The sequence below is a fragment of the Helianthus annuus genome, chromosome 1, assembly GCF_002127325.2.
Source record: "Helianthus annuus cultivar XRQ/B chromosome 1, HanXRQr2.0-SUNRISE, whole genome shotgun sequence".
NCBI lineage: Eukaryota > Viridiplantae > Streptophyta > Magnoliopsida > Asterales > Asteraceae > Helianthus > Helianthus annuus.
This window is the reverse complement of record NC_035433.2, coordinates 11,926,680-11,998,768: the sequence shown is the minus strand read 5'-3', so window position 1 is coordinate 11,998,768 and position 72,089 is coordinate 11,926,680. Positions and strand designations below refer to the sequence as shown.

General features: G+C 35.0%; 2 protein-coding genes and 3 long non-coding RNA genes across 11 annotated transcripts; 2 read left to right on the top strand and 3 right to left on the bottom strand.

The window, feature by feature from the left end:
• Positions 1 to 11,232: 11,232 nt before the first annotated feature.
• LOC110865585 lies at positions 11,233 to 14,826 on the top strand. Of its 5 annotated transcripts, XR_002550838.2 has the most exons (7): positions 11,246 to 11,685; positions 11,787 to 11,924; positions 12,727 to 12,819; positions 12,939 to 13,027; positions 13,167 to 13,201; positions 13,717 to 13,831; positions 14,539 to 14,826. It is a non-coding gene; the product is annotated as an uncharacterized LOC110865585 (long non-coding RNA). The 5 variants fall into 5 exon arrangements; XR_004868767.1 differs by having other exon boundaries at positions 11,233 to 11,685; positions 11,784 to 11,924; positions 12,939 to 13,201; XR_004868766.1 differs by having other exon boundaries at positions 11,241 to 11,685; positions 11,792 to 11,924; positions 12,939 to 13,201.
• A 10,876-nt stretch (positions 14,827 to 25,702) lies between these two features.
• LOC110865590 (ADP-ribosylation factor GTPase-activating protein AGD12) lies at positions 25,703 to 31,962 on the bottom strand. 2 transcript variants are annotated; one of them, XM_022114885.2, is made up of 9 exons: positions 31,821 to 31,962; positions 31,550 to 31,634; positions 31,277 to 31,358; positions 30,989 to 31,064; positions 29,666 to 29,829; positions 28,301 to 28,418; positions 28,081 to 28,197; positions 27,673 to 27,768; positions 25,703 to 26,110 (listed from the first exon to the last, which is right to left on the bottom strand). In XM_022114885.2, the coding sequence occupies exons 2-9, from the start codon at positions 31,602 to 31,604 to the stop codon at positions 25,829 to 25,831; spliced, it is 990 nt and encodes a 329-aa protein (XP_021970577.1). In that variant the 5' UTR covers positions 31,605 to 31,634; positions 31,821 to 31,962; the 3' UTR covers positions 25,703 to 25,828. The 2 variants fall into 2 exon arrangements, with proteins under 2 accessions (XP_021970577.1, XP_021970585.1); XM_022114893.2 differs by lacking the exon at positions 31,821 to 31,962 and adding an exon at positions 31,734 to 31,800.
• Positions 31,963 to 35,480: 3,518 nt separating this feature from the next.
• On the bottom strand, positions 35,481 to 45,951 carry LOC110865611. The gene is made up of 3 exons (XR_002550861.2): positions 45,890 to 45,951; positions 44,787 to 44,889; positions 35,481 to 35,650 (listed from the first exon to the last, which is right to left on the bottom strand). It is a non-coding gene; the product is annotated as an uncharacterized LOC110865611 (long non-coding RNA).
• LOC110865601 lies at positions 37,844 to 42,337 on the top strand. Of its 2 annotated transcripts, none has more exons than XR_002550845.2 (4): positions 37,844 to 37,915; positions 38,002 to 38,094; positions 41,571 to 41,699; positions 42,275 to 42,337. It is a non-coding gene; the product is annotated as an uncharacterized LOC110865601 (long non-coding RNA). The 2 variants fall into 2 exon arrangements; XR_002550848.2 differs by having other exon boundaries at positions 37,875 to 37,915; positions 38,005 to 38,094.
• Positions 45,952 to 52,347: 6,396 nt separating the features above from the next.
• On the bottom strand, positions 52,348 to 57,180 carry LOC110865618 (asparagine--tRNA ligase, cytoplasmic 2). Its single transcript, XM_022114939.2, has 8 exons — positions 56,088 to 57,180; positions 55,790 to 56,026; positions 54,311 to 54,910; positions 54,042 to 54,227; positions 53,208 to 53,272; positions 53,007 to 53,136; positions 52,803 to 52,861; positions 52,348 to 52,668 (listed from the first exon to the last, which is right to left on the bottom strand). Exons 1-8 carry the CDS (start codon positions 56,535 to 56,537, stop codon positions 52,485 to 52,487), a joined length of 1,911 nt encoding a protein of 636 aa, XP_021970631.1. The 5' UTR covers positions 56,538 to 57,180; the 3' UTR covers positions 52,348 to 52,484.
• Between the last annotated feature and the right edge of the window lie 14,909 nt (positions 57,181 to 72,089).

The window sequence follows — 72,089 nt, the reverse complement described above, 5'->3', positions numbered from 1 at the left end:
AAAAAAAAGCTGAGTATCGAACTCAATTAATCATTTCAATTATTTTTTTTAATAGTTATTGAATGATACGTCAATGTAAGGCTAGCTCAATTGGTAAAAGCTCTTGTCTCTTAGTGAGAGGTCCTGGATTATAATCCAAGCAAAGTATGTATATATAAGAGTTTGAAGGTTTTGCTTAGAGGATTCGTGGGTGTTGCCCTCTTATCCTAGAGGAACCCTAGGTGTTGTCGTTCAACAAAAGAAAGTTATGAATGATGCCTTATCTTTTTCGTGGGTCGTGGCCATCATTACCCTTATTGTAGTTCTTTGTTTTATCTATGATACAGACGTTTATTATTACTTAGGGCGGAGGGTATAATGTGCGGTGAGTGGTGCGGGAGTGGGAGTCACCGATCGATGACTATACCCACTTGATTTAGTTATGTGGTGAGTTGGAGAGAGTGTACCAAAATCGGTGTGTAGTTACCGAATGTGAGTGATGGAGTGATGGAGGAGAGAGAGAGAGGAGAGAGGAGAGAAGAACCAATTAATTTTTTTTATTTTTTAACCTACTCAAACACCCTAGAGTGATTAACCATACCCCTTGATTAAGTGCAAAATGGGGAGTGGAATGGGGAGTTGAAATGGCATAATATTATTGGGTAGGATTTCACTCAATCACCCTAGAGTGATTAACCATACCCTCCACCCTTTTGAACCGAACTGAAAATTCAAGTGTTGGATTAAAAAACACCTGAGCAACATAACACCTACTCTGGTGGAGAGGAAATCATATATCTACTACTGAATGATACAATAGATAACGCGTAAGTCTCATTGTTTAGTAAGGTCATGTATGACTATATGCTATGTAAAAATACCGCACACACCCAAAAAATAATAATAATAATTAATAATAACAACAACAACAACAACGACAATGACGACGAAAATGACGATGGCAACGACGACGACGACAACGAAAACAACAACGACAACAACAATAATAATAAGTGAGAAAAAACTTAAAATATCTTGGAGGGAGTCTTTGTAAGTCCTTTTCTTTTGGTTTTATAGATGGAAAACTTTGATAAGTGATTAAACCAAAATCATGATTTTTGCACATATGAGTGACTTGTGGAAAAACAAGGATAGAAGAAAAAACGGTAAAAAAATTACATAATATTTTAAAAACCTTAACTAGTTATTTAAGCATAGATACAATTTAAGAATAGAAGAACAAAAACCGTAAAAAAAATCTATATCTCTAATAAAGCAAACCATTGGGGGACACATGTCACCTTATGGTTGATGCCAAATAAGCATACACATCAGCAGACAAATGGCATATATCAAATGAGAGGACATGTGGCATTGCTCTTCGTGTCTGATTGAATTTTGGTTTCTATCATACGCTTTGTCTCAACTCTCTCTCTCTCTCTCATTCTCACAAAATCTTCCAAACGATTGCTCCCAAACCCTAATTAGCGATTCCTCTACTGAGCAACCTTAATCAACAATTCCTTTCCTCACCGTTTCAATCGATCCTGTGCGAAGAGGTATAATCAATCTTGAATAGTCAATAGTGATCATCGACGGTATTGATTCCCATATCTTCTTATTTTATGATTGATTTTGTTTTAATCGATTGTTGTATTATGATTTCTACATCGTCCGGTGTCTCTGTTTTGTGGGTTTCTTGGAACCTGCCGGAAAGATTGTACGGTGGGATGGTTCATATCCAGGCTATTGGACAGAAGACATGTCTCTTCTTTGTTTGTTTGCCGACGACCAACCACCCACTACCAGAGAACCGCCGCCACTCAACCGTCTGGTTTGTTCACGTTCACTTTCTTCTATCTGTATTCATGTGAGAAAATCACAAAATCTGCTATTTTGGGGTTTCTTGATCTTGCAAACTAGAAATTGGGTTTGTTGGGATTTTCTTTTTTTGTAAGTGAAATCTTTGGGTTTGTTTTGCATTGGCACTGAATTTTCAATTTGGAGGTAATTTTTACCGCCGTTATTGAAAATTCTAGGGTTCATGACACAAAGACTAGAGACTATATACATATAAAATGATCTTCAGTTAAATTATATATACTGGGTTCGTGACACAGAGACTAGAGACTGTTTAGATATAAAATGATGTTCAGTAATATTTTATATACTATACTACTCAATTAATAGAGCAATGGAAATGAACAGTGGGTTTGGTCTTGGTTTGTTCCGATTGAACTATTTGGGCGGTCATCCCCCTTGAGACGCCTGTCTTTGGCTTTAAATCTTACCCTTTTTTTACGAAGAGAGGGGTAGTAACCAGAAGGTCACCACTAGTGGATTCCGGCCATTTTGGCAGCGACGAGTTTAAACATAAAATCTTTGTCGATGTTTTAGGCGACGACAACTCGGATTCTTGTGAGGTTTCGGCCTTTTGCCTACCCGACGATGATGGTGGCTTGCTACTTGGTATGGCAACTCCGGTTGCAACCATAGCGCCACTGAGCGGGTTAAACGATGATGATGATAATCTTTTCGGATCTGAGCTGTGATGAATTCATATAATAACTGTAAATCGGATGTTGATGTTGCCTTGGCGTGGGCGCGTGACAGGTATGGATTTTGTTTTATGTGGGTTTTTGTTGCTAGCTGTACTTTGAGAACATGAGGAACATGAACATTGTACCAGAGAAATAAATAGGCCGTGATGGTGTAAAAAATTCTACTATCTTTGTTGTTTTGGCTTGGCAATTTGATGATTTGCAGTGTAACGCCCGTCTAAACGAATCAAGATTTTAAGAATCTTGATTACATATTTTAGGGCTAAAATGTGACTTTACAAAAACTTGTTATACCAACATTCTCAACTATTTACAACATTTCAAAAACAAATTTATAAGTGTTTACATAATTCACTTATAACAACACAATTCAAGATTTGACGCGGAAGCTTCATTTAACGTGTGTTCGGTTCTTGCTCGACGCTTGATCTTCATCCGGGGCTCTCGAAATTCACCTATGATCAAAACCAACTTAGAAGTCAGATTTGATAGTTAAATAACAAGTACAACAAGGTAATTGGGTCAAATAATCGAAATAATCAAAATTTTCAACAATTCAGGCCATCGCCGCGTGCGACGGCCAAGGCCTTTGGCCGTGGCGCGACGCCACGGACCTATTTCAACAGAATGTTCATGCTGGTTGCTGCATTTGCCCAGCTCCGTTTTCGATCGAAATTCTAACTTCAAGGCTTCATAACTTTTGATCTAGACCTCCGTTTTACGCGATTCTTTTTCCTACGCGTCCGTAATTAAATTACCAACGCGTTTATCATGATCGTTGTGTCAAAAATGAAGTGTACGGGCTAGAAGTCTATAAATGCCTAACGTATTTATTTGACCCGTATAGTTTTGCACTAATTCAACCATTTACAAATTTTATAACCGCAAGACGTATTTACCCAACATTCGGGGTTTATGATCATCGGCGTTTCATTACCAAATTTATGGTTTCACGCTCTTGTGATCCGTCATCGCCGAATGCTATTCAAAACACACTTTTATTACTTACTAAACAATTATTCGACCCGTTTGGCTCATTTATGGAATCCTCCATTTCTAATGACTACCAAACGCTTTCTAATCAAATTTTAACTTATTCAATCAAGTAGTGAACATTGTCACTTCAACTAATACAAATCTTTTTTCTAAAACACAAAATGATTTAAATATCAAATTTACATAATGTAACAAAACAAGTTACATACCTTCATAATTTGTCGACATTGCTTTCTAACCATAAATTACCCATTCCCGGTCTTGTCGACCTTAGCATATCCCTTCTAATCCATGGTTTCTGCTTTTATAACTCAATTTAACGAGTGACGTTCGAGTCACTCCAAACACTACCATTTTGACCATTATTTTAACCCCTTTCTTTATCTAGTGAATTACATCACTTTACTTGCATCCCATTATGACTAATTAAGCAATATTTTCAATAAACATATCTAACCAACTACTTACTTTGACCCGCTTGGTTTGTCGAGTAAATTCCATCACTTCTTAGTCTTACCCAAGGATTACAATTTCACTATTTCGACATCATACATATTTCAACTATTTCTTTTGACCCATTTGGTTTGTCGAGTGAATTCCATCACTTCCTAGACTCACCAAACGCAATCATTTTCGCTATAACAACATTAAACATATTTACGACTAAGCTTATCTACATAAATATAACGAGACGATAAGTCGCGTACCTTTAAAGCGTTCCCTTCAAGCGTGTGTCCGCTCCGACTTGTCCGCTTGAAGACCCGGTTTCCTTGCCTAAAGAGTTCAATCAACGACTTGTTTAGAACTCCTTTCATGTCATATTACGCATAATTCACAACATCATTCAAATATGCGTTTTGTTCCGAATTTCAACTTTTAGCCTTTCTTTTAGGCATTTCAACGAACACCTTAAGGGCATAATTTTACAATAATAGTTCCGCTCTTGTGACAAATTCTTGGTTCCGCTCATCTGAACATCTAGTGGTTCCGCTCATTGTGCAATAGATGAGGTTCCGCTCATAAATGTTTCATGTGGTTTTGCTCTTATGGCAATCTCCTGATTTCGCCTGAATTGTCATCAATTTGCAACCTAATACAGATAATCGGCCCTATTAGATTTTAGAAGATAAAACTGATTGTCGGATCTTTAATTGATGATGTCGGCCACGTTTATATAATTCACATGAAATTTTAGGATGCGTTAATTTGAATTGTCGGTATCCATGTGCTACATATTGAATAGGCCCACTCATGTTGTCGGTTAAGTGATTCAAGCTGTCCAATCATAGTCTTTTGGGAGTTATTGTTGTTGATTTAAGTGGCCCAATCAAGTTGATAATATTAGCGGCCCAATCACAGTGAATCAATGTCGGTCATTAGTTTAATTGTAAAGGTCACTTGATTGTAAAGTTGATAAGGTCACTTAATTGCAAAGTGTTGTCAGTTTACATAAGTGATTTTAACAACCCACTAAAGAAGCGTGAAGGCCTAATCAGAATGATGCCAATTGAACATTCCAATCAGCTGAATTTGGATTGAATTTCGGTCCAATCACATTCATAATATAGCGACCCAATCAGTCGGCCCAATCAGTTGTTCAGCTTAAAAGATTGTCGGCACATGTGACCCATTTCTTTGGTCGGCCCAATCATAATCAAAGTAATCATAACAATCAGTTTGTTCGGCCCATGTGAAGTTGTGATTAACTGAGTGTGTTTCTTGGCCCAATCAGCAATCTAAATAACAATTCATTAATATCATTGTTGACCTTTGCATGTGATTTCACTGTCCAATAAAATTTGTTGAATTCTTGTGGTTCAATAGATATTCATATAAGAGCATTTGAGGTCCAATCATTAATAAGGGTTGTCAGATTTTGTTTGGGGGCACATTAATCAAATCGGGAACTCATCATATGTTTGCATGTGAATATTATTTGTCGGTTATGTGAATTGTCGGTTATGTGAATTGTCGGTTACGTGTTGATGATTTTGATGTTGTGAGCTTAGTGAGTATATCAGACCAATTAAGTAAAAAGGTTGACATCCACTTGGTTTAAAGGCCCAATCGTTTGTTTTAAACATTTAAAAGGTACATATGTGAGCGGCCCAATCAGAGTATAAGGTTTAATGATTTGAGAAAGTCAAGTGCATGTGGAGTATTAATTGTTGTCGGCTAGTATACAAAGATTTTTTTTGTGAAGGTTTGTATGATTCATTAATTGTTGTTATTAGAGTGCATGTGAAGTGTTCTAGGTTGACATCGATTTTGAATAAAGGATATAATATTCACAAGAATTAGTGATAATGTCATTGTGTATGTGAGTTTAGTTTGATAAATCAAAATTCATTTGGTGAAATCAAAGTGAAAACTTTACCCGATCGGGCCACAATTCATTTCAAAGGATAGTGTTTTTGTTCGAGTTTAAAGTGCATCAAATCGAGTGGCAATCCAAACAAGTTGCCACCCGATCCTAATCAGTTTCATTTGTCTGTGTTTCAGGTGATCCGAGGTTTTTGTGAAGCATCGAATACACGCACGAGCAAATCCTCGTCTGATTCGTTATCACCTGTTTGTTGCTATTCAATCGGATAGTCATCTGACTGTGTGAACTTTCGTATCGTTTGAAAAACTGTCTTTGTAAATCTTTTAATACCGAAGCATGGATTCTGAATTTTATGTTGCACTGAACAAGTTTGACAGTTTTACACGTATCAAGGGAGAATCAATTGAAGAGTTGATCGAAAGGTATGTCAAGTTATATTTAGAGATGAGGCGTTTGAACATTAACCAAATGGATGAGACATGGGTTGAAAAGTTGGCGAATGCTTTACCAAGAGATGTATGGGGTACATATTTGTCGGCTTGGAAAAGTAGCTTGGGATATTTTGGATTCAATTTGAGCACGTTCATCGAGAAGATTCAAGCTCAAGAACTTGAATTTCAAAAGATTAGAAAATTGAAGTCTGATTCAAGAGAGAAGAGTAAAGCAGCAACTAATGAAGCAAAATTCAAATCTAAGGAAATTGTTCACGAGGTAGAGGAGCAGGTTAAAGATATTTCAGCTATCAAGGTTGAGAAGAAAGCTGAAGCTGAAAAGATGATCGAGAAGTGCTCAAATTGTGAAAATCTGAAATTTGAAAATGCCAAACTCTTGAGGGATTTAGAAAGTTTGACATTTGAAAACAAAAATTTTAAAAATTCAGAAAATGATTTGAAAATTCAAATAAAAAATTTAGAAAATGAAAAAGTAAAAATTGAAAAAGATTTTCAAAATCAAATAAAGATTTTAGAAGATGAGAAAGATATTTTTGGTAAAAATAATCTTGAAAAACAAATTGCAATAAATTCTCATCTTGCTAAAATCATTCAGCTTGAAAAAGAAGCTAAAAGTGATCGGAATAAAATTGCTGAATTAGAAAATAAGTTGAAAGGTTTTGTGACTTCTGCATCATATGTGTGTCTAAAACCGATCAATGAAATTCCAATAAGTGACGATGTCACAAACTATGACAAAGTCGTAGTTGAAGATTGTGATGAGAAATCTGATGATGAAAATGAAAAAAATTGAAAAACAAAAACTGTTTTTGGAATTAAAAGAAAAATTTAAAAATACTGTTTTGCAATCTACTGAAATAGGTGAATGCTCAAAGCAAAAACATGTTAAGAAGATTGTAGAACAGAAACAAAAATTTAAAAATTTGAAAAATGTACAAAAAGAAAATAAAAGCTCATCAGATCGATCATCCAATCGAAATCAAAAATTACAAAAATTGAAAAATGAAAACTCAACAATTGTTGGCAATAAGTGGTGCAGGTCGGACCACAATGCTCAAAAGTCAAATCCAGCAATCAAGAGGAAAAAGGAATATCACCAAGCCAAACAATGCTATGATCTGAGTATTTGGTGTGAAAGTGGTACATGGTACGATAACAGAGTGTGTTACCGGTATGGTTATCAAGGACACATTGCTGTTAACTGCCAGAATTGGAGCTATGAGATGAGGAGATGTTATAACTGCCAAATCAAAGGTCACATTGTCAGAGATTGCCCAATGAGATCAAATGAAAAATCGAGGGCTGTATCTCAGAAAAGGGTGATGAAGTCAGTCAAAGTCAAAGAAAAGCCCAAGGAACTGAAAGTTTCAGAACAGAAAGTTCAAAAACAGAAAGTGAAGCTTTCTCAGGGGCAGAAAGATAGACTGAGGAAAAAGAGGAAGAAAGCACGAGAGTATCTCGAGAAAATATTGTCCTCGGGTTCATCTGTTGGTAAGAATAAGAGTTCTGATGAATCGACTCCTTCGATTGCAAAATCAAGCAAGATGAATTCATCAGATTCAAATCTGAGGACAAAAGAAAGAAAGAAGAAAAAGAAAGTTGTAGGCGATGAATCTGACGTGTCAAAGTCAGACAAGCCACTTTCAGGCAATGAATCTGACAGGTCAAAGTCAGATAAGCCATGTGTAGGCAATGATTCTGGTGTGTCAAAACCAGAAGAGCCATTTGTTGAGGTAAAATCTGAGAATTCAGGTTTAACAATGGATGATGCAAATTTTCCACCATTGTTGAACGAGAATTCAAAAGCACCCAAGGACCTTCAGGCTTGGGTGAAACTATTTAAATGAAATACCTGACTTGCCGGAACTCCCAGGTTGGTAATTGGGGAGTAGGAATCGGCATCTTTCTTGAGAAATTCTCTTCGGTGATATTTTGACTTTCAAAAGATAAATTAAGGACATTAAGTTGTACTTGATTCATCTTTCCTACAAGTGGTAATTTGAAGAACAAGGTGATGGAACCCCGAGTTTATGAAATGACACACAAAACTAATTTTCCGGAAAAACCATTTTGATTAAAACAAACTTAAGTGTTTTGAAATCATAATGGGAAAATAGTTTGTTGTCAGGGGGAGTTCTGATTGTTTAAGCCAAGTGGATGGCAAATTGAAGCAATTCGATATCATGTTGTCACGTTCTTGTACAGTTTTTTTTTCAAATTTTCCCAGAAAATCAAAATTGAAACATATTTTGATTTTAGGGGGAGAAAATTTTTTTAAAAAAAATCAGAAAATTTGAAAAAGTTAAAAAAAACATTGAAAAATCAAAAATGAGTTTTGTTGAGACAAGAGGAAATGATAGTAAATCAGTGGACTATCACAGCATGCTAAAGAAATGAAATGTAAAATGTGATAAACGGTCTCACTAAAGATGTGACGATAGGCTCAGCTAGATTAGTAGATTTGCGATAACGATACAAACTTAAATGAAAAAAGCCTAGTTCTAGTGGGAAACATGGTTGAAAGCATAGTACTTAGTTTTGTCCTTCTTGACTGTGTGCCTACTCAGTAATCGCTGAATGCCAAAAAGCATAAAAACTGGTTAAGTTTGTGAACTTTCACAACTTTGCTGAAAAGTTGCTGTGATTGTGCATTTTATTTTGCAAAGATTTAAACTTGTTTTATTTCTTTATTTTGTTTAAGCATTGGACATCCTCTACGTATACGTGAGTATCGACCTGGATGTTATTGCCTAAACGTTCTGCTTTATTTTCTTTGGTGTTTCGTTTAAGCTTTGGATCACCTCTGCGTATACGGAAGTATCGACCTGGTGGTTAAAGCCTAAACAACTTCAACTTGTTTTTATTTTTCTTATTTTGTTTAAACATTGGACTTTCTCTGCGTATATGGAAGTATCGACCTGATTGTTAATGTTTAAACATTCTGCGTTGTTTTCGCACATATCACAGTTGATGAAAGTTTAAAGGCATTACTTGAGTTAGTGTATTGCATGATGAGGGGATATGCTGAGATCGTGGGGTCCATAAGAACTTAGTGCAAAATTAATATATCTTAACGTATCGGTAAGCATTTTGAAAGTTTTTAGATTGAGTTTAAGAGGACAAATATATCGTCCATCAACGTGAATTGTTTAGAACTTAATATGTCTAAAGCTTAACAGTGCTAGTGATTTGTCTCAAAAACTGATATGATCCTCTTTCACAAACTCACAAAAATAGTGTTTGTACATATTTTATTTCTGCGTTTAAATTTTGTTTTTGCACTTATGTTTCATATTATTGAAAAAATCCAAAAAGATTTTTGACAACTGATGTTGAAAAGCTGATATTCAAAATCTCAAAGGCTAAACAAGATGAACAATTGGTTTGGTTAAGATGATGAGAAGTTGGAAGATAATCCTCAAATGTTTAGATGATTCATTAATTTGAATCACAATATCGTGTGTTATATGTTTGAGAATTTTGAGTGAATTCTTTTAGAGTCAAAATTATTTTGTCTTACGAGAGATTGAGATGTGTAGGTTTCTGATTCTGTTGCTACGAAAAGCCAAGCGTCAATCCTAAAAGCACGGAAGCTTGACGAAAGGGGGAGCCTGAAGAAAGAGTCTAAGAAGAAGGGGAGCAACGGAAGCTCGAATACAAATCCACGGGGATTCTGTTCGAAAAAGAGAAAAACAAGACGCTACGAGATTGACTGCGGCAATATCCAAGGGGGAGATTGTTAGTGCATTATTGTCTATCGCCTTCGTCAATCCAAGCCGTAGCAAGAAACCGAAGAATGCAAGACTTGATGATGTTACTAGTTAGTAAAGGCAAGGTGGCAATTGTGTAAATAATGAGACTTCTCATTATAACCTTGTGCCTATAAATAGGAGCTTTAGGTTTAAAGTTAAAGACTTTGGCTCATTTGTGATTTTGGAGATTCAAGTCTAGAGAGAGAAAACTCTCTCTACGTGATTCTTGTATCGTACACGTCATATTCTTCAATAAAATCACGGTTCTAGTACGTTATTGTGTGTTCGGTCACGCACGTTCACGAATTCCGCACATCGAACGTTCGTTACGCAATCGAACGGTATCAAAACCGGTCCTACATCAACAATCAAGTTTCATGACTAATTATTTAGCCAATTTTAAACATTTTTCTTAAGTTCATATATCAATTTTCACATCACATTCTGGATTTACTTCTAGTAATTCAATTACACTCGTTACATAATCAAATCCTTAGTGTTCTTCATCATTCTTAAAAACCCATTAAACACCTAAGTAGTGATTATGAGTTTTGTCAACATGAACACAATTTCAATAGTTTATTAACTAGGGTTTGTTTCTAATCATACATTCATTCTAATTTCACCCAAATAACTATCATTCAAGCTCAAATTTCGAATTTCAAGTGTTCATCAAGAACTTGGAAATTTGACATACCTTAGGATCACTTCACTAAGGTGATCACGAATTCATGCTTGGATTTCAATTTGAGACTGATTTGGCCCTTAAATTTGTCAATTTTTGAGCTTGCTAGGGTTTACGTGGGGAGCCCCTGGCTTCTCTGGATAGTTCGACCAGAACACACACTTAAAGTGTGTGTTTTGGTGTCTAGTATTTTAATTAAAACAAACTTGTTTCAAGTTTGCTATAATTGGTCCCTATACTTTAATCCAAGTTACATAGAGTGTTATATTTAACCAATTGTCTTTATTATTACAAGACAACTAACTAACTAGGTTATTTATTCCTAGTTAGTTTATTTTGTTCATTACTAACATTAAATTTTTAAATATAAAAATTTGTATTTTCGGGGTGTTACATGCAGCCACAATGAGGTAGTGTATTTGAGCCTACGAAACACATCTAACCAAATCAAATGTGTTCATATTTGAATTTTACTATTGATGATGTTGCTTTCGGTGCTATTCTTTAATAGATTGATTTGGGTTTGTTTGTTTCTATCAATTTTGTTGCTTTATGTTATAGGGACTTTTGGGGTTTTTTATGGGTTATATTGAAATAAACAATTTAACATGTTTTAGTTAGCGTCTGTAGTTGTCGACTTTTTGGTGCAAATTGTAACAGAGAGACAATTAAATGGGCGGTGATGATATAAGAAAATCCTCTATTTTCGTTGTTTTGGCGTGGCAATTTGATGATTTGCAGCCACAATGAGGTAGTATATCTGAGCCTTCGAACACACGTCTAAGTAAACCAGATGTGTTCATATTGAAAGTTTACTTTTGATGGGTGCCGGTTACTCTCATCGATTGATCTAGAAGACAGAATGGGAGACTTGAAGGTGATCTTGAACAACCGCAGCCTCAGACACTTGAATCGGTATTCCGGCGAGAGTTCGGTAAGCTCTTATCACCTGCATGTCTCTATTTTCCTATAGATTGGATCATATAGTAACAAAAGAATCCTAAATCGCTATATTTACCTTTGTTGAAATAGAAGTACAGGAAAGAGGAGCAGAGAATATGTGTGAGAAACATCGATTCAAGTTTGATTTCTTCGATTTTCCTACTACAGATTCAAACACAATGGAGACGATTAGGAGAGCATTGCACGCAGTTTCATGGTACTCTAATGATCGTAAGCTTCCTTCAAGTCGATAGGCAATTTTGTAGTCCCCTTTTTATTTACCCTAATTTTTTCGTTTGATTGAAGCTGTCAACTAGAGTTAGCAACCATTATACAGTTTATATGTTTTAATTACCTCATCTTTTACTTTCTTTATGGTGAGGGTTTCTAATGTTTAAATATTGAATACAAATTTTTTTATGTAATTATTAATGATTATAATTAATATTAAAACAGAGAGATGTGGGATACATCAAGGAAAGGTCTATTGAGCTTGGTCCGCAAGACTGCACGTCATCTTTTACTTAAGATAATGCAGGATATCAAATCATCAATAAATAATAATTAGAAACTTTCTGGATATGCGTCCAGATGGATGAATTGGCATGCTTTGCATGAGGAATGATAGCATTAGGGTCATATGGTTATGGTCCTGATGATTCCAGCAAATTTTTAAAATTTGACACAAGAGGTATTATGTTAATTCTTCACCATTAATAATAAAAACAAGTTCTTTTAAGGATTGTCCTTTGTTATAAAAAATCATTTGCACCAGAGGTGTGAGGTGGTCAGGAGAACGCCTCACGACCTTGAGATGGCGCTTCATACACATTACGTCGAATTTAGGGCCCATCGAATTGAGGTCAGAGTTCGATTGTGAGAAAATTTAAAGTCATAGGTGCAGACACAATTGCATATTCAAAAGAAATTAAATTTCAGGGGCAGTCTGTGGATTTGGATTTATATGGTAATAAACTGCAGGGTTTTTTTATTTATAAGTGAATGACAGTGCATTTTTTTTTTGTACAAGTAGGTGTCAAAGACTTTTGGAAATTAAAGACAGGGTGTCAGTGATAAGGATTACAATTCTACAAAACTGAATGAAGATTTTGCTACTTTGGAACATGTTAGTTTAGTCTTTTAGTGTTCTGATTACTTTAACCATACTGATGGTCTTTTCTTATAAATTTAATACTTTAGTGATGTTCATTTGTCTTAATTATCTAAGAACATGTCATTTACAAGGTATTGAACTTATCCTTCTCGGTGAAGATGTACATCAACATGAATTCCCCAAAAAGATTAAGATGAAGTTTCGTTCTCTACAACAATCGGTAATTTATTTTAAAGTTTTATTATATACCATTCATCTTTAAACATACATTTATTTATTTTTGAGCAGTGTTAACTTTTTTACGCTTACGGTTAATGTTTGTTTTTTTTTTTTGTCATATATATTGCTCGGTTGGCTAGGACTGGAGATTCAGTGCTAAAGATAAAGAATTTTGGTAAGGGTTACCCCATTTGTTCTATAAATTCATTAAACTTATTATGGTAAGTTTGGCACCGGGTGACATACTGATTGCTGAATCAATTTTCTTAAAGGAACGCCCGTGGGCTTCACAACATTTAGTAATTATAGATTATTTAAAGTACCATTTAGTAGTCTTAGATTATGAAGATTTAATCACAGTAAGGGTATGTTTAGTTTATTATGAATTGAAAATATTCCAAAAGTAAAGGAAATTTTTGGACTTCATATAACCGTTGTGTCCTAATCTACTGAAACATTTGTAATTCTCAACTTTAATAGGCTTGCTTTTGTTTGGTAGAAGCACCATGGATGTGAAATAAAGGGTTTGGTTATTGCCTATGTAGAGCCGCCTAAATCCTATATCCAATATGTTGTTTTTAGACATTTTTAGTGTTTTATGATTGGCTCTTGTCACCAGCAAGAAACTTTTTTGTTTCGGTATCTATTTCTATGAGAATCCATGTAAACTTTGTCATTTGCTTTCTACAGGAATATGGTATCAAGGGATTTCCATGATATCTAAGTATCTGTGCCTGGAAAACCTCTTGTTGATTACCAAGGAGCTAGGGAAGCAAAACCAATAGCAGAATTTGCATTTTCACAGGTCATCATATCGAATTTTAAATCTGCTATTCGTTAGACAATGAGTAGTGGTAAGGGTGAATAATGCCCCCACCCTTGGGCGTTTTCCGCCATGTAGCAGTCCAGTCAGCAAGGGGCATTATTGGGTGTTTTTTCTAAAATAGGTATAGTGGGGATGTGGGTATTATGTTGAAAAGTGGTGTAAAGAATTAAATAAAAAAATTAACCAAAACAAGGGGATTGGCCAAGAAAAAGAGGGATACATTTGATTGGCCAACCAACTTGCTATTTAGCGTGATTCAAAGTACACCTGGAGGGCATTTTTGTTAAATCACGCTCAATCACGCCATGGGGGTGGGGGGAGCGTTTTTGGGGGAGAATCACACCGGATCACATACCACTACGCATGGTCTTATAAAACTGTTACCTTTTTCTGTTTCTGTATGTTGAAATGTGTTGTCATGGAGTAAAACTGTTAGGATGCTCTCTAAATTTTGACAAGAATTTGTATGTTGGTGGTTTGAGTCCTCACAAATCACCATCATTCACAAGTCACAACTATTTTCATTACAGTTTAACCCTGTCACAATAAAGGTTGGCATGAAGAGATTAGTTTTTATATTAATTAACATGTCTCACTGAATTAGACTCTGTCTTGCGCCTGTCATCGGTAATTCATATTGCGTGCTTTACTGTTTGAAGTATTCATAGATAGTTTACTGTGCACAGGTCAAGGCACTCCTAAGTGGAAAAACAACAGGAGGATCAAGTGAGAAATTAGAACCAAGTTTATCAGTCGAACTGAATTCGCGTAATTTTGACGAATTGGTTGTTAAAAGCAAAAATCTCTGGATGGTGGAATTCTTCGCACCCTGGTATTCATTCTATGCTTGAGTTGTTTCTTTAGCAATGTGTTTTCCAAATGCCCTTATTTGTTGACTGTAATACATTGAATATTCTCCAAACCTTGTGATCGCGCCCCACTGGGATTTGAATAATTTTGTTTTTTTTTTCCAATGTGCGTCTTTTTACATAGTACTAAATTTGAATCAAAGTAAATAATATGGTTTTGGTTGAAGCCCGCGTATTACGCGGGCATTAACCTAGTTACATAATATTTCTAAAATCTTAACTCGTTATATAAGCGTAGATACTAATATGGAGCTAGCACATTTGGTAAAGGCTTATGTCTCTTAGAGGAGATACCCTAAATTTAAACCTAGACAAGGATGTAATTTATATTTATATTAACGATAGCCATTCAAAATAATAATAATAATAATAATAATAATAATAATAATAAACACTTATTTTACTGATTAAACTGGTTGGGCCGGTCACAAAAACCAAATAACATTATAATCAATTCACTAAATTTTTAAAAAATATATATTAAAGAAAAACTAAAAAAAAGTCATCTAAAAACAACCTTAAAAATAAGGGGAAATCTCGAACCTAGCTAAGAATTGGTCAATATTTCGAAACTAGCCAAAGGAAACATCTTGTAGAGACGCTACCACGTTGCTGAAACGTCTTGACAATGGACCAATCACTGGCTGCCACGTGTCCGACAACGCTGAAACGTCTCAGAAGTCTTAGCTGAGACGTCTTAACATGGCTTGAGACGTTTCCACACGGCTTCATATGGTTTGAGACTTTTCCACATGGCTTAAGATTTTTCCACATGGCTTGAGCCATTTCCACATGGCTTGAGCCATAAAATAACATTTAACTCTTTATAAAATTAACCTTAAATTACGTTAAATATATATAAAATTAAATAAAATAGTTGATTGTTAGGATTTTTCATATTTTTAAAGTTTTTTACTTATCTTAAGTTTTAAAGTCTTTTAGAGTTCTTATACACACATACATACACACCATGTTGTAATACATATGAGAATTTCAAAAGAATAATTTTTCATAATCTTAAAAGTTTTAGTAATTAAAAGTTTTGTAACATAATACGATTACTTAAAACATATTTTCAATTTTTAAACTAATCTTCCTCACGATTTTTAAACTCTTATATCTTTTTTCTACGTTTACGTTTCTTTTTTTCTTAAAAATTACACCATAAAATATGTTTAAAAATCGTGAAAAAGATTAGTTTAAAAATTGAAAATATGTTTTAAATAATCGTATTATGTTACAAAACTTTTAATTACTAAAACTTTTAAGATTGTGAAAAATTATTCTTTTGAAATTCTCATATGTATTACAACATGGTGTGTATGTATGTGTGTATAAGAACTCTAAAAGACTTTAAAACTTAAGAAAAAGTAAAAAACTTTAAAAAAATATGAAAATCCTAACAACCAACTATTTTATTTAATTTTATATATATTTAACGTAATTTAAGGTTAATTTAATAAAGAGTTAAATGTCATTTTATGGCTCAAGCCATGTGGAAAGGTCTCAAGCCATGTAGAAAAGTCTTAAACCATGTGGAAAGGTCTCAAGCCATGTGGAAAAATCTTAAGTCATGTGGAAACGTCTCAAGCCATGTGGAAAAGTCTTAAGCCACGTGGAAAAGTCTCAAGCCATATGAAGCCGTGTGGAAACGTCTCAAGCCATGTTAAGACGTCTCAGCTAAGACTTCTGAGACGTTTCAGCATTGTCGGACACGTGGCAGCCAACGATTGGTCCATTGTCAAGACGTTTCAGCAACGTAGTAGCGTCTCTACAAGACGTTTCCTTTGGCTAGTTTCGAAATGTTGACCACTTCTTGACTAGTTTCGAGATTTCCCCTAAAAATAAACTAGTCAATTAACTGCAAACAACAATGAAATATTGGAAATGACTACTTACCACATTAAAAATGGCTATAAAATAGGAAATTCTTGGTTCCGAGTTTAGGGTAGGGCCATTATTAGGGTGTGAATGAGCTTAATAGCGCCCTTAACACTGTTCTTTTGGGCATAAAGAGGAAGGACACTTCTAGTATAGAGTAAAGTTCAGGTACAAATACGTTTAATGTACAAAACGTACGAATGAAAGGAAAAAGTAAAAAGTCACAGTGGAATTTTCATAATTATTCTATTAGTAGAGTAATTATCAAAATTACTCTACAAGTGCAACAAACAACATAAAATTCAAAATTACTCTACAACCGTATCATAATTACTCTACTAGCTCATCATTAATACGCTACTACAAGATATCATTCAAAATTACTTTACAAATGTATCAAACAACTAGTCATTAAAAATTACTCTACAAGTTAATTATAATTACTCTACTAGTTCATCATTAATACAATACTACAAGATATTATTCAAAATTACTCTATAAAGTGTATCAAACAACTAGTCATTCAAAAGTACTCTACAAGTGTATCATAATTACTCTACTAGTTCATCATAATAACATAACATACACAATCACACTACAAGTTCATTAAACATCATACAATTCACAATTACTTTACAACTTCATCAAACAACATAAAATTCAAAATTACTACAAGTGTATCGTAATTACTCTACTAGTTCATCAAAATAACATAACAGACACAATTACTCTACAAGTTCATCAAACAACATACAATTCAAGATTACTCTACAAGTGCATCATAATTACCCTACTAGCTCATCATTAATACACTACTACAAGATATCATTCAAATTTACCCTCTAGTGCATCAAAAAACATAAATTTCAAAATTAATCTACAAGTGCATCGGGTGTGGCATTATGCCTAGTGGAGATGTGTATGATCGGGTGGTTCCTCTGGTGGCACGATGATACTCCAGTGGGCCGTAAGTGATCCAAATTTGCCGTTCAAAAAAAAGTGCATCAAACAACTAGTCATTCAAAATTACTATACAAGTGCAACATAATTAGTATACTAATAGAATAATAACGAAAATGTCACCGTGTTTTTTTTTTTACTTTTTCGCGCAATTCGTTCGTTTTGTACGATAACAGTATTTGTATTTGATCTTTTGTCTTCTAGTATAGTACCCAATAGAGAGAAAAACAAAACAGAAAGTAATGATTGAAAAGGCATTAAAGGCGTTACTCATTTTTAAAAGGACATTATAATGCTATGTGGTGAATATTCATTTTAATTTACTTAATTTTCACCTACCTCTTTCTTCTTTTTTTGGATCATCACTAATTCATATTCATATATGATAAAAAATCAACGGAATGAAAATTTATTTAATTTAAATTAAAATTAGAATGGAATGAATAGTAACATCATTAACAGATGAGCAAATGGTATCGGGTATAGGTAACGGTCTCAAATTTACTAAACCGGTGTATTTTCGGTACCGGTTCTGCACAGGTATTCACCTGTTTTTACCCTCAAATACCGGTGTCGTACCAGTACTGACCGGTACCGAACCGTACCATACTAGGTATATTCGGTACCGGTACCCACTTTTGGGGATTTCGGTAACGGTATTTTCGGTATCGGTTGGTAACGAGCTCATCAAATCTTGTAGCAACGCAACAATGCAAGTAATTTATTTAAATTAAAATTAGAATGGAATGAATAGTAACATCATTAAGAGATGAGCAAATGGTATCGGGTATAGGTATCCGTACCAAATTTACTATACCAAATCATTTTCGGTACCAATTTGGTACCCACCTTTTGGCGTTTTCAGAATCGTTACTTTCCGTTCGACACCGGTCTAGCACCATACCTGTATTTATTGATTTTTACCTTCAAATACCATACCGTATTGTACCGAGCATTTTCAGTGCCGGTACCTTATTTCGATGATTTTCCGGATCGGTACTTTCGCTGCCATTACCGGTACCGAGCTCATCCATATTTTAACATGTTAGCACCGTAATAACTGAACTGAAAACAACCGAATTTCCAACGTGTAAGACGTGTGGGTCCTATTATTATATATTAGGTTATTTAAAATCGCTTTATTATGACGGAGTGACTATCCTTACCACGTCATTTTATTTATTTTTGATATTCGGTATCTGTTTGCCGTTGCTGACACGCCTTTTGTAGTCATTGAGTCCCGCCGCAATGCGCGGGATGAAAATAACCAGTTGTTTTATTAAAAGTGGTGTCATGTAATTACCACATGGTCTACGCGGACAAAATGGTTTCATTCATCATACCTACTAAATATGTGTATGGTCTCACTGGAGATTGGGTAGTGAAATTAATTTAAACATGTGTGTATGTGTGCCCCTCAGCCGTAGTTCAACCCACACCCTTACCCATTAGACTGTGGGGTATGCGGCGGAGATTTGGGCGTGGGTTGACTGAAAACGCCCAAGCCACCACCCTGGGTGGGCTTGGTTTTGGGCGTGGCCCAAGGGACGGGAGTATAAAGTCGGGCGTGGGGCGGGGCTACAAGACTGACTTGGCGGGATGTGATTGGCCAACAAAACTAGCCGTTTGGGCTAGCCGTTGGGCTTTATTTAAAAAAAAATTCCTTTATAAATATCTTACCATATTTAACATTTTTCTCACACAATATCAAACACATAAAACACAATCTTGCCATGAGTTCTTCAAGTTCAAGTGAATCGTCATCATCATCTGACGATGGTGCGGAAATATTTTTACAAACGATCGTGACGGTGGTGAAAGCTATCGTGAAAGACCCGGGATGCTAGGTAATTTAGATTGTATGAAATGACCTTGGGAACTTTGTCCAACCGCATGGCAAGGCGACGAAGACGACGAAGAATGATTGTTTTTCGTTTTGATTATTATTATGTATGTTTATGTAGTTTTTAATGGTTATAAATAAATAAATAAATAAATATATATATATATATATATTAAAAAAATTAGCCCAGCCACGCCCACCATACCCCCTACAACTTGGGTTTGTGTATTGAGTGCCCCCTAATTCACGTGTCAGCCCATGCCCCACCATACCTCAGCGGAACAGTGAGTGTTCCACGCCCAATTTATGTGATTTAGTTAGGGACGTTAGCCCATTAATCATTTCAGGTCTACCTCCTTCCGCATTTCAAGTTAAATCAAAACCATTTTAACGTTATACCCATCCATGAGGTAAAATATAAGCTGAACCAAAACCATTTTAAAGTTGAATTCATAATAAAACGACTTTAGCAAAATGTATCCCTTACCCCGCAAGTGTTGTACCCCTCAAATGGTTTCTTCTTTTCTTCATTGGTTTATTATATTTATTTTAACTAGGTTATAACCCCGTGTATTACACGGGTTGAGTAAATAAATTTATATACTAAATAATAAAACATTATTCTTTAAAAACTTTCTTTATTGCACGGGTTGAATAAATATAATTTTATATATTAAATAATAAAATGTTATATATATAAGAACCATATTGTACGACTTGAATTAATGTAATTTTATATATCAAATAAAAAATATATCTTTAAAACCACATGTATTACACGGGTTGAATATATGTAATATTGTTTACCAAATAGTAAAATAATACATCTTTAAAAAACTCATTTATTACACGAGTTAAATAAATATAAATTTATATATCAAATAATAAAAAAGTTAGTAAATGTAATTTTGTATAGTGAAATTTAATATATTAACACAAAGTTTGGTTTTCGTGATAAATAAATTGTTTTATTTAAAATGTTTTAAAGTAAAAATTTACAATTTCGGATAATATTTTATTAGAAAAATAGAGGAATGGTATTCGAAATGTAAATTAGGATAAAATTTAATATTAGCTCATTATTCATTTATTTATTTAATTAATATAAGATGAGTTTGGAAGTGAGGCGATAAAATCATAAAATAAATACCTACAATGAACGACATGTGTCACACATTAATGTTTTATTATATAGTATACTATAGATAAAAATTTAGATTGATATAAATAGATTATTTTATTGTAGCAAAATTTGTTAACGAAGTCTCAATAAATTTAACCCATTATTTAAAACTCCGTAAATGCATAAATGATAAATAATATTAATTAGAGTAAATTACGATTTTGACCCCTGTGGTTATATCACTTTTACCCACTTAGCCCAAAAAAGAATTTTTTTAACAACTGAGCCCCCAACATCTTTTTTTCTAACCCTTTTGGCCCCTAACACTAACCTCATCCATTAAATGTTAGGGGCCAAAAGGGTTAGAAAAAAGACGTTAGGGGCCAAAAATATTAGAAAAAAAAGTTGGGGGCTTAGATGTAAAAAATTCTTTTTGGGCTAAAAGAGTAAAAGTGATATAACCACAGGGGCCAAAATCGTAATTTACTCTATTAGTTAAATAAATAATATTATAAATGAGAAGAGATTAAAATAAATAATAATTATTCATAAGAAATTAAACTAAATAATATTTAGTTGGAGGATTACCTATAATTAATTAAAAAAGATTAAACTAAAATAATACTTATCTATAAAAGATGGCCTGATATAATGACAAGTGTCCCAAAATTGGTTTCTTTTATTATATAGTATAGATTTAATTACTAATCATATTATTGTTATAATTAATATTTATTTAGTTTGATATTATTATTATTATTACTCCTGCTATTAGTAATAATAACTAGTGTCTTTTATATATAACTAGTAGATGCACCGCCCGCGTTGCGGGGCGATGGCCAAATAATTCTCAACCAATTAAAAAAACACTACTATAATTTTGCTAGGGAAAAAAAAACAAAAACGATGGTAAGACCATAGTAAACCAATTAAAACAAAAAACCTGTATAGTTTTAGTAAAAAAAAAACTAAAACGATGGGAAAAACATAATTTTTAACTGAGGGTCAAATCATAAATTTAATTCATGGATAAATCGTAAACTAAATGGACCAACGGGGGAGTGCCAGGAAGTTGGCGGCACGGCTGTAGTTTTACACTGGGGGCAAAATTGTAATGTCACCAGGAAAACAAACAAAAACGATGAGGAAAATGTAAAGTTAAGTTGAGGGCAAAATCGTAACCTGGCTGTGAGAAAAAAAACTAACGGCAAAACTATAAATTTATACGGGGCAAAATCGTAAATTTGAACCGAGGGAAAAATTAGAATTTTTAGCCGGGAGCAAAAGCGTAAATTTATATTTAAGTGGGGGCAAAAACATAACTTAGACCTGATGGCAAAATCGTATTTTTAAGGGAAAAAAACTAATGGCGAAACTGTAAATTAAAACGGGTAAAAATCGTAATTTTTTTAACCGAGGGCAAAATCGAAATATTTAGCTGGGAGCAAAAGCGTAAATTTATTTGTAAGCGGGGGCGAAAACATAAATTTAAACTGATGGCAAAAACGTAAATTTAAATAAGGACAAAATCGTAATTTTGTTGGGCCAATAGGGGAGTGCCAGACAGCTGCCTGGCACTGTTGACCCTGCCACCCTTTTTGCCCAATTAAAGGGAGGAAATTGAATGGTGACGTCAACATCTTATAAATGTAGTAGTTTAAATTTTTGACTTGTTTTTTACTTGTCCAGTCGTCCACTAAACTAAATCATATCTGGTCGTGTAGTTGGTCCAAGGTTTGTCCACTAGCTCATATCTCACTTAGCACCAAGTCACGGGTTTAAAGTGTTCACGACTCATGCAATCTCACTGACAAATTGCTTTAGTTTCTTATCAATCATTATATGGTGAAAATTCTTTAACACGATACATGTATTTTCAATTGTGCAAGTTAACATCTTCGCTATTTCATCTCTCATACAAAGAGTGTTTGCATTTTTTTTCCAATCATGTATAATATTTATTCTCATATTAAAAGTCTTTAGTTTCTTAAATCATCATGTTACTATTGTTAACTAGTATTAGTTATTTACATTTTGTGAAGACTTGTTGGAATGAGTTCTATTGAAAATAATATGGCAAATCAATGTGTTTTAAGTTTATTATTTTTTTATTTATAATTACAATTCTAATATTTTGTATTTTGGTTGAGAGTTTATATGGGCTGAAGAAACAACACATGTGGGCTAAAGGCTGAAGACATTAGATGGGCTTGTAGATTCTATACGTGGGCTATGGGTTGTAGCAGATTGATGATACAAGGCCTAGAGGTTGTTATAACAACTCCGGGTTTGTTATGTTTTCAAGTCAAGTCGGTGCAAGTCTTATGGGTCGTGAATAAAAGTCACAGACACAGTGTTAAAGTCGGTTACCTAAGATATTTTCACACATTATTGTCTCTTGTTTCTTTCTAGAACAATTAGGGTTTTCATCTGTTTTCACTGAATCAATGAACTCTTGGTGTGATTCTTGTATTGTTAGAGATTTGTATTTTCTGGTTTTCTTGTTCGTGTAATCATTGAAGGATTCTTATTAATAAAGGGTTACAATCGATTGGTTTAGGTATCCAGAAGTGTGATTATGATCTGTACCACATGGTATCGGAGTTGTGTTGAGCTCTTAGGGTTTATCGATCCCCCTGTGCTTCTTGGTGTTGATCTGTTCTTCTGATCTAATCGGTGTGATTCTCTCTTCATACACCTTTAATCTCCCTAAGGCTTCCTTAAGAGACATATTCTCTATCTAAGAATATTGCTCAATCGAAGAAACGATTTGCAAAAAACTTCTTTGGGACCTAAATCAACATTCTTCTCACCACCACTTCATCTTCTAAGCTAGACCCAAGACTCTTGAACTTTGTAGCAATCCCACTAAGTTTGCCTGAGAACTCATCAATCGATTCAACATCTCAAGTTCGGTTCAAAGAATCAAAGAGTCTGTAGCCTTGCCTTTTGAACTCTCTCGCTCCCAAATACCGCACACGAAGCGCTTCCCACACATCCTTTGCATCTTTATGCTTAGACACTTGAAGTAACACATCTTCGGGTAGAGTTTGAAACACAAACGCCCCCGCCATTAAATTCCTCTACCGCGGATCAATCGCTTCCCACAGACTCCACCATGATTAGCGAACTCGTATAATTCATACTCATAAACTTGGGACATTAATACCTTGATGACTTGTCTACATGATCGCACGCGGCACGTACACCATCGGCCATCTTTCCAAGTAGCTTGCGTTGCATTGCATGCTTCCCAGTTCTTTTCTGTTCAACAATGCGGGCGGTTATCAAAAAATAATTGGGTGGGGTGGGTGTTTGCTTATCTATTTCTTCACCTGCTTAGCTTGCTCCCTTTCTTGTGTAACTTCTTCGACTTTGTTTTTTAACCCACGTGATGATATATTTGCTTTCCAACTTCACGCCACCAACGCAAACCCACCCCCTCCTTGCGATTACACAAAATACCCTTTTTCAATTCAACTTTGATTGCTTCACTATCTTTACAAACTCTTCTTGTTGATTCACTTGTATGGGATAATGACACAAAGTCTTTACTGTTGATCAAAACCACAAATAAAACATTATTAACTCTACCAATCTACTTGTACTAAATTAATAACTTGGAATAGAAGCCACGGCCGGACCACAAGTAATCTAGGTTTGGGCTTAGGGCCCCCAAAAAAATAAGGCCTCCACTTAAAAGAAAATTAATACGCTAATGATTAATATTAGTGCAAACTTATTGTTTTAGATTTTCCTATAAAAGCAAACCACTATGTGTGATAGTTGTGTTAGATTTTTGTTTGGTTCCAAACACGGATAAAGGAGTATCGTCTATAATAATCAAAGAAGGGAAAAAATCCTCACAATTTCATTTCGACTTGGGCCTCCAAAAAGATTGGAACGACCCTGATAGAAGCTATCCTAACCAATACCAACTCAAACTAAATTAAATAAAACTATGTAATTAAACTAAACGCTTATCCCTAATTTAATTCACCTAAACGACCCTTCAACTTTCATCACCTTTCACTTTTCACCCAAACTTAGGATTAAAACCAACAGTTTTGACAAAATTGGATACGGTCAAAACGGGCAGCAAGATATGTTACTTGTGGCATTCTAATTCCGAATTCATGAACAAAGGCATTTGGTTGATGATGGTAATTCCTCCATTGTTGCTTTAGCAAGATTTTTTTCTCTCCATTTTCATGGTGATTTTATCAATCCAACAAGGAAAAACTAGAGAGTAAGCTTTCAAAGATTCAGATTGAACAATCCTATTGATGCGATATTACTCACGCAAACCAGATTGAATCGGAAATACAGATAAGTCAAAACAGTAATAATACTAATCAACAAAACAAATCAACCAGTTTATTATTCCCAAAACATACGGATATAAAGTTCCCAGACCTGAAACTTAGCTAACAAACTTCCAGAATAAAAAGATAAACAAACAAAGTCAAACTTAAGATAAATACGAAAAATATAAAACTGTAATAGCTAAATAAATGGCCCCTTATTAATCTGTTGCAGCTCCATTGGGTTCTGGACCAGGGTCGGGTTCGGGTCGTGACCCGGTACCCAGGTTGCTTGCATCACCTATCTATCTAGTGTGATGCATACATCCAATTGCTTCGATTTGAATAATCCGCTTATATAGATAGATATCTAATAAATAAATAAAAAAGATGGACAATCAAACATATTTCTCGATTCAATAGAAGCCCAAAGAGATTAAAAAGCAGGTAAGTGATCTGCAATTTAGAAACAAACCTAGAAATCGAAGGGTGAAATCAGAGAGAAGGAAAAGCTCAAACAAGTGACAAACGTGATAGCTTTGGGTCTGAGGTGGAAGACAGCAAGAAGTAAGAATCCGTTCCAATTTAAGAGTTGGCCCATCCTGACCTGGCGATAGTTTTATGTGTACCCATCCTGACCCGGTGTTCTCTTCAAATTATAGATTGCCAACCATGACCATGTTTTTACAGTCCGGATGAGCGTAGGTACACTCATTCAGGTTTGGGGGAGATTAGGAAGGATGCGCTAAAGAAGTGAGGATTAAAGACATCATTTGAGAGGTACAGTCCTTGTCCTTCCTCCTTTGTTTCAAGAATAGGTCACTGTGTTAGTCCATGAGTGGGTTAAATGGTGTAAATTTGAGCTGAGTGTGATGCAGTAGTTGGTTTAAATACAAATTCAAAAGTTTAAATACAATACATGGTGGTCATATCATTAATTACAATCAAAGAATTTTATTACTCATTGAATTAATAAGAGTAAAATATTAAACACTGTTACTGATCAAGTGGCATCCACTCAATTCGCAGGTCTATTTCACCAGATTCAACGTTTTGGAGTTTAAGTGTGACCTCTTGTATCACCTTCCCATCAATGATGTTCACAATGCTATCTTCTAACAATGCATTATCCTCCGATTTCAGCCATTTTCCTATCTGCATATCTTCTAATATCCCCGCATCCCCAAACGCCATTGCAGATGTTATCAACGGTTGGATATCAATTTCCGCTTCTCCCATTATGTCATCAGCCGAGAATGTGTCGTGATCAAAAACTTGCTGCAACCAAGCACCAAATCATAAATTATTATATATGTATGATTAAGAAACTATATTATTAAAATATTAGTCTGACCCTATTTGATGAGTTACTTGAGTTAACTGGATCTTGTTATTCGAATTTCGAAATTTTGAAGCAAGACTCCAACTCAAACTGGGTTCGGAAAAACCGACTCAAATTTGAAATTCGAATTCGGATTGATTTGATTCCAAATAAAAGTGTGTAAATAATTCAACTTAAAAAGCCCATATTACTAATATTATATTAAATGGAAAAGTATGTGTATATCAGGTTCAAACTTTGAATCAAAAATCACATATTCGAATTAGAATACAGAGATTGAATTTGGAAGTGGAATTTGAACCAAATCGAATCGAATTTCGAATTCCTCGAGTCCAATTCGTATAATGAACACTTGTACCTAGGGGTCTTCTTCGGGTTTCGGTTTGTTCAGGTTTTTGGCTAGGAAAAAGTGAGCCATTTACTGTTAGGGTTGTTCGGGTTCGGGTAAGTTTGGGAGGGTTGTTCGGCTTTCGGGTTTAGATGTAAAATGAAAGAAAAATGTTTTTTTTATTCCCAAAATATCATCAAATTTATCATGCAACTAAAAAGATGGATATTCAAACATCATTTAAAATATGTTATGATGATGTATAAAAGTCCCAAAACTTAAATGTTCCAAATACCAAGCATTCCAAACCATATTGCATCTATAAAAAAAGACGATAAATGTTCAGGTTTTTATTCGGGTTTCGGGTTTTTTGTTGGGAAAAGGTGACCCGATAACCGACCCATTTAAGGTTCAGGCTATTCGGGTATTCTCTAATTCGGATTCGGGTAAAAAAGGAGAGCCCTACTTGTACCTAGAGGTGTCGGTGACAGCAGGTGTTGGCCTGTTTGGACCCATTTCAGGTTAGCAAGTTTCACAAGAGTGAGGCATTGTATATTTTGCAGATAAACCCGTCAAGTAAGCAAAGATGACCCAAATCAACCCCTTTCTTGAAGGTTAGGTTATGATTGTCCTCATTTGACCTCTTTTAGGTAAACTATAACCCAAATCGACTCATTTTAAATAAATGATCAAAGATTGCAATATCGTATTTGTATACAGAAAAAAAAAAAAAAAAAAAAAAAGTCAATTTTTGATGGAATAGGAAACAGTAGACAAAGTAATTTGAACCTAAGTACATAACAGAGGTGGCAATTTCAACCCATTTATCAATGAATTGCTCGAATTTGGGTTATGTTGTACCTCAAACCGGTCTCATTGGCAAGAAAATAGCTAAAACCAAAATGGGTTGAAAATTGCCCCAATGCAGTTAACCACCTTAACCCTTTGATTCAAAAATTGGATTATCATTGTCACAACCATTTTTTTGCAATATAATTAGTATGTTAATTATTTATAAAAAAGGGTTTGTGGGTCAGCCCAAGCATGTAAAACTGAACACTCAGAACCCGCACGTGTTGCCACCTCTGAAGCACAAGATGATAGAATATATGCACCAAATCTGGAAGTTTTAAGAAGAGAATAATAATAAGTGAAAGCATTTAGACTTACAACTTTAACAGGCTTGTAATTCTGAGGAACAGAAAGCATAAGCTCTTCATTCCAAACTGGATTCAAGTTGCTATTCCTTACAGTTGTTTGCGCCTTCTAATGCCATTACGCAACCCCGAAAAGGAAAAAAAAAAGAGAGAAAACAATTAAAATCGACAAATTATGGTAGATCATCTCCCAGATGTGATAGTAATGGCTCAGGGGATCATAATTCACAACATACCACTTGTGACGTTTTTACTTTGGATTAAAGTTTTGAAACTCACTAATTTATCTATGTTGCAATAATTGAAATGATTCTATTACGTCATGACATACAGAATCATTTCATTAACTTCATCGACATGGATTTTTTTTTTTTTTCTGTTGGAGGGTGGTGGTTAAGGAATTACAAACAGAGGGACTGACCTGCTGTCCTAAGGTAAGAACAACATAAGGATCACTTGATAGCATGTCACGAACAGCAAGATTTGTGCCTTTTACCACTGTGATCTTCAACACTCCAATGAATTCCACCATGCCTTTCTGTCATCAGTTTCCACATCAGCTGGTCAAAATTATTTTTTTCTGAAAAGAGCCACATTATGACATGTATTCCTCTAATATATATATATATATATAAACTTACAGTACTCGGAATACTGTTCATAGTAGTCTTTCTAGACAAACTTGCTTTCAAAGAGCTAGAATTACTTGACAATATCCTCAAACTAGGTTTCAAGAAATCTTGATGCTCATACTTTGACCTATAAGAAAAATGGCATGGATCAAGTAAGGAAAACAGACAACTACTGAACCCGTAGACACATTTGTTAAGTTCTCACATACAGAATATGGGTGTTCACGGTCCGGTTTGCCCAGTTTTAATGAAAATTTAGGGCCGAACAGCTAAATATGGTTTCGGGAAGTAACAAGCCAAACCAGCCATGTTGAGTTGGGTAGATTGGCTGGATCGGCCGCTTTTACTGGTTTGGCAGTTTAATAATTCAGTTTTGGCAGTTCGAACCAATTGCTTACTTTTCCTCAAATACATTAGTTTGTATTAAAAATTTTAAAAACATACATACATATATATATCTAGGGTAAAGTTATTGTACAAATGGTCTTAACATACTAAACGTGAAAAGTCAGGGATTTTATTTTTCTTCCCATCTTGTTAAGCACGTATTTTAGTCCCAAAATACAAAAAAAATAAAACTTCATGTATTTACAATAGAGTAATTATGAAATCACTCTAGTGTAATTGCACATAATTACTCTACTAGAGTAAATACACAAAAAGGAAAGAAAATTACATTTTTCAAGTAAACCTCATGCTTATAAGTAAATGGAAAAAAAAATTAAAAATCTTCATTCACTTCTCACATTTAGTATGTTAAGACCCATTTGTATTTGATCTTTACCCTATATATATAGGGTTAGGATCGTGTGAGAATCACTTGGGTAAATGAGAACCGTGAGAACCATTCTGGACCACTAAGCAAAAAAAAATTTGTTGCTAAATCACCCCTTTTCCAGTTTTTTTTAATTGTATACATGTGTACATATGTGTTTAGAAATGAAAAATAAGTACTGTACATATTTGTTTGATGATGTACATATATGTATATGAAGGAAGATTATGGTTCTAAACATGCTTTTTTTCTAATGTACATACTTGTTTAAAATTGAAAATAAGTATCGTACATACATGTGTGATAATGTACACATATATACAATTAAAAATTGACAATGTACACATAAGTACAACTATAAAAAGATTGCTTAGAGAAAATGAGTGGTCCAAAATGATTCTCACGGTTCTCAATTAGCATGTGTTTCTCTTAGGATCCCCACCCTATATATATATGGTCAAACAATCTATTCGTTTACATGGCCGGTTCAAAGTTTTAAACAGGACCGAACATCCAGATTTCGGCTGAGAACTCACGTTTCATGGATAATGAAGATAATCATGCAATAATGTGAACAATAAATAAGTATTTAAATCCACCTGATAAAGTTATAACGATGGTCTTGAGTAGCATCTGGTCCAGGCTTAGAGATTCCTCGAGGAATATAAGCCTCATAGATTGAATTTGCAGATGCATTTCCTCCAACTTCAATCATTGCATCAACTTCAGCATCGCTCCATGCATCCAAAGTTACTGATAGCACCTGTCCAGATCAGCCATCAAATGTTAACTCAAAACTTGCGCATGTATTGATTAGAGGTGGTAATTTCAACCCATTTACTTATTAACGGGCCGATTAGAGTTATGTTCAATTTCAAACTACACATAAAAAAAGCAGCTAAAAGGGATGGGTCCTTGAAAAGTCACCACAAGTCTATATATAATGCATGCAACCTCCTAAATTATTTTATTTAAAGATTTTAATTACTAATGTGATGATATTGTTCTTGTAATCATAACTAGTAAATTAATTATATTAAAAAAAAAAAAAAAAAAAACAAAAAAACAAAACAAAACAAAAAAAAGAGAAAAAACTGTTAGTGGGTCAACCTGCCCATGTTGGGCTATTTTGTCCCGTTACCCAATCAGCCTGGCCAACCCATCTTTGCTATCTCTAGCATAGTTATTAAAGGCGCTAGGCGCGCTCAAGGCGCATAGGCCTCGCCTTGGGCCTAGGCGCAAAGCGGAAAAAAAGCGAGGGCCTGAGAAAAATAAAGCGCATAATGAAAAAATAAAAAAATATATTATGTACACGAAAAAGAATAATATTCTTCAAATAAAATAAACAAAATCTATTATATAACAACTTTATATCATCTATTTAGTACCAAAAGTCATAAAATATTAGTGTATTAGTGTAGAAAAATAGTTTTCCCTAGATAATAGTAGAAATCTGGCGAGAATCTTGTCGGAATGTAGAGAATTTGGCCGGAAACTCTCCGGAATCTAGGAATCTCGCCGGAATGTGTGCAATTTCCTCGACTGAAAAATGGGCCTAGGCGCAAGGGGCGATGGCTTTTAACAACTATGATCTCTAGTATGGATATTTGCTGCAAGTGTATGTTCAGATGTCTGTATTGTTATATGTCTCTGTCAATCATGAACACATGCCATCATCACATACTGCCTTACTCCATTTGTATCAAGAATCAACACTAGACATTTACTGTTGCAAGGCAACTACAGATATAGTAATGATTAACGAAACTCACATCATATCAAATGATTAATATATGTTAGTGGAATCAAGGATTTGTCCGAGATGAACAAGCACCACAATACAAAACATATTCCGGTAATGCATCATGTATCGCTATGCATGGAGATTGATTAAGAGCAGAGGGATGGAATACCCAACCTACCTTTGAAATATGAACACCGAGACTGCGGTGCACGCCACAGCATTTTAAACATATAAAAACTCCAATGTTAGCCGACCTGAAAATCAAAATGATTTTTTAAAATGCTAATTTACATACAAATTAAGGCATAAGTAAGGTCCTTTAACACAATTTTGTGAAACAAGAAAGATTACTTTCTTCTTCTTGTCTTTGATTTGAAGATATACATTAAATCTGTCTGTCATTATAGGTATGCTGCAAAGCATTGATAAAAAGTAAAGTGATAAGGGTAGAAATATAAAAACTTACGCCCACTTAGGGTCAGGGGCACCACAATCAGCACAAGTTCGATTATCACGTTGCTGCAGTAGTTCTTTCAACCGTCTGTTACCTACATTATCAGGACATGTTGTTTAATATGTTAGACCAACTATTTAATGTTATAACCGTTGTTGTCATATTCAAGAAATTACATATATATTTATATATCTTGCTTTTAAGGATGTGTCTTGATGATTCACCATCATCAATATTTTATCCTTTATTTATGATTTTAAACAATTACAAGGGCTGGGCAGGTACCAGAAGCAGCAGAAGATGATGTTTTCCCAATTGCTGCTGAGGTATGGCGACTCATTCTTCTTCAGTTGGCTTGTGCAAATCCAATCTAACAAAATCAAAACATCAGATCAGATCAGATCCCTCAAACTTAATCACAAATCCAATTGTCTGTCTGTCTTTAACCTTCCTTTCCTAATCAACTTACCAAAAATCAAATCAACTGACAAATTCAAAATCCGATAGCTACAATCATGAAAATGAAAGTAGATGAATAATTGAAAGAAGAAATAACCTGTGAATTCAAACGTCGTTTGCGTTTGGAAGATATGACGAAAACGTGGCTGGCTGGCTGGCTCATGTTCTTTCTTTAAAGGGGACGGCATAATTAATAAATACAGCCCCTCTTCTGTAATCAAGTCAAATGTGTTGCTTTCTAGTCCACCTTTTCCGAACGGTATTAAACACCCTTCCTTATGAAAAATTAACATATATATAATTTTGAGCAAACTGCCATTTTGGTTCCTAAGGTTTGGTCACTTTTGCCACTTTAGTCTAAAACTCAAACCTTTTGCATCTGGGTCCCTGTGGTTTCAGTTTTATTGCCATTTTGGTCCAAAAATGAAATCACATCATATTTGTCTTATAAAATCCTGCAATTTTGTCATTTTCCTCAGGGGTAGATCAGGTCATATTTGTCTTATAGAATGTGGTATTTATTTATAAAAAAAATGATCATTTTGCCCCTGCGGAAAAGGACAAAATAGCAGGATTTTATAAGATAAATATGACATGATTTCATTTTTGGACCAAAATGGCAATAAAATTGAAACCACAGTGACCCAGATGTAAAAAGTTTGAGTTTTGGACTAAAGTGGCAAAAGTGACCAAACCACAGGGACCAAAATGGCAGTTTACTCTATAATTTTTTTTAGAGTAAACTGCAATTTTACCCCCTGTGGTTTGGGGTGATTGGCATCCTTACCCTCCCCCTAAAGAAATAATTGCAATTTTACCCCCCAACCTTTGCTGTTATGCGCAACCTTACCCCCCGGCATCAATTTTGTTGACTGGTCTGTTGACTTGGGGGTGAAATGACTATTTTACCCTTTTATTTTACCCCCCAACGTTTGCTGTTATGTTGCAAGTTTACCCCCTGACATCAAATACGTTGACTGATCTGTTGACTTGGGGTAAATTACTAAAATGCCTTTTCTTATTACCCCATATACTTTGTGTTACGAAGCAATATTACCCCCTGCAACTTCCAAAACCTTTCCCGCCACCATCCATATTCGATTCCCCCACCCATATAAACCCCCTGGCATCAAATATGTTGACTGATTCAATTCAAATTCATTTAAAGGTTGTAACAGAATTCTTACTTTGAACCAAACATGAATTGATTGCAGTTTTGTGTATATATACCCTCAAGGTCTCAACCATGAAGAACCTTCAGCCACAGCTTAAAACCATTGCTAAAGGCCTTTTGTAATGGTTTTGTCCAGACAATTGGAATTCGAGTGAATTAGAATTTTCCAAAAGCATTTGGAATGCAAATAAACTAGAATCTATATCAGAAGCATTAGCCCTGAACCTCTGCATCAGAAACTGGCATGTTACCAGAGTAACCACAATTTCAGTAACCTGTAATTTCAGTGGCTGTAGCTGCTCATATTACACACAATTTCAGTATTTGGCTACTCTGGATCAGAAGCACTAGTTCGTTTGCATTTACTAGAGTAACCAAACAGCAGCAACTTAACAGTCAATCTGTTCTATGATCAAACATAACAGCAGCAACTTAACAGAGTAACCAAACAACAGCAACTTAACAGTCAATTTGTTCTATGATCAAACATAACAGCAGCAACTTAACAGTCAATATGTTATCTGATTAAACACACAATCTGTTGTTTTGGTATTTTATTATGATAAACATCACTTAAAAGATTGTGTTAGTTTTTTGGTTTCAAGCAAATGACCAACATCCTTATTTTTCACTCTAACTGAGGATTGGTTTTTGGTTTCGGCCGAGTAATGGACACCGCTATTTTTTGGTCTAACCAAATTCAAAATGGTCAAAGGGTTGTTGATTCGTTTCTCCCCACCGATTCTTTTGTTCCCTTTTCGTCTGATTCTTATACCCTTTTGTATGAATGCATTTGTTGAATAATTCATTTGTTATTTTAATAGATTTGAATTTTAGATGGATAAAATAAAAAAGTCACATAGACGACATCGATTAAAAGAGGTCCTAATTGTGAGATTCTGATTTTATTTCTGTTTATTAGTTGTAGTAATCCATAGATTTAAGCAACTAATTATCTTTTTTGTTTGAATGATTCGTTTCTATGTTTGAATAGTTGTGTTCTTTTTAAAGTGTTTATATTGAAGAAAGAAATGAAAAGATATGACAATCAAGTTATTGAAATAATTGAACAAAACTATTCCAAAAGAATTGGCTTCGATGTTTCTAGAAGTTTTGGAAATCGCTTTGATTTAGAAATGTTTTTTTATATTTTTTCGTTTCCTAAAGATGAAATTATTTTATTTCCAAACTATAAATTCCAACATTTTGTTGTTTTATGTAGTTGTAATATATGTATCGGGAGTTTTTCAAAAACAATTTGCATTTTCCACTTTTAATCCAAAGGGTTTTTTATTTTTGCAATTTAACCCTTTTGATTTTTTTTAGTTTTAACCCAAAGCTTTTCAATATTTCAATTTAACCCCAACACTTTTTCATTTTTAACTTTGCCCCCTCCATACTTTTCATCTTTCGCAAGTTTTTTGTTTTACATTTCGTTTGAAATTTGCGAGTCAACACGCAACAACGTGCGTGTGGAGTTCAACGTTTTTTGGGCCTGTTTTTTTCACATTGAGTTCAATCAGATATGTCGAAACGCATGTTTTCATATGGTTAATGCATCACATAACGTTTGGACTAATCCATTCGATGTTTGCGATGTATCGCGCTGCAACGCGCACAGGTCTTATTGCTAGTTACTATAAATAAGCAACAAAAATATGCAATACAACTTGTACCTTGTGCTTTGGGACTTTTTCAAAAAAAAAAAAAAAAAAAAAAAAAAAAAAAAAAAAAAAAACCTTGATTTTTTACTTTTAATCCAAAGGTTTTTACCTTTTGCAATTTTAACCTTACATAATTTTTTTTTTAACTTTAACCCAAAACTTTTCATTATTTGCAATTTAACTTCACAACTTTTGTCACTTATACTTTTCATCTTTCGCAAATTTTCGTTTTACGTATAGTTCTAAATTTTTCAAGTTAATACGACGCAACGTACGACTGTGTTTCAAATTTTGCAAGTTAACACGGCGCAACGTGCATGTGTGGTTCAACGTTTTTACCTCTATTTTTCCATGTTTGACAGGATCGTTGCAACACGCAGATCTTAGGTCGAGTCAGTGTTGGTGGTCGATGACGGTTGTGTGGCATTAGTACTATTTGACACCGTTTTACGCCCCGCCGCAACGCAGGGTGTGCTTTGGGGGTTTCTTAAAGAAAAAAATGGTTATGCATATGGTTGTTGTAACCTTGGCTTTGGGGGCAACTTTTAGATCTATATGCTCAAAAGACAACGTGCGTTGATATATAATCCTAGCTAGAGGGTCACACACTAAGCAACTTTACAAAGTACACCTTTTAAATACGATTTAAACGTTAAACCTAATCAAGACTAGATGTACTATCACCTAGTGAATGATGAACACAAATAACCTAAATCTCAAATATTGATTATTATCCTTTGGTGAAAAGCAACAGTTTTGCCTTTTGTTTATTTTTCTGTCATATAAAAAACTAGCGTGTCTAAAAATAACTACAAAGTATATCATTGCACTAAAACATTATACCTTTTAAACAAACAATTTCATGAGGACTGAAACATCTCATTATTTGACCCGTTTCCATATTAGCTAACTTTTTTAATCTTCCCCATTTGTGTAATTAGTCATAATGATCCATTTGTTCATAGACAGGTTGCTTTAGAGAGACAACAAAGCATTAATAATTAGTACAAAAATCTTGTAGCAGCTGCTCCATGGTTGTCCTTGATGGAACATTGTCAATTGTAAATGCTCTCATCTCATCACCTAGACCTGCACCATAATATTATCACTCTAAAAACTGTATTCGTGTTGAAGCACACACAAACGATAATGGGGTATTTTAGCAACCTCAAACTTGACGAGTGTTGGGGGTGTTAAAAGGGTTGTATTCATATGCTGAACCCAACAAAAACCGTGTAAGACACATGAACCCAACTACGACATGCATATTCTGTCATGAATGCGACCCGTTAACCCAAAATATAAACGTGTATAAAGAATTACGTTTAAACTATAAAACATGATGCTCATATGTGTTTTAGACTTCATCTTTTACTGCCTCTTGCATCATTGGATTTACCCTCCTTTGTCTTTGCACACAAGGTTAATTTCAGGATAAAATGCCCAACGGTTTAAAGTTATGCATAATACACATTTTCTAAAAAAGTTGGTTAAAAAGGTTAAATGGCTTAAACAAGAAAAAAAAGACAATCAAACTCATCCAAACAAGTTTAGTCAATGCGTTGGGTCCCTTCTTACAAAAAAAAAAAAAAAAAAAAAAAAAAAAAAAAAAAAAAAAACATTATATGAAATAAGGTTGACAGAGAAAAGTAATTTCAGTATCTATTATCTATATTAAAACAAAACATTTTAGTGCCACTTGGCATAAATTTAATCCACTAATTGTCACCTGGCAACTTAATACTCCTCACAATTGTGATTTGAGCGGCAATTATACTCTCTCTCTCTCTCATTAATCGTTCCTCATCTACTAGAAAACCCTAATCTCTCTCTGTTGAATAAGAATCCTCTGCGTCTCTCTCTCAGTACCATCGGCGACAACATTCTATCGAAATTGACATTCTTTGAGTTTAAGGGTGTTCAAGGTGATTTTTAGGGTTTCAATTAGTATCTTCGTATAATTTAGGGTTCGATTTCGTATGATTTCATATTTTACCATGTGTTTAGGGTTCGATTTCATATAATGCAGGTTCAATTTCATACGATTTCTTGAATAAACATTCGTTTAGGATCCAACTGGTAAGATTTTCATCTTTTCTTTTTCGATTTGTAAATCTGTTTTGCATATCGTTTAGGATCCAACTGGAAACGCATATTGAAGCCTTATGAAAGGGTGTTTTGGAGATCACGTTTTTTTCAGGTATGGAAAAGTAAGAATGTAGTGGAAAGATCTATAAAATGTTTCTCATGGTTGTAAAATGTTTGATTTTCAACCTTAATTGTTCTTATCTTACCGGTATTGTTTTGTAATGTGAATTGTAAGATGGAAAGGTGTTAGATGCACTGCAACTGTTTGATGAAATGTCTGAGAGAAATTTCAATTTTTTGGGACAACTGTTAATTCTTCATACGTTGAATAATGGATTTGATAAAAAAAACGATTTAACAGGCTTTATTCAATTGAAATGCAATCTGAGAATAAAGAACTATTAAGAAGCAACTCAAGTTAAACTAATGAGGAAATTAACAAGAATGATAAAAGGCATAGTAATCAAACTAATGAGGAAATTCCTTTCTTACACGTGTTGGATACTTGGATCCATACTTGGATATTTGGTCTTACAGGTTAATAGGTACGTGTTGTGAACTAAGGTTTTGGTTCAGCATTTTCGTTGGGGATTTGGGGGTTTGGGTTATTGCTTTGCGATTGAGGTTTGATTGGCGTGTCGTTGTCTTTTTAGCTGTAGTTTCTGCATTCAACTCAGCGTTTGTCGTATTGTTATGCAGGTATGTTTTCATCTTTTGATTTTTATGTCTGCATTTTTATTTTTATTTGTGTTTGTTATGTTTTTTGAGGTTGTTTGATTCCAGTTAGTATTAGCCACCACCTCTAATTCAGGCCATTCTAAGTGTTCGGATACATATTGTGTTATAGCTGACATAAAAATGAGATAAGATAAACTGAGCGGGTCGGGTAACACGTCATGACCCGTTAATATTTTATATTTTTTTGAATTTTATATTTTCTTTTGATTCAATGTCAGTTTGTTGACTATACCATCTCCATTTTGTTTGCAGAACTCTTATTATTAGCAGCTCTTACATTTGATCCTCTTGAAATATAAAAAAAACCCATTAATGGTTAGCATCAACAACCAGTGTTTACATTGTATATATATAGGTTGGTTTTTAAATGTCTTATTTTGTAACTTTAGTACATAATTGCATGTTAATCAACGAATTAAAAATATGCAATGAGATGGTTGTTTTTATTCTTACATAGGTGGTTCTCACTATTGTCGATTTTGTTCAAGCGAGTTTGACTTCCCACGGGGACTATCAGCAACATTCTTGGTAAAAATGATAGTTTTAATAACTTTTTTTTTGGGGACAATACATTAACTTTATAGATTTATGTTTTAAAATATTAACTATACCAGCAGGAGTTTGGTAATTTCAAGTCTCCAATGTACTCAAGACTTCCTCAGTATTGACACCACCGCTGCCATTGGTGATCGATGACGGTAGTTGAGGTAAACGTTAATGGCAATCTTGTCACACCCCGCCGAAGGCGGAAACGCAAGGTGCGACCATGAAAGGCTTTCAAGCATACGATAAGCAAACAACTAATATGATTAAGCATCAACGATACCGAAGTTTAAAGTTTACAAACCATAACAATATATCTAGTTTACACAACCCAAATATAATACTTCCAGTTTCAAAACACATACGACCAAAAGTTATATTGTTTATAAAGTTCCTAGGATTTGTCAAGTATATTCCCGATACGATGGAATATACAAGGCAAAACCCCCAAAAGGTATCGTCCATGATGCATGCAACTTCGTAAAGCCACGAACCAAATTTCACTTACCTGAAAATCATGCTTAAAAATGTCAACATAATGCTGGTGAGTTCATAGGTTTAAATGCCACAAATGAAACTTAAACTCATTTGATAAAAATTTAGTATGCGTAGTTAATGAAATCACGAAAGTCACATCATGGTCTTGCAAAAACCGTGATACATGTGCCGACATAAGCCCGTAACCAAACCATAACGATGATGCCTCGCCACATCGTGCACCATGACGATGTCTAAGAATATTTGGACACAATTGCACTCCCACAGGGTCACGACCGACCAGGAGCGGGGCTCGTTAAACCCAATAGATCTATTCGACTGTTCCGCGGTCATTACCACGACTAATGGTTACTAAAGAAACAATAACATGAGGACTTCCGAGCTCTAAAACCAACCAACTTATGTGCACAAAATAGACAAAAATGGATTTCATTCCCACTACCATACCCCGTAACCAAGCATGATTTTCCCCCGATTTAAATAAACATTTAAATAAGTAAAAGGGGCCGTGAAGACTCACAAACTGCGTTCCGTGCGTATGCTAGCAAAACCAAATGTCCAAAATAATTCCCGACCTACACGTGTCCTAATTCAATAAGACACTAGGTCTAAATATGTGTCTACTCGACAAGTCGTTCACCAAACTTGTTTAGACAAAATGAGATGTTAACCTTTTATTTAAAATGTTTAATTCTTACGACGCGTTGGTGGGTGGTTATCCGAGAATTCCCAAGTATTTATATATATTACAGGAAATATATATATTTCACACATTGTCACACAATGTCGAGACCTAGTCCCGAGCTACAAATTCAAACCAGTAAATATATATTTTACAACTAAATATCATATTTATTCACATGGTTTGACGACCACAAAATCCGTATGTCGAACTCGACCAAAAATGTGCATATATATTTATTATTAAAATAAATATATGTTCTCAATTAAAAAAAATGGTCGGAAAATAATATCTTAAATATTATTTATATATTTATTGAAACCCATTTGTTGACACGAGCATTTAGTTCACATAAACACATTTCTACAGCAACATAACAACAGATAGCCACTAAATAAACCATTAATCATACACCGTTGATCATTAAATATCCTACTTGTATCACTTATCAACCAGTTCCAGAAAAACTATTCCAAAATATTCTACGATCCGAAAGTATATATATTTTGTATTTTAAAATACTTTTAGGCAACAATATTTATAGTTTTCGTAACGGCGTCAAGATTTAGTCGTTTATATTTAAAACTTGATTTTTATACGAACGATATATTTATACTAAAATACTTATATGCTTTGGAAAACCCAAATTTATATACAAGACAATTCCTTTTTTTTTACAAAGAATCTCTCAAGTCTTGTTTTTAAATACCAGCTTTAATCATAAAACCCTTGATGATTCTAATATAAGCATCAAACCATAATTCGCCTAGTTTAGTGATCTGTATGTTAAAATACCATTTTAACATACTAAAACCACCATCTTTCATATACAAGTCACATATCACCAAATATACACTTAACATGTAGAACCGTCTTAGCATACAATTCATCATTTTAAAACTATATTATGCCAAATTTATCAAAAAGCATAATATACACTTTAAAAATTCATATTCACCGTATTTCACATGTTAAATTATATTTCATTAAAAATATACTTAACATGTCCAAATATGCTTAAACCCACTTTTACAATCTTCCAAATCTTAACAACCAAGATTTACCGTTAAAACATATCAAACTTGTATTTTAACATACTAATCAACCACTTGACAAACCCAACCATGTCATACACACTTTTCTACCAAAATCACCCAAATAAGACTTCCATTTTAACAATTGATTTACTTAGATTTATCAAAAGAATACTATAACATCTCATTAGGTGAACGATACTTGCATAAATAGACATTTAACTAAAACAACAAGATAGGATGAGATGTTATACCACTAGATAAGCTAGGGAAGTTTAATACACTCCAAATGATGACAGATGCTTGGGTATCTAGATTCAACTTCAAAGTTTAGCTCCAAGCTTCTTGGATCTCAAAAGAAGGCATTTTTAGGCTAAATTTAGTGAATTTGTGAAGAAAATGGAAGGGTTTCAAGTTGAGTATTGTTGGCCGTAGGAATAGGGAGCAAAGTAAGGGTTTGTTATGTTGAAAAGTGTTAAAATGAAAGAAGATATGATCATGTGTTTTTTTTTTATATATATTTCTAGAAAGATTTAAGTCACCATCATTTTCAAACACCTTACACACACCATGCTCCTTTAGATTGGTCAACAAGAAAAAGAATATGGGTGGGATGGGGTTAGACGTAAGGGGTGTTTAGGGATGGAGGGTTAGGTTGCAAAAGTCAATATGCAATCTATTATGTCTCCATAAAGTATCTTGATAATGTTTGGTGTTGTTTAAATTGTGTTTTATGTTAATTATCGCTAACTCTTGCAATATAGGGTCATCAAAATATTAGTCAACAATTAACCATCTAACAACACATAGTTTGGGTAAAAATTAATAGTGTATAAATTATAATTCATAATAAAAAAAACTAATTTATACGCGCTAAAACAATAAATTACCATACTTAAGGTCCGTAATATGGCTTATATATTTTTCACGCCAAACACGAAATAATGCCATCGATTTGATGTTCTAGACATGTTGGACCAATTTCAGTATTTTATAGTGTACTGGATAATCCACCAACGCTTGTTTTTATATATATATATATATATACTTTTATCGCTACACGATAAGACGATCCCAAACGACATCAAATGCGAACCCATGCATTTACCCGGACATTGCTAGACTTTATGGACTCAATTAGTCATATAATTAAGTCTAAATGCACGTGATATAATAAATAAATAGTGATTAAGTCGTACGGATTAACCTGAAAATTTGCCGGTTGTCACAAATCTAATATCGATGGTTTACAAAAAAATACGTTTGTCACATCATTAATTGTTTTGAGAACTTTTAATACATATTTTTTAAGTAAATTTTTGTGTACCTATTTGGTTATATTATAAGAACTTCGTTGTTCCTGTTTTCTCATGACTTTTTGATGAATAAACATGGATTTTAATTAGCTTTGATTGTTTACAAATAGTCGAGTAGAAGATCAGGTGTGGTTCAAGCAACACTATCGGAGAGATGTGGGTATCATTCACAGGGAATTCCTACTCTTTTTTTCGATGCCATCAATTACCTAATTCACATGAAAAATCTATGGATCAAGGTAAATTGATATCACCATATGTTTAAAACTGAAGTTGCAGAAGTTAATTATTATGATTTATTGAGTTTTACTTGAGTTATTTTTAGTTTTATCTTTGTATAGAGGGTTAAATTTGTGGGTGTTGCTTCAATCAAGAGCTTTGTTTTGCTTGATTAGCTATAATTTAATATTAATTTTCTATATTTCGTGTCCGTTTGTATAATCATTGCCAACGACTATATTTAGGGATTTAGATTTCATCCCAATATGATAACACAAAATAGTAACTTGGATTATATTTTGTATGTTTTCGTCCCAATATAGATGAAGGAGGAGATCATTAGTGAGGTTGATAAATTATGACCCAATATTGACGTAGGGATAGGATATTCTTAGTTCCATTCTGGATGATGGTATAGAACCTTCAATGGCTGATGAGACGGGTCTTATGCCAACGATCAGATTATTTGCAAGCCACCGTTCACCATACTCGCTTTTCAGTTTTCGTACACTAATATCTGTTGATCGTGTTTCAAAGCATCTGAAACACATGTGTTTATTAAAAATTATTGAAGTGTGTTGGTGTATTGTTACAGGTTGAATCAAGCAGAGGGCAGAACACGAAAGGCGCGTACACGGTTATTTGTTGATCATGGAAATCAGGAGAAGAAGGTGATGCAACTGGTCTGTCAATATGAGGTTCGTTTGCAAAGATACATAGCTATGATTGATATGCGGGTACTTTTCGATAAAACAAAAAGAAAACACATGGTTCATTAAACTGTTATGCTCATTTACACCAAATTATAATATTAGGACATGTATAAACATGGTTGAGCTTGATAATTTATTGTGTATCTTACCAGACTAATTCTTTATTATGAAAGATTGATGCCTCTTTGAAGCAATCATATGCCTTTTATGCTGCATTTGATGGAATTCCAGGGCTACAGGTAACTTTATTATAACTATTATTATAGCATTTCATTTCGTTATCTTTTTGTTATATTACCTAACAATTGTATATTTGTACATGTTAAAAAATGAGCCCCTCATTAGGGTGTATTTATTTGTGTTAGGCATATGGAGCATATATATTTCCATCCAAATGGTAAATATTCTATTGGCTCTCAGAAGCAGGTATTCATTTTTTGTGATATTATTTAATAGCGTTAAACATATGATTCGTGAAGAGACATGGTAAAAAAATACAGGTTATTTTTCTATCGCAGCTTCGTGACGATAGAGTTGAGTGGGATCTTGAAGTGAATCAACTTATTGCATGAAACTGTTATCCTTTTGTAGTGGAAATAATGGCTATTATTACAAATTTCCTCACAATAGACATTTAGACTAAATATTTTTGTGGTGTGAATAATGTTTCTTTGGTTTATGGTAGTGGAAATGTGGCTTCAGGATATATGGGAATGCATATGGTCAATAGGTCGGTGTTTTTGACTTCTTAATTTATAAAATAATGAAGTCATTTGGTCAAAGTCAAACCTAATGCTCAAACCTAATGATTTGTATGCGTTCAAAAATCTTGAGTTTTTATATCTATTAGCGCGACAACTAAGGTATTTTCATTTCAGAAAGCAATATCTTAGTATGCGGTCATAGAACACAATCTTTGTTTCTTAAAATCTTCGCATTTATGAGCGTATGATGTTACGTCTTTGAAGGTTATTTCATTAGGTGATGATTGTTTTTTCAACTGGTCTAAAACGAATTCGAGGTTATTGGTTACGAAACTCCAGCAAGCAGAAGTGTTAGAATAATAGAGTTTCAGTTTATATTTAAAACCCGAAAACCGTATTTCTTACATTTACTTTTCAATTCCCTTTTGTTATGTTTCTACTACGATGCTTCGTTTTTTTGAATCTTTAAATTCAGATTGCCATAATAAGTTCATGCGTACAGTTCGTTTACGATAAATAACATAAAACTTTTCTACCAAAAGTAATCGGTAGTGGCGGTATATATGATTCTTCAATTTGTGTCATTCTTTCGGTTATGATCGAGTATTGGAAAATGAAGTACTTAGAGAAATCATATAGTGTTTAAGTACAAGTGTTGAGGAGAAATTCCAAGACTATGTACCTGGGTACTGTTTGATTTTAATAAAATCGCCTTTCAATTTCTTTTTAATAGTCGCTTTAGTTACATTAATATGCATACTTTTAATCTCTCATTACTTTTAATTGTTGCAGTTGCCATTGGCTATAACTGATATTGACACATGGACAAGGTGTTAGCATTAATACATGTGAAGACTGGTAACCATGTGACCTTAAAATTCGATACTAAGCATTGATTAGTGGAATAGATTTTGAGATCTATTATCTATTATACATGTATATTTGATAGTGAAACATATACCAAGTTTTATATTTGTATTTATTTGATGAACTTTATAACAAAAATATAATCTTTTGAAGCGTCCAAACACGTCATGCAAAATTAACCAGGTATGTCATTTAATGTGCAACAACACGTGGGCGAAAATACATGAGTGGACCGGGTAATAATAGATACATCTAGAGGTGGTAGTTTGACCTGTTTTTATTGTGTTTGATTGGATTGTGCTCTATTTTAACAGGTTAAATTGGTAATATTAGATAAATATTCAACAATGAAAGGGACGAAAGTTAGACCATAACATGAACATTTTTTTATTTGACATTAGAATTGTGATTCAACCAATGTAGTACACACCAATGAAGTACACTGGTCAATAACATATGTTATTTATTCGACTTAAACTATAAATCCTTATAAATTTATGAATTATATCGTTTTCTTTTATAACATGATAATATTAATATTAACATTTCAATAGTTAGTATTTCTTTAATTTATAAATATAATTATTTTCCCCCACATCGTACATTTTAATTAAATCATTACATTGTTTCTATATTTGAAAATTATTTTTAATTTTGAACAATTAAAAGTATTTTCATTTCTTTAATTAAATTATTATGTTGTGAGTATTCACGGGTAATAACGATTACTTCAATAAATTAAACTTATTCATTTGTGTTTTAGTCCACCCGCGAACCTCGCGGGTTCTTAAACTAGTAATAAATTAAAGAAAAATAATCCAACCTGGATGATACAATGCATGAAGTGGTAGATGTGAAGCATGAGTATCTAGGAAATGAAGGAGATCCTTCATGAGATCCTCAGATTCAGCAGATATCACCATTTCCTTAGTTATATAAACAAAAGTCATAAAAATTATAAATGATTATATTATATCTAATAATAAATTTCGAAGAACATACGATGCTAACCACCAAGGTCCTTTGCAATGATCATTATATATGTTTGGATGAACAGATTCTGCTTCTAATTATTTGAGGGGTCAAAATGTCAAATAATACAACATTTCTCTTCTATTTTTTTTTTTCTAAGTTACCTTTATGGTCATTACATAGATGGAGTAAAGTTCCCCTACAAATAACTTTAACGTACTAAACGTACGAATAACATGAAAAGACAAAAAAAAAACACGGTGGCATTTTCGTAAATATTTGCTTGTAGGGTAATTATCAGAATTACTCTACAAATGATCCTGTAGAGTAATTTTGATCTTGTAGAGTAATTTTGTAAAATGTTTTGTATAGTAATTTTGATAAAAAAAAAACTATACCTCACAAAAAAAAAATCCCAAAAAACCTAACCCCCCACCCCCCACCCAAACTAAATGCTAAAATCTAAACCATAAAGCTAAACCCCATAACTAAATGCAAAAAAAAAAAAATTTACTCTACACGAACATTTTACAAAATTACTCTACAAACATCAAAATTACTCTACAAGATCGTTTCTAGAGTAATTTTGATAATCACTAATAATTACGAAAATGTCACCGCGTTTTTTCAGCAAAACCTTTAGTTCGTACGTTTTGTACGTTAAAGTTATTTGTATTTGATCTTTTGTCTACATGTATTAATTCCCTGAAGAATCAGAATATGCCGAACACCCGAACAATTTATTATATGATTATTACAAATTTAAAATTAGAAGCACATCCAAACACTATTTTAAGTATTTTTCTACAAGTTCTACTATAGTTGATAATCTGATTGTCATTATTCAACATGTAATAACTTTCAAAACGCACATCCAAACACCCCCAAGTATGTTGTATGTTGTTATTTGAGGATAATTAGCAAAAAAAACATGAAAAAAAAATGTCTCCTAACCTTAAAGTTCTTATGCTGATTGTAACTCGAGATAATTATGAGCAACCTTAGTTTCTCCAACTCTGCATACACAAAGAAACAATAGTTACCACATATTTGCATACCCAAACACTATCTCCTACAACATTACATCTCATTCAAAGTCACTTAAAAACACTTTTGAATACTCAAGCTGAAATAGGATGATCTCTTGAATCGAAGTCTCATTATGGGATAGAAGTTGAGAAATAGATATCCCGACTGCACTCATCCCTACAACCAATGTGGGCTCACCAATATCCGTTTTACCTGCTTTCAAAAAGTCAAAAAACAGCCCAACATGGGGAATAAATCAATTTTTTCCAATGTTTTCAGAACCGGACCGGAGGTCGACCCGGTCGTCTTACGGGGTCAAAGGTTGGACCGGTCTGACCGGTTCGACCGGATTTAAGACCCGGATTACATCGTAAATTATATAAAAATATAAATAATATATAGAAAATATTTATGTCAAATTTGGACAGAATTGTACCATTTTAAGGTTAAAAATATTAAAAATGAAATAAAGTAACCTTCATTTCATTATCTTGAGAATTATTCTTATATAAAAATTCCATTATTTTCTTACACAATAAATAATAGGCTAGAGCTTTTCAAAAAAATAAAAAATAAAAAGCCACAATGTGTTTATTTTTAAATTGAGGGTCACAAGCTGATATGACTTATGAGCCATCCCTTTCTCTCTCACCTTAAATCTCTCTCACTCTCTCTCTACATTCCCAAAAGAAACCCACCATCAAGTTCATCGTCCTCCACTCCTGCATCTACAAACCACCACTCACCACCACAACCACCACCCACCACCGCCTCTACCTCTTCACCTTCTTCACCCTCTTCATCCTCCTCTCTCTCCTCTTAACTTTCTCTCTCATCACCACCATCCCATAAGAAAAAATAGGTTCATAAGCTCCAACCGGCCCGACCATAAGCTCCGACCAGCCGGCCCGACCGCCCGACCGCCCGGCTCCCGGCCAGACCACCGGGCTATTGTTCAAACGGTTTGTTGGACTGAACCGGTCCGGTAGATGCTCCGGATCCCGGCCGGACCGGTCCGACCGGCCGGCCCGGTCCGGTTTTAAAAACGTTGATTTTTTCTACTCATTTTGTTTAGGTTTAATACGTGAGGAGTAGGATCAAATACAAACCACATTTCTTATAAAAACTGTAAGAATCATTTAAAAAGTGTCATGTGACATTCAACCAATTATAGAGAAATGATAAAATAATATCCTAAATAATATCAATTATATTGAATTCCCTATAAATATGCTAACAAGCAATTAATTCTTTATTTGAATCTTCCTTTTGTTTTCAGTGTGTTGATTAAGAAAAGTGCTGATATCATTCAAATATGTGCTAAAATCAATTATCTTGATTAATTTTCATGTGCTAATATAATTCAAAAGTGCTACTTTTATGTATGTATTGTTTTGGTATGTGCTAATTTTACTTTTTTAAGTGCTAGGATCTGTTCTTACGGTTTGTGGGTGGGCGAGCTTTCAAAACCTGGGCGGCTAAGTGGTTGGGCCATAAATGATTTTGGGTCTTTTATTATTTTATATATAATATAAAGCTTATAAAAACCTTTTGAGCCATTTGAAAACTTGGGCCTCGGGCGACGACACAGATTAGCCGGGCCTTCTATTTACATGAATATGAATTTACATCACTTATCCCAATCTAAACATTTGAATTTGGATCTACACTTATACCATAAGAAGCATAAAGATATCACGTCTCCTATAATTTCTCTCGCCTTAATTTCTTTTTCTTTGAATAATCTTTCATTTCTTGCCTTCCATATTCTCTAACAACTGAGATATGGTTGATTACCATTGAGTTCTCTTATGGCATTGACACCATGGATCACATCCTTGTGTTGATTCAACAAACCAACATAATTGTGTAATTCCAAGATGTCTCTAACCAAAAAGCAAACGTAGGAGGAACCTTGCACCATGACCCGATCGCACCCCAAACCCTACACGCGAACTCACAAGCGGTAAAAATATGGTCAGCAGTCTCAATCGCCTACCCGCATAAAACACACATCATGTTACCGACTTGAATGTTCCTATTTGCTAAAGCCACTTTAGTCTATAGACGATCCAATACCGCTCGCCAAGCAAAAATACTACACTTGCTTGGGACCCATTTGTTCCATTCCATTACATAATCGTTGTTGCAATCAAGTATAACGTTCCGTATTTTTTCCATTCTTTTCCATTTATCATGTAATTCGTGTTTTTATTTCAATCCTTTGTAATTCGAGACTTGATCATAATAGAAATCACATTTTTTTATTATTTTTGCCTAGTTACACTTGCATAATACGTAAACATTCACAAATACACATTTTTATCCAAACCGAGCCATACATCGAGTTTATATTTTCTTCAGAATGTAATCATATGTGTTTTATTATTATGCATGCTTGCATACACCTTAAAACCCTAAAAATATGTTTAACTATGTGTTTGTGGCATGAAATAACAAACCAAACAAGTCAAAGGGCTGAAATAGAATTTTTTATTCTTCTGGGAGTCCTTGCGAACTATATACCCCTCCCATTGCGATCCGCAAGGGGTCTGTCTGGCAGAAGGTTCCACCAACTCGTGAATTTTGAACACTTCCCTCCTTTTAACTCCCAATCACCTTCTTTAACACACCAAACCCTACTCCCACTTATAAATATCATCCCCTACTACCTTCTAAACACTTTCACCACATCCAAATCATTTCCAAACACTCTCCAATCTCCAAGTTCTTCAACTTTGGGCACAAAGTTCTATGTCCAAAATAGTGAGTTTTGGCCGTTTTCTTACACTTTTCTTCTTGTTTTTCTTCTTCTCCTTCCTTTGAACACCTCTAGGAGTATTACCACCAAGGTAAACAAGTATGGTAAACCACCATTTTTGAGGCCTAAGTTAGGATTTTTATTAGGCTTTTCATACTTGTTCTTCTTAACTTTGTTTTTTGGAACTTTTGGATACTAAACCAAGTCTCCAACTAACTTCTACGTTGAGGGGCTTGTGTTGAGGTTATGTTCCAGATAATTGAGGTTCATGTGCCTCAATTTTATATCCTTATAAGTCACTAAGTAACCCATCTAACAATAAAGTGAGTGAAACCACACCAAGTCTCCAATCATGTAATGTTGGAAACACTCGTCTTGGTTATCCATCACTTGGTTACTTAGCACATTAGATAGTTTTTTTTATGCAATTCTTACTTATATCCATGACCATCCGAATCATCAACTATGTTGGTGATTTTGTGCAATGGTGAAGTCTTGAGGTTAATAGATTTATCCTATCTCTAATTCTTGACATGCACATGCTTGACTATATATATAAATACTTACTCCAAAAACCAAACCATGATATCAACCAATCCATGGTTGAATGCGATATGGTAAGGTGGAGAATTTCTTGATCTTAGATTTCCTTGTTTTAAGCTTCTAATGAGTAAGTAACACTCATGAAAAACACAAACTAATAATAGTGTCTAAATAAGTGACTAAGCAAGATATGTTTTATATATTTTCATACTCATAAATTTCGTTTACTTTCCAATCCCCAAGTCCTCATACTCATACACCTTTGTTTACCTTTTACGGTGACTTTGGTGATTCCGTCCTTCAAACCCGCTCACCCGCATTTTGTGGAAATTCTTTGAAACCATGAGTTCATACTTGACCCTTTTACGCTTTAAATACTATTCGGATTGCAACATGTATTCATACTAAATACACATACACACACATATAAACAAACTTATGCAAACACTCAATCCTTAAACATGCTTATTTGTTAACATTCTAGAACATTCTTATGCTTTGCTATATATCATTAACCTTGCAAGCATCCCTTAACATGTATAGCACTATAGGATTAGCACACTGCCCGGTTTGTGGGTCATTGTTAAGTTATTCTTTACGGTCTTATTACTTCGGTGATAAGGTTACGCCAGTGCCAAACTTTGGATTGATAGTCTTTTCATGCTAGTATGATACATAATTTAGTAAACTATAAACATGTGGATTTGAGATTTATTCATACTTTGTAAACAAACTAGTATGCTCACCGACATAATTTGTGTTGACCGATATTTTATACATGTTGCAGGAAATATTTGATGATGATATCACAAGAAAAGATCTAGGGTGGATTTAGATACTCACCGATTTTGATTATGCAATTTGATGTTTTGGTTATGAAATTCCAGTTGTTGTACTTCTTTTCTTTAAACAATGTAATGTTTGTTTTGATGATATGAAATGAAATTTTGAATTTTAATCGATTATCGCAAATTTAGTGTTATGTTGTCTTTAAGCAATCTATTACGTCTCGCCTTGATGTTTACGCCATCGGTTGGGGTGTGACATCAAGATCGTGCACGAAGCAAGTTTCTTATAGATCTGACCGAGAACTTGATCGAATTGCTTCCTAGCCACGACTAAGTACCCTCCAAATCCGATAAATGAAAGCCTTCAATAACTTTGCTCCACTCGATCAGTTCTTTCTTTTCTTCTTCTGACGTAGGAGTCCGATTCCAGCTCCAAGAGATCTCACCCGAGCCCCCAAACCTATCCTTCACCAAATAGTTTTTATTACTATCTAACAACTATAGATTAGAGAATTTATGTGATCTATTTACTTAACAACTATAGATTAGAGGATTTATGTGATCTGTTTACTATTTGGCATATCAATTTTATACCAGGTTTTAAACATATACTTCATGTTTCTACTTTTTGAAACATATAACAAATTTGTATATTTATTTAGTTAGTACATGCTTTTATATAAAAGATCTTCTTCACTTAATAAAAATATTTAATCAATAAATGAGAGTATAAGACATTAAGAAAATCACAGTTTGAAAAATTAGGCAAGTGTCCCCTAATTTATAAAACCACTGACACATAATGTGTTAGATGGGGACGTAATGTCGTATGACTCATATTTGTCAAATGGGAGTCCACATGATGTGGTTTCCAACGACCCATATGATGTGTTTGACTGATATATGTGACTGTTGTCAAAGTCATACAACTCGTATGACCCTTTTTTGCCTTGTCATACGGCTTGTATGATGACATCACATGATGTTAGTATAGCATCATTGGTGTATCTATTCTCCTTATGTATGTGTGTGGAAGACAACGACTCATATGATGTGTTTGACTGACATATAAGTGACTTATGTGCCTGTTGTGAAAGTGATATAGCTTGTGTGACTATTCTTGTCTTGTCATACGTCCTGTATGATGACGTCACATGTGTTGGGAAATCCTAATTGTACTCATGGCTTCAATGCATGGAGACGGTTAGAGATAATGATCAACTCGAGTTTAGGAGTTGATAGATTGACAATATTAATTAATTAGTGGATAATTGTCTAATATCCTATACGTGTTATCAGTGGCGGATCCAGAAACGAAACTAAGCCGTAGTTTTATAAATAAGCCGTAACGAAATCGAAAAACGTCAAATTTTTCCAAAATTTACACTAATTTTTCCAAATTTTTCCGCGCCAAGCCGTAGCGGAGGTTGCCCCCCGGTAAGCCTTATGTCCGCCACTGCGTGTTATGTTAGGATTTGTGTTAGATAATTATTATGTAATTAACTAATAGAAATCCTAGCTATAGTCTAACGTGATAGGTTAGCTATATATACGGTATACCGCGTATTGGGTAAGAATTTGTAAGAATCAAGTTTTTGCGTAGTTTTCTTGATTTGATAATATTGTGGGAGTTAGCTATACTTTTACGTTCGTTTTGGTATCGACTGGGACTTGAACATGACGTTAGTATAGCATCACTGGTATATCTATTCTCCTTATGTATGTGTGTGGAAGGGATCAAAAGTTCATGATAAAACCTTATTCTTCTGAGAACACCAAGGAAACTAAAACCAACCAATTAAATCATTTCTTTAATGTTATTATTTTTTTTACTATTAAAAAGTAAAAAGGGTATCTATTCTCCTTGTTTCATTCTCACGATTCTAGCCATTCGTCTACAAAGATTCAAACAAATTCTTCTGCAACATTGTCTCTTTTGGGCGGTGAAGATTTTAAGAATATGCATGGGAACACAAAAGGGTGCATTGGATTATTAGGTGTCCAATAATTTAATAAAAATATAGTTTAAAGGAAAATAATTACAAAAGTTATATGTATATGGATTCACATAGATATATAGGTACCGGAATAATTAAACTTTATCGAGCCGGGAGGCTCACTGGAAGCAGTCTCTCTATTCATACGGGGTAGAGGTAAGGCTGTCTACATCTTACCCTCCTCAGACACTACCTTAGCCTTGCTACTGGTGGGATTTACTGAGTATGATGATGATGAATAATTAAACTTTAAGCTAAAAAGAAGGGAGACATAACAAGATCAACACCAGTAAAAGTCACAAATTATACCATTAAATTTATTCACTTTTGAACTTTTTACATGTATACATGTTATAAACATGAAGTATGAAATATCTTAAACATCACTTTGTGCTAAACAATTTTTATATGATTTTAAGCAATAAACTTGATTAATTATGTACTCTTCCATGATGTCGGGGGAACGGAACAGCATCTCGAACATCATTAAGGCCAGTAGAGAAAAGAACCATAACATCAAACATAACATTGAACCCGGAATGTTTCACTGTTCCTTGCTTTCGAAGATCTAGATACCATTCGTATTGATCTTTCCTCAATCCTAATTCATTAATCCTGAAACATATAAAAAAAAATAGTTACAGAAAATCTGAATTATTATTCTTGTAATAATATAGTTTTTATAATCATATTTAGCACATTAATAATTTATAAATTTCCAAATAATTACTGTTTTTTTAATATATTACCTTTTAGTTAAATGGCTTAGGCGTTCTTCCTTTTGGCTGCCCCTTATGAGAGCTCCAACCTGTAAAATAAAATTAATAACATTTTTAAAAAATCAACAAGCTTTAAAGTGTTCAATTCGGTTAAACTTTTAATCCATTACCCAACCCGTCCATTTTGCAACCTATATTTGTTGAAATACGCAAAAAAAAAAAAAAAAAACTTGCCTTTGGTATAATCACATCGAAGGCTGCAACGGTCTTCCCATCGTCATTTAATCTCACATTGAAGGGTTTTAATTCTTTAGGAAGATCATAAATAATTATGGGCTTGTTGTAGAACTCATCAACCAGATAACTAAATCAAAAACTTAGGTGAGAAAGTTTATAATAAACGAAAGAAGAGAGATTTGTTTGTTCGGGTCAAACCTTTCGTGCTCTTCTGTTAGCGCAACGCCCCATTGGATTTTGGTTTCAAAAGTTCTATCGGTAACCTAAAAGATAACAATGCATTATAATAACTGATTTGATTATAACAATACCATATGTGTTTGTCGAGGTGGTGATTTCGACCCATTTACTGATTTAGGGGAAGGTTCATTGGGGAACACTAAAAAGGTGGGGAACAGCGGGGAACCGACTCAAACGAACTCCGATTGGACTCATTCCAGCGGCGTTCGAACCGGCTCGTCGAACCCTAACTAAGATCTCTTAACCCTAAATCCTAAACTCTAAACCCTAAAGCTAAAAAATAAGGCTAAAAACTAAGCTAAACCGTAAAATCTAAACTATAAACCCTAAAGGCTAAACCCTAAGCTAAACCCTAAAGCTAAACCCTAAACCCTAAAGCTAAACCCTAAAGCTAAAAAATAAGGCTAAAAACTAAGCTAAACCGTAAAATCTAAACTATAAACCCTAAAAGCTAAACCCTACAGGCTAAACCCTAAGCTAAACCCTAAACCCAAAGCTAAACCCTAAATCTAAGCCCTAAAGCTAAACCCTAAAGAAAAATCCTAAAAGCCAAACCGTAATATATTTAGGGTTTAGGGGTTATGATTTAGGGTTCAAGGTTAAAAGATCCTAGTTAGGGTTCGACGAGCCGGTTCCAACGCTGCTGGAATGAGTCCAATCGGAGTTCGTTTGAGTCGGTTCCCCGCTTCCCCACTTTTTTAGTGTTCCACAATGAACCTCACGCTACTGATTTACTTACAAATGGGTCGATTTGGGTTATATACTTATATTCAAGTGAAATCTTGAAGTTACCTTGTTCAAAACTTCTACTGCCGTTGTATACGTGATCTTTTCAAATATTGTTGATGCCAATGAATTTAACCGATCGATAATTGTTCTGTCAACTCTTTTCGAAAGAAAATACAGATTTTCGTAACAATTTTCAGAAATCGAATTCGATACAAACTTCAAGAAATCTTCTGCGCAATTCATCGCATCCTGAAAACGCAGCGAAAGAAGTGTTTAAAAAATATTAAAAACAAAAAAAAAATGTTTTTTAGCAAGAACAGTATATGATCAACCTCAAGTTCCGAGAATGCCATCTCGGTTTCAACCATCCATTTTTCCGCTAAATGTTTTTTCGATTCTGATTTATCTGCTTGAAATCTCGGCCCAAACGCATACACATTTCCAAGTGCCGACGCGCAGCTTTCGAGATGAAGACTACCAGAACTAGTAAGAAAAGCCTGATTAGAAAAGAACCCATCATCCATCTTGATATTTTCAGTCTTTGACTTCGATTTTGACTTTGACTTTGACCTCAATCTTGCTTCTAGTTCAGCAGCCAATAAGTTTGTTTTATGAAGGTCTTGAACGGCTGCATCGAGTGCTTCTTTATTGCTATCGCTTCTTTTAAGTTCTTCAACTTTTTTGGCTTTTTCAACAATCGAACGCTTTATTGTTTCGAGACTAATGTTTTCGGTATCGTCCATTGAAACAGGCGGTTCTTTTTTCGGTTCTTTAGTGGAATGTTTTGAAGTTGAAACTTGGAAAACGTCCGAAAATCCTTCGGTATTGGTGGCGGTTATAATCGGAACCTCCACATGAATAAACCCGTGATTCTGGAAAAAAGTATGACTGGCTTGATTTAGCCCGTTTCGTACCTTCATAACAGATGCAACCTACAAAACATTCGGGTTATGTCTACTCACTAACGAGGTAAAATTAAAAAAAAAAAAAAAAAAAAAAAAAAAAAAACTAAAAGGAAAATGACTTAATTAGGTAAAAAGCCTGTAAATATTAACTCACAAAACCTCATCCAAAAAGTAGATAAATATTGATATAATGTTAACCTATTTAATCATATTTTGACAGATATTACTTTTTGAGACAAAAAGCGTACTTTTTGATTCTTTAGTAGGATCAGTTTTGTAATTCAAAAGAGGGTTGCGGCGCAGCTTATTGCTTGTTTACCTGTCGTTTTGTTTGTAAATTGTTGTTTTGGCGTTTTAATGAAAAATTCTCGTTGAATAAAAATAATAACAATAATATTGTTTTTTATTCATATATTGACACACTAATTATTAAAAAAAGTTCATTACTGTTTTCGTCCCTGTAGTTTGTCAAAAATCACTATTTCAGTCCATTAGTTTGAAAATTGTGATTTCAATCCCTGTGGTTTCACTTTGGTAACTATTTCAGTCCACCTCGTAACCATTTCAGTCCCTGTACTAACAGAATAAATGGATTGAAATGGTTACGAAAGTGAAACCACAGGGACTGAAATGGTTACGAAAGTGAAACACAGGGACTGAAATCGCAATTTTTAAACGAATGGACTGAAATAGTGATTTTTGACAAACCACAGAGACGAAAACAGTAATTAACTCTATTAAAAAAAAAAGATATACATTTTTCACCCGAAAAAGGCCCATTTCAAGCGGTAAAACTTATCCTTTTGACCCGAACCCGTTTCGAACCATCACCCAACCGTCCCGACCCACCCATTTATTATAGGAAAAAAAACAGTAAAATGCAGAGAAAGGCGAGAAAGTTCTTACGGTGGTTGTTCGAGGTCTAAAGTGAGCACAATCTCTCAATCTAGCCAAAGGTAAACCTTTCTTCGATAAAGGATAACTCTCTTGATCAACTATCCCGATATGCAACAATCTTTCAGCTTTGAGCTCGATCACATGTTTTCCCTGCAACGACGGCTTCTGCAAAACACCTTCCGCTAGTATACATGTTCCCGTAGGCATGAGCTGGCTCGGAGGAGCTATTGAAGAATCCACCATCACCTACATAAAAAAAAAGTTATATACATTGTATATAATCGTGAGGGTAAAATGGTCATTTTACCTGCAGGCTGATTGTAGACGAACCGTCACTAATTTGCAAGATTGAAATCGCAGGATGTGCTGGTTTCGGCCCGATTGATTCGAGTTTCTCCTTGTTGTGACTGTGAGCAGTGTTCCCACCGAATACTTTTATAATGGTTCGAAGAAAAGGAATCCGCGACTGAAAAACTTCAACGCATCTCACGTCTTTACCTCCGGTAACCGGTTTAGCATCACCGGCAGCAGGCGGTTGAGTTGCAGGCAGAGGATCTTTCCTCATTTCTCTCGACGACTTAACCCATCCGCCCACCACAACTCTCTGATCAACCAACCCCACACCGCCATCTGCACGATCCAGAACCGTTTTTAACAGCACCCTTTTGGAGTACTTCGAAAGATCCACCGGCGGCATCGGTGTTGGAGTCGAATTTGGCTTCGGCATTTCATCAAACATGTGGTGTGCGGACGACATTGTAGACAGATTACGTGACAATTACGTTAGATTAGAAGATGGGTTATTGAGGGTTTTGAAGATTGAATTGTGGGTGGATTGAAGGATTGGATAGCGGGTTTTATGAGGATTGAAAAGTGATGTGTTGGTGAAGGATGATATGCTTTACTTGGGAACGAATTTGGGGTGAGGGGAAGTTTAATGGTGAAGAAAGAAGATGGGTTTTGTGTCTGAAATTTGGCAATCGCCATTTTTAAGTGAAAGAAATGAGAGGAAACAAGATGTAGAGATGAGGGTTTGGTATTCTTCGAAAGTTGGTTTCTTGTTAATTTTCGCGGGAACATTATTCATTCAACAATTAAAAATCTGGCGAGACTATTATGTTGTCTTAACCGGGTCCACGCTTTCGTAAGAGTTTGGCTAACGGCGTTTCCCGGGAAACCATACCATCCACTACAAGTGGCAGGGGCTTGCGCCGCCACAAAAGATAATCTATTTGGCGTAACGCACGGTGGACTAAAACCTGAGGTGGCTCGGGCTCGAACTCTTGACCTATGGTCTGGAAGAACTAGCTTTTATTGTCTTTATCCACCAAATATGACACTAGTGGGGATTGAACTTGAGTCTCTAAGGAGAACTCAAGTCTTTCCAACCACTAGACCACAAGTGATGGATACAGTTAAAACTCTATAAAAGTCAAAACGAGTTTTAAACGTATTATAAAATGATAGCTTTTGACACAAGTGATTCTAGATAATATAAATACGTTTAAAACTGGTTTTGACTTTCAAATCATTATAAAATGATAGCTTTTGACACAAGTGATTCTAGATAATTTTACTGATATTTAATAAATCAAATTATGTTTTTTTTTATAAGAGAGACATCCAACTTCAAAAACAAATAACATGAACTAAAAAATATAAGTAAGGAGCCACCAAATATAACAAATAACAAAAGAATTGATGAAAAAGTAACATAGTAAAGTAGGAAACATCAATAGCCTTACGAGACTACGTATAAACATAGATACAATTGCATGTAAGGTTCACCTAAAGTGGTATCTACTAGGTACCGTTTGTTTTCAAAGTGTGGTATGACGGGGCCGTTAAACGGGAAGAAAATTAGACAAAGATGTAAAAACGGTGAATCACGTACGAACGTTGTATAGTGTTGACTGGAAAAATTTAGGATGAAACGCAAAATGAAATATTTGTGAAAGATAAAAGTATAAGGAACCAAAATTGAGGACAACAAATGATATTTGTAAAAATAAATATGCTAAAGTATAGGGGTGAAAAGTAAAAAATGATAAAAAAACAAACCAAAAATGAATAAGGCAAATGAAACCAAAGATACAACCAACACTGCGTATACAAGTTGGTAATTAGTATATAGTGAAAGGTTTAAATATAAAAGGCTTTTAACGTACGGCAATACGCGACCATCAATATAACGTGCGTAATTAGGGTTAACCCAATCTATGCATAATTAGGGTTTAACCCAACTTATATGTAAGCATACAAATAACGTGCATAATTTTGCAAAGTTAATTACTATTGTTTCACCGCGTTCAATTGAAGGTCCAGATTAGATGAGATATGTGGTTGAGATGCTCGCATACGCATCACTCGATAAGATGGTCTTTGTGACACTCCAGGAAAACCAGGAAAACCATGCAATTTGACTAGCTTCCTCAGTGAGTGCCATCAAATTTCGGGACGAAATTTCTTTCAACTTGGGGATGATGTGACAACTCGAAATCTAGAACCTATCGTTGTGTCTTGATGTAACTTGCTTGTACGTTGTGTGACTAGTTAACTGATTAAACTTAATGATAACGTGAACCTTTTATGTGATATGTGTCTTGTTTGTGTGCATTATATGTATATATATACGTGTTATATGCAAGCCGAGAACCCGACCGAGAATAAGGAACCCGACTCGAGACCATGAGGTCTCGAGTGAATAGTGACCGAATGGGCCTTGGGCCGAGAACCTAGTGGCCGGTTTGGGCCTTTGGCCGGTTGGGCCATTTGGGCCGTAAACCCTTAACCGAAACCCATTAAGGGTGCACCACTTGGAACTAGTATATATATACCACCCTTAGTTATTTTACCATTTTTGTTGAACATCACAACACACACACTCTCCTATCCTCTCTCTCTCACTAAAACTCTAGAACACAAACACTCCTCATCTTTCGGATCCAATCGGTTGGCACAAGAACTCTCGGATTTGGACTTTGGATCGGCACACACACACACTTCACCAACCGGTTAGTATTTATCATGTTTATTGATTGATGTTTGTTGTTGATTTCATGATAATATGAGTAATATGATTCAACTAGTGTAAGATATGCTTGATGATGTTTTATATGTGTTAAAAAGCTTTAATGTTGAATGTGTTGCTAAAGAACTCATGATATCTTATGACCAAATATGACACAAACCCTTGATTATTGATGTTATGGAAAACCGGTTTGTTTATGTGTAGTATCATGATAATCGGATAGGTATAGATATGATTTTTGAGATGTTTTGATGAGTATGTTAAGTATGTTACATTGTGGTTCATAAATTTGGTTGAACAAAGGTTGAATGTGTTATGAATGTGTTTGATTATATGAAGAACAATTTGAATGATAGTTGAAGATGTGAAAAACCCTTGTGATTTTGATCCATTTTTACTAATAGCCTGATTAGGAAAACTTGTTAGTGAAATCCTATTGGTTGTTTCCTGATTTGGGCCTGATTACATAGTACCATTAAGCTGACCATATCTGAATCAACACTGAACATGAAAACGACAGCATTCCGACTCGCAATCACACGGTTGCGACTCGCAACCACAGCGTGACAACTCGAGACCACGCGGTTGCGACTCGCAACCATAACAGGACAAGCCGAGACCACAGGTTACGAGTCCCGTTGCGACTCGAGACCTTAGCATGATTAGCCGAGACCACGGTTGCGACATAGGTTGCGACTCGCAACCACTTATGATCAGCACAAACAGCATGACTCGAGACCATGCTTGCGAGTCCGGTTGCGACTCGAGACTACACTTTTGGGCCTAAGATTAGTGGGCCGGACTTATGGACTTCTGTGCTACTGTTGATATGTTATTTGGGCCTGTTACTACGAGCCCAACTGTTCGGGCTTTATACTTGGACTTTGGGTTTTATTTGACTGTTACCTGTGAACTGTTTATGATTATTACCTATGTACAATACGTGTTGAACATACGTGCACTGCTTGGCTTGAATCTGATACGAATAATACCTGTGATAGGACCTAATTGGTTTCCTGCAACTTAATTGACTTTCTGTGATTAACTGCCGAGCAAACCAAGGTGAGTTCACACCCTTTACAAAGCATGGGATTCCCTGGGTTGGGAACGGGGTTAAGGAACGTGGATTCCTCGTCCTCCTTGGGTAGGACGTCAGTGGTTCAGGAATGTGATTCCTCGTCCGGATGGACGGATAACACGTACTAGACTAAAACTCTATCACGAAGTCCCTCCTTTTTGTATCGACTAATCGCCGGGCCAATGGCGAGCGGGTCATTAGTTAGATAGCGCTATTTAGGTCTGACAAGCCTCACACCGTGCCGCAGAGGACGGGCGTGAACTAATGGATCTGGGGCACGTCAATGATGATAGACATTGATGTTTTCAGGGCACATAAACATGACTACAGTCAGCAGTCGATATGGTAACGAGTCTAGTGTACGCATGGGGTAGCCCCCACGGCCGAAATGCCTGATAACTAACATGGGGTAGCCCCCACGGCTGGAATGCCGGAGTAACTGAGAATGAACATGTCACGTTTTTAAACTATGGGGTAACCCCCACGGCAGGATGCCAGTTAAAGTAAACTGTTTTCGAAACAACTAAAACGAACACCCAATCGTGAACTAACTCAACTAGTTGTTGACTCGTTACTACATGCTTTGCAGGACCTTAGGTACTGAGCTGGTGCTTGCATGGAGGAGGGTCGTTGTGGGACACGGATTGCTGCGTACTATGTTAAACTTGAAACCATTTGAACTTATGTTATAACTTTAAACTTATCCTTCCGCTTGCAACTTAATTTGTTTGTTTTGAAACACCAAATCGTATTGGTTAAACTTTTATAACTACTTATATGCTTGTTCAGTATGATTGGTGGCTGGATCCTGGTCAGTCACGCCTCCAAGCGGTAGTACTCCGCAGGTAGGATTTTGGGGGTGTGACAGTCTTGTACGTTATCTGGTCTTGTATATACATACATAATTTGTGAATTATTACTATATTATACAAAAAGCAACATAGAGGTGTCTTTAACGCACTGTCGCAACGTTTTATAGAAATGCACCCATTCATTTTAATCACTATCACATCCAACAATTAAATAATCGGTGTGATGATTTATAAAACCAACTTCTCTTCCGGCTTCCAACATGAGATGCATGAAACAGAACCCTTTCGCATTCATCATCTTCGTTCTGTTTTACACACAAAAACATCCCCTCTCTTTTGTACCATTGTTGGAGCACAATTGATTGCGATCTGCATATGGCATTTTTCAAAGGCCAATTTGATGGGGATTTGCATAGAGTATAAAGAAACTACACATATGATTGAATCGATTGCATCACTAAACTTCACGTTCTTTCCAACTCAAAAGCAACACGTCCGCTTGGAAGTTTACATCGATTAAATCCAACCGACAGTTCCATATACGATGGTTTGACGCAAACATCACCAGCGAGTACAACCGGAACCAATTCGCGTCGGTAGAAAAAATGACGTTAATGAAATATCCAAACGACACCATTTAAACGCAATATCAAACTGCACGCCGAAAAAAAAAACAACTATTATCCAAACCCAATTACGCTTATGTTTCTGTATGTAATTTTTTAGATTCTAAAGGGCCAATTTGGTTTATGAACCATCGTTGACAAAAAAAACATCGTGCCTCTACAATTGATGACCAACTTGACTCACCGTCGTGACTATACACTTGACAACCATAAAACGCGCCCGTTCGGAAAGAAAAATAACCAATCCGACGCGTCTCCTCCGACACCGATTCCCCGGTCAGTGTCACCGACTCACCATTTCAAAGCCCTATATAACCCAACCGTCACCAAAAATTTCCGGCCCTGATGTTTCCGATACGGTAGTAGCGTAGTGGTGGGGCGGCATTAGTGGTGGACGGGGCAGACGGTATTGCGTAAACTTTATGGATGATGAAGAGGAGAGCGAGATGAAACAAAAGATGTGCTATTCTTTCTGCTTCTCAATTCGAAATCAGCCATTTCTGATTGAGCCATTTCTCGACCGGCGCCTCAGACGTCAGGGCGCACGCATTGACTGGATCGTTCAGACGCTCGTTGATCTACGAGAGCTCGCTGCGTTGCCTCCACTTCCCCTCCCACCGTCCCCACCGCACGAGGATTAGTACCTTACTTTGTTTGTTTAGTGTTTTGTTATGTATTATGTACTCAGTTGTACCTTTTTGTTTTGTATTGTATGTACAAACTGATATACATATACATATACATATATATATATATATATATATTGCAGTTAATCTTCTATTTACATCACGTTGGTTCTGGATTGTTTACGTTTAATTCTTATGGCTTTCTGTACATTTTATTTAACGTGTTCGTTTAATTTAACAAAATAAACAACGTTAAGAACTTATATTATATACATTCTATAAAAATAATGACGTAATTATAAAACAACTATGAATTTTATGTAATAAAACTCAAATAAATTTTTTTCCTCCAAAAATCCCTACCAAACTAATCCAACCAAAAATCCCTACCAAACTAACCACATCAACCCACATCCTTTCTGTGTAAAAAAAACATCCAAAGCGTCGCGCTATGGCCAAAGCGGGGCGCTTTGGTCTTGGTCAACAGACAAGGACTGACAGAAGTCAGTCCTGGTCTGTAAGTCAGTCCTTGTCTGTTGACCAAGACCAAAGCGCCCCGCTTTTGCCATAGCGCGGCGCTTTGGATATGCAAAAAGACAAAAGGCGTGTGCGAATAGACCCACCCTTTACTTTTTATTTCCAAAACCAAATATAAGGGGAAAAAAGGTGTTCCCATATCCCATCAAACTCCTACCGTCCGACAGAAAAATATTATGTTATCTATCTAATCCATTCACTTATACGACCTTGTCGGGTTTTTAACTTTTTATCCTATGAATCAAATTAGACAAAAACATAGAAATAAATTTTACTAAAAATGAATTTTTTATCTAGTTGTAATGCTTTGCCACTATTATGATATAATATACCGACAGGGTTGTTCACGAGACGAAATGAGTCATGGCAAGCTCAGACTCGATTCAGATTTGAAACCAATCTGAAGCGACTATAGAAACTAGGATGGATGTATGGTTCATACATGTTGAATATTTGGTATTAGCATATAGGCCCTTGTCTTTTAAGAGTTTATACAAAGTTACTCTATCACCATATTATGAATATATTACTATGTTGTAGATCCGTGTATTACATGAGTTGAATAAATAAAATATTTTCCGTAAGTAAAAGATAATAAATATTATATAAAAATTGATTAAAACCACCTATAATCAAGAAACTGTCAAAGTTTTTTTCTTTGAAATTTAGAGAAAAATATAATAATTTTGAAATAAATTTACACATATTAAGATGCCAATATATGACGGATATTAAATACATAAGTTAAAACTTACAATTTAGACAACTTGAATTATAAATAATTTGAAATGGAACAATAACATGAATAACATGCTAGTACTTTTAAATGTTGAACATCAGTTTGGGCATAAATTTATTAACGGTTTTCGCTTTAGTATAATGTTTTCTTTTCTTTTGTGTTTTTGTGGCAGTATTATTAAAGTTCAAACATTTTTTTAAAATGACCACAAAATTTTCATATTTTGAAGTTTCACGACTTTATTTCTTTGGTTTTTTTTCTTTCAGTTGTTATATAGAGTGTCATTACCGCAATTAACCAAACAGATATCGATCGAAATTGAATTCCTGACGAATCACACAGGGGATTTCAGTAGTTCTTACTTCAAATTATATATTTGTTATTGTTAATAACTAAAGCAAATCAAACCCGTCCAGTTAGTTTATCCCACTGATCAAATGTAAACGCAAGATGCTATACAAACATCCGCTACACTAATTAGAAATACTTAAATATTATTGATCATAAATTAAAATATAAATTAAGGATTATATAAAATTTAATTTAAATACTCATTTGATTATCCATTTATTTTAATTTAATTTTTTTAATGAAAAAATGAAAACAAAGACAAAAACCATGTAATCTTTAAAAAATAAAGTTTAAGAAATTGACGTAGAGATAAATCGGGATAATGTATAACAATTATTTTTATTTATGTATTATTAGATATGTTATATATTAATAATATTAGAGATTAATCTAATATATTAATATAGTATTAATTTAATAATTTAATATATAAATAAATTAAATGAAAGAATGCCACATGACATTAGATAAAATCTTTAAATGAGAATGCCATATAGCTTTAGATGAAATCCTTTATTAGTATTAGAAGATAGATTAACTATTATAGAGTGAGCTAATCTCGGCTCCTTTACAAACTAAGCCAATTTCAAGTGAGTTTCAAAGCACAAGTTATTTAAACAACCCTATAACTAACACATTGTGTAAGCTTATGAAACTAGTAATTTTCTAAGAAGTGGTATACTTGCATAGTCAAGTTAGGAAAAAAATCATTCTTAGATGTTATGCGACACAATGGTTGCATATCACCTTTTATTTGTCTTACGTGAAACCCATTCTTAATTTCCATCATATGTAAAACACCTATGACGTGGCATCTTTCGTCATGTATCATTAATAGAACGTATGTTTTAGTGATACATTTCAAATGTTATGTGAATAAACATCACACATGTCTTATGATTTCCGTGCGTCTATTTAATAATTGACACACGAAGTATAGAAAAAACTGAAAACCAATTTCATAACAAGTTTAAATACATAATGCATAGAGATATCTACGTTTTGGGGTGTTTTTTCCTACCTACGACGATGATTCAATGATTCATAGTGTTCTTTCGTGCAAGCACGACTCATCATAACATTGCGGTACCTTAAGCCACAAAACATTGGCGGCGCCTTGCCTTTTCCATAACCTATTTTTTAAAAATTTTAATAAAGTCAAGTAAACATAAAAATTAAAAATAAAAATTAAACATAAAAATTAAAATTACATAATTCAACATAAAAATTAAACAAACGTCTTTATAATTTGCCACGCCGAACGTGTTTAAAATCACGGTCGTACGGAAGAGCCACTTGAATCATGTCATCTTTCGTGAGCTCACCATCGGTGTTTTCCACATTGTTGAATAGCACATCAAATCTCGCACTCTTCCCACAGATATCCATGAAACGTGGATAAAGTTCATCCTTGCTTCGGTTGCTCTCAACAACATGAATACAAAATTGTTGAAAAATCTTGTCCCAAAACGTAGCGTTCAACTAGGAGGCGCTTCGTCCTGAAGAGTTGCGAGCCAAGATTTAGCCAACACAATCTCTTCTTCTTCGGTCCATGGTATCCTTGCCATTTGAGATGAATTTTTGTAGAGAGAAATATAGTGAAAATTGAGAGAGTTTTGTGTGGTAAAATAATGGAATGGGTTAGATTAAAATAGAATGAGTTAAATAGTGGGAGTTATTTGATTTTTTTTAAAACAACTGTCAACAAGCAAACGGTCATGTTTGACCTCGACATTATCACCAGCTTCATGGGTACTCCTTGTGGGAAATCCTACCCGCCCTCCATACCCGTAAGAGTGTTGGCGGTGTTCTCATGCCATATCGAACCCAAGAAAGGTACCCGCATAGATGCCCCGTCCCCCTAATAACATCAAAACCATTTATAAACACTATGAACTTAAGCGGGATATTAATGCTCACAATTAAATGTTTTTCGTTCCTATTTATAAATGCATTTAAGATGGATATGTTTTTTTTTTTAACGACGAAAATTCTATGATTATAGAACAAGGGCCAGCAAGCTAGCTGTAAAACCCAAAAGTACAAAGAACAAACAAACAAAAGGAAACTAAACTAAACCAAAACAAGAAATACAAACTTTATTTTATGATATCTCTAATATTCAAATCTTTCCACCTCTCCCATACTAAGTTCTTCATTTTTGCTCTTTCTTTTATCCATAGGAACGATAATTCTTTTATTCCATCTATTGTATTTGTTACCGATCCTTCCTTTCTATTGAATTCCGCATCATTTATAGACTTCCAAATTTGCCACAAAGTTGTCATAACTATAGCTTTTATTACATTCTTCCATTCCTTCGATCCCTTGTACTCTTCTATTCTTTCGAATAATTCCTCACATGATGCACTATTCTCTTGTATCGGTAGTTTTAACCAAACCATGACATCCCACTAAATTGCCCGGGACTTCAAACAACTTATTAATAGATGATCCACCGACTCCTCCTCTTTATTACACCTTGAACATATCCGATCTTCCAATTGTATTCCCCTTCTAGCCCGTTCCACTTTAACCGCTATACGTCGCTTTATAGCTCTCCAAATAAAAAGATTTACTTTTGGAGGCACCCATTTATTCCAATGTTTCCACGGAACATCTCTAGCATCCAATTATTTTTTTTTGCGATCTCATCTCTTAGTAATGCTACTGAAATAGTCTCACTTTGCTTCGGTTTCCATCTCCATACATCTTCTTTAGCTATCGTCTTGTAATCCCTCATAACTTTTTCCAGTTCTTCATGTTGCTGCTATTCCTGTATATTCCTTATCTTTCGGCTCCATTCCCAGTCCCACTTCTGTATATTTCTTTCCGATTTTACACAATGATTAACTGTTATCTCCTTGTCTTTCGCCAATGCAAACACAGCCGGGAAACGCAACTTCAGGGCTGATCACCCGTCCATGAATCTAGCCAAAATTTCATCTTATTCCCATTTCCTAGTTCGACAACCAAGTTTTTATTCAATGATAAGTGCTAAATTGGCACTTCGGATGTCTCTGATTCCCAACCCCCCATATCCTTTTGCCTTTACGAGTTTCTCCCATGCTACCCATCTCATTTTGCTTTTTCCGTTCTTTTTTCCCATACAAAATCCCTTCTTATTGCTTCAAGTTCCGTGATCACTTTTTTTGGTGCTAAGAAGATTGAGAAGAAATAATTCGGTAGTGCACCTAGCACGACCTTTGCTAATACAATTCTCCCTGCCATTGATAGACATCTAGCCTTCCATGACGTAAGCTTTGAGTTAAACTTATCCACAATCGGCTTCCAATTTTTAACTCTTTTCATGTTGGCTCGGATTGGAATACCCAAAAAATTAAAAGGCATTTTCCCAGCCTTACAATTAAGACTTTTTGCCATAATTTCAATTTCTCCATCTTGTATGCCAACCCCAAATAAATTACACTTCCCTAAATTTACTTTTAGACCCTAACACAAATAGAAACATCTCAATATTCTATTCATATTTTTAATATTTGTTTCCGACCACTCTCCTAAAAAATGGCATCATCCGCATAACATAGATGTGAAATCATCGGGCCGTCCCTTGGTAAACTCACCCCTTTAAACAAACCGCTCTTTATTGCCCTTTTCATTATTACATCTAAGGACTCAAGAGCTAGTATAAATAAAAATGGTGATAATGGGTCTCCTTGTCTCAACCCTCGAGACAAGCAAAATTCAGCTGTAGGCGACCCATTTACCAAAACCGAGGCTCTGCCGGACTTTAAACCCGCCCCGATCCATTTTCTCCATAGGAGCAGAAAATTTATGGCTTTTAGGTTTGATAAAATAAACTTCCAGTTGATAGAATCATAAGCCTTTTCAAAATCAACTTTGAAAATAAAGATTTGTTTTTTACAACTTTTGGCCCAAGCTAAGACTTCATTGACTATTAACGGCCCATTTAAAATGGACCTACCTTCTATAAACCCCGTTTGAATGTTACTCACCAAATCCGGAATGACCAGTTTAACCCTTCTAGCAAGTATCTTTGCAATAATTTTGTAAACCATACCAATTAAAGAAATAGGTCTAAAGTGCTTAACCAACGACGGATCAGGTACCTTTGGAATCAAAGCTATGAAAGACGCATTGCATCCCATTGGAATGTTTGACCGGTCATGGAATTGCTTCACCATCTTCATTACATATGGTTCTAATTGCTTCCAATATTTTTTTCATAAATTTGAAAGTTAAACCGTCGGGCCCCGGGGCCTTTTCCTCGCCACATGCCCAAACTGCATCCTTGACTTCCTTGCTTGTAAAGTCTCCTATCAATTTCTTTGCTTGTGACTCTGTTAATCTTTTAAAACCTCTCTTATCCATAGATGGTCTTTTCTTCATCGGTTCTTCGAACATTTCCTTGAATACCTTCCTGATACCTTCTTTAACTTCTCTCGGTTCACTGATGATCCTACCATCTATCGTTATTTTATTTATCTGATTCCTTGACTTCCGACAGTTTACCATTCTATGAAAGAACCCTGAATAATTGATGTGTGTAAAATGCAACATATAAAACACATCAATTAAGGCATAAAACTAACCCTTTTTAAGTACTAATGTTGGAAAAAGAGTGTTTTTGTCTTCCTTTTGTATTTTCAGGATGAAATGAGCTCAAAATCACAAAAGAAGCAAAAAGACCACTAATTCTACCATAAATACAAGAAAAGGAACAAAAGTAGACTGCCCGGACCCTCAACGGCACCTCCCAAGACAAAGAGAAGGAAACAGAGTCTGAACATGCCCCGTGTCCAGCGAACACGGGGGCGTGCCCAGGAAGCAGCAGAAAAGACAAACCAGTAGAAGCTTCCATTGCTCACCACGGGGCCGTGTCCAGCGAGCACGGGGGCGTGGTGAAAGTACAGCAGGCGCATTAATTGTAATTCGCAATTACAATTAATGAAGAGAGAGAGTGTCAGGCGGGCACGGGGCCGTGTCCAGCGGACACGGGGCCGTGTCCAGCCTTCTGTTCAGCCTATAAATAGAGGAGCTTGGTTTCATTCTCTCTCATCCCTTGGCACACCACCTCTCTCACACCTCATCCACCACCCACCACCACCATAACACCATCATCCACCACCATCATCCATTGTCCATCGTAGAGTGTGTGAGTCGTCTCGGGATCCAAGATTGATCGTAAGAGTTCTTGACAATCAAGGCCATGTTTGCCTAAGTCTCTTACATCACTTGGTGAAGACAAGTGTTTAGTATAATACTTTTTATTTTTAATCTTTTGCACTTTTTATTTGGTTTTGTATTAATGACTTTAATAACTAGTTACTTATGTTGAAGGTGATCTTTCCTTATCGTTTGTCCGTGGTGTCTTGGCGTTATTTTACTGTCTATATAAAATAAAAGATTTTCACCATTCATATCTCCACGGTCTATATGGAGGTATGTTGGCTACCTGGTCGGGGGTTAAGGGAACGGTTTGGTAAGGGTCTTGCCCTTGTTCAGCGTTTAGAGGTCCTGCTTGGGACCTGGGTCAAATTTAGTAGGATCTCCTTCAATGCCCATAGGTATTGGATGGCGGGGATCCAAACTCTTTGACCCCCTCATAAGTTAACTACTATTAATACTATAACCCGGCTATTTAGGACTGTATCCCTGCTGACTCAGACTACTTAGCCGAGGGTAACGTCGCCGCCAAAAGCGGGGCCTACCATAATTTGCATTAATAACTTAATTCATTATCTTTCAATAATCCGACCCTTTAGGATTTTATCCTTGCTGACTCAAACTACTGGGTTGAGGGTAACGTCGCCTTCAAAAGAGGGGCCTACTACAATAACTAAGATAATCTCTTAAACAAGTGCAAAAGTGCGAAAATAATCAAAGGTTATACTAATACACGTGTCGGAACCAAGTGATTCATCTTGTCTATCTGTTTTTATTTTATTTTTATTTTCAGCATTTAGTTAGTTTTTATTTTTCTTAGTTTAAAACATTTTTCTAACCTTTTTGATTTGATTAGACGTTGAGGATAAACCGGTATTAAAAGCTCTTGTGTCCTTGGACGACCTCGGTATCTTACCAACACTATACTACGTCCACGATGGGTGCACTTGCCCATATGTGTGTTTAGTGTTAGTGAATATCGTGTTTTATAAATTTAAAACTTGGCTAAAAAGTGTAAAAAGGGCTTAATTATACATCTAAATTATATTACACCTAACGCACATCAAGTTTTTGGCGCCGTTGCCGGGGACACAAGGATTTTAAGAAAGTTTAAAATCGATGGCCTAATCAGTTTTTCAAAACTTTTTCAAAAACGCGCGCATTTTTCTGCATTTTAGTTTAGTTTTGCATTTACAGTAGCCTGAACACGGGGCCGTGCTCACTGAACACGCCCCCGTGCTGCATATTTTTAGTTAGATACCCAGATACAGAGTCTGAACACGGGGCCGTGCTCGCTGAACACGCCCCCGTGCTCAACGTGACCAGTAACTTTAATTAAAACGCCCAGATACAGACCCTGAACACGGGGCCGTGTTCACTCAACACGGGGCCGTGTCCAGCTTCTGTCTCCGTCTTATTTTCGTTTTCTGGTCCCGAGACTCAGTTGTGATCTGTTGAGTGATTCTTATGGATCAATACTCAAGAGGTTACAACTACACCTATGATGAGGATGATTATAGGGGTAATTATTGCACTAATTGTCGTAACACACGCTCGGTTCAATATAATAACTCATATCAACCATCCAATTCATACAACCATTATGAGGAGCCCAGGTACGAGCCATCAACTTCATACACATCCTATGAAGACCAAAGGTATGAACCTCCTCCCTCATACTCATATTTTGATGAACCAAGGTATGAGCCTTCATACTCATACTTTGAAGATTCAACATATGAGCCACCACCTTCATACTCTTATTATGAGGAACCATGGCGTGAACAACCCACCTCATATGAGTACTATGAAGAACAAAGCTTCGACCCTTATCCATCATATACTTACAATGAAGAACAATGGTGTGAACCATCTACTTCATATGAGTATTATGAGGAACCTAGGATCGAGCAACCGGATTCAAGCTTTGAGGATCCAAATTCTTTCAATCTCACCGAAGTGACTAATAGGATATTAGAACACATTAAAACTATCGAACGTTGTATAAAAGAATCTCGCGCAAGAGAAGAGCTAAAAAATGATAATAACGTAGAGATAGTTGAAAGTGTAAAAATGGAAGAACAAGAAAGTGAAAAACCGACACATGAGTTAAATGGTGAGTCCGTTAATGTTAAAATTCAAGAAGAGTCTAATTTTGAAGAAATTAACCTCTTGTCACCTACTTTCGAAAATCATTGTTTAATAACACCTCATGCTAAGTTTTTAAAAGAGTTAAACACTAGTGCTAAAATCAAAGACTTAGTAAGCGTTAAGTTAACTAATGATCAAACCTCGCTAATAAAAGAAGACCCTTTTGAAATTAACATCACACCGGTTCCATGTTTCTTTCAAAATTCATTTATTAGTAATATCACCATTGATAAAGATCTTTGTGTTAACATAATGCCTAACTATATTTTTGAAAAATTAAGTGTTAGTGATTTTACTCCACTTCAAATACCCATTTTTCTATCCAATCGGAAAGTAATGAAATCAATCGGTGTAATTGAAGATGTTTTGGTTCAAACAAATCAAATGGTAATCCCAACCGACTTCGTCATCCTAGATGACGCCCCCTTAGTCTTGGGAAAACCTTTTGTACAAACTCATAAAGCTTTGAAAAACCGGAAGTACAACAATCTACCTCTTCAAATAGGGGCATTCAAAAGGAGCATAGATCTTGAGCGCTCAATGAAATATCCTTTTGGCAACAATGACCCCCTAATTGAAGATGAAGCTGAACCACCTGATACAACCAACGAAGAGGACCACTTTGTCGAAGAAGAGATAGCCATAGAACAAACCTTTAAGGTTCTTGATCTAGATGAGCCACAAAATAAGGTGTCTCCTAAAGACCAACCCATTGAGCTCAAAGAACTTCCTAAAGGTTTGGAATATGCTTTTCTAGGCAAAGATGGTAGTTTACCAGTAATTATTTCGTCTAGTTTAAGTAGTATAGAAAAAGAGAAATTAGTTAACCTGCTTAAAAAACATAAAAATGCAATCGCTTGGAAGCTTGTAGATATTAAAGGAATAAGTCCTTCCATGTGCACGCACAAAATTTTAATGAATGATGACTACAAAACGGTGATTCAACCACAACGAAGAGTGAACCCCAATGTTCAAGAAGTGGTTAAGAATGAAGTCATCAAACTACTCGACGCCGGACTAATCTACCCTATCTCCGATAGCCCGTGGGTAAGTCCCGTCCAGGTAGTCCTAAAGAAAGGAGGTATGACGGTAATAACTAACGAGAAAAATGAATTAATACCAACGAGAACCGTCACAGGATGGAGAGTCTGTATAGATTATAGGAGATTAAATGAAGCAACTAGGAAAGACCACTTTCCTTTACCCTTCA

Excerpts from the sequence above, each read along its gene's own strand:
- LOC110865590 (XM_022114885.2), bottom strand. The coding sequence starts at position 31,604 with ATGAGTCGCCATACCTCAGCAGCAATTGGGAAAACATCATCTTCTGCT. Across the intron at positions 29,830-30,988 it reads TCGGTGTTCATATTTCAAAG|GTGCTATCAGTAACTTTGGA; the intron begins GTAGGTTGGGTA and ends TGATCTGGACAG. Across the intron at positions 27,769-28,080 it reads TTCTTACCTTAGGACAGCAG|AAGGCGCAAACAACTGTAAG; the intron begins GTCAGTCCCTCT and ends TAATGGCATTAG.
- LOC110865618 (XM_022114939.2), bottom strand. The coding sequence starts at position 56,537 with ATGTCGTCCGCACACCACATGTTTGATGAAATGCCGAAGCCAAATTCG. Across the intron at positions 56,027-56,087 it reads CGTCTACAATCAGCCTGCAG|GTGATGGTGGATTCTTCAAT; the intron begins GTAAAATGACCA and ends TTTTTTATGTAG. Across the intron at positions 53,137-53,207 it reads CTAACAGAAGAGCACGAAAG|TTATCTGGTTGATGAGTTCT; the intron begins GTTTGACCCGAA and ends TTTTTGATTTAG.